Raw genomic sequence first — 65161 nt, 5'->3', positions numbered from 1 at the left:
TATTTAATTCCAAATCAGCTTAGTCACTGTCCACATGATCTGAATTGGGATATTTTAGAAGGGGAAGGACTGCATCTAGTTGGTTAAGAACTGGAAAAAAATTTAATACTGTTAAAACACGAAAAAGAAAGAAAGAAAAGCTATGATGGACCGAAGTGTGATGTTCTTCTTTATTGCCCTTTTTATGTGTCTTGCAGCTTTTTCTCTTTTGTTCACTGAGCTTATCAGATTATTTTTATCTCTGATAAAACTCAGATCTACTTAATTTACTATGATTATATTGAAATGTTGATAATACAATTTTGAAGTTTGGCAGACTTCATTGGAACAAGAACTGATCCCTACTTTCACACGGATGATAGATGTTTTCCTGTAGTGTCTGGATTATCCGTTGAGAAATCGGAAACTATATTTCCATGATGGAGTTAATGGCATTTTAACATTGTCGTGAAAGCAAGCACTCTGCTTCAAACACGGCCACCAATGTCTAACAATAGCTATATTTCTTGGAATTATGTTACAAGTGATGATGTACTTATTAGGCCCGAACTAGGATAACACTCAAATTCTGATTTTTTTTCTTCTAAGTTCACGTGGTGTATTAAGTGCAGTCTTGGTTTCTAGTCCAGTCGAGAAAAGGATACGTATGTATAAGAGGAATAGAAGTGAAGTAACCTATGCATCAAACTTCTAAAACTTGTCTTTTGTTTCCATGACTGGGTGAGTTTAGATCTTTAAATTCTATCTACTAGCACCTTTTATTGTAAGATATGGAAATAGTTCTACACAGCATGTTTTCCCCTATGATAATCTGCTTCCGTATCCTAATCCTGACTTTTCTCTGGGTGGTTTTCACAGCCGAGAGATCTTTAACAAGTGGCAGGCTCAACAATGGTGGGGAGAGAACTATGATAAAGTAATGGAACTGTACAATGTTCAAAGGTTTAGTCATCATGAAGCACCGCTGTCTACTCCACCACTGTCTGAAGATGAGGTTTGCTTCAAACTTTTGGTGTCCTAAATGAAGAGTTCTTACCTCTATTTCTGGGAAAAAATAAATTATTCTACTAGATTGAGCTACTTTGGAAAATGATTGCACTAAAGAGACATGTTCTCTCTCAGAACTTAAAACTTGAATCTGCTGAGGACAGCCCTGTGACACCTCCATTGAGCAAAGAGCATCTACCCCGTCACTTCTGTCGGACAGCAGGAGTGGGTTATTCATCATCGGAATCAGTAGAAAACAACCCCATGAAACCTGGAAGTTACCACGAGTCAGCTGGTCCTAATTCAACTCCAAAGCTCTCCAGCATCAGCGCTGCTAAAACCGAGACATCATCTGTAGATGCTTCTGCACGTTCGAGTTCATCTAGGGAGATTGATCACTCTGGAGAACTGTCTGTGAGCAATGCTAGTGATTTAGAGACTGAGTGGGTTGAGCAAGATGAGCCTGGAGTCTACATTACTATTAGAGCTTTGCCTGGCGGTGCTCGTGAGCTTAGAAGAGTCAGATTCAGGTGGCTGATTCTTTCTATATGCACATATACTAGTTACCTAATGTTTGATCAAGAACGGGTGAAAACTTCTCAGAAGATAAAACAATCAAATTGGAGCTTAACAAAAAGCTTTTACTAAATATGATTTCTATATTTATCCTTTCAAACCTAGTCTACCTCTCTGGATAGCTTAACATAATACCACAACCTAGCCACCATGTATTTGCTCATCAATGCTTGAATCTAACGTGAAAGTGGTTGATGCAGCCGTGAAAAATTTGGAGAAACGCAAGCAAGAGTGTGGTGGGAAGGAAACAGAGCCAGGATTCAACAGCAATACCTGTAAGCTTCTAAATAAAGTAGGTGAAACTCTCCACTATCTTGAATTCTTTTGCAAGTAGGTTTCTATAAAGATTCATTGCGTTGCATTTTCTCCATGGTTTCTTGTACAAGTTTCACCCTCTGGTCACTTGGGCTTGTCTGAGTTTTGTGATTGAGAATTACACACGCAAATCGCTTCGTCTCTGGCCGTAGTTTTTGATTTACATTGAAAGCATGGGCAGCTACTTTGGTGGTGGAATGAAAGTTGGTTTGCAAAATTTGTGGAGTTGCTGTGTAAATGGTCGGATAAATCGAGTTTGTTGTTACAACCCCTGTATTGATCTGGCCGTAGAAGTAGTTAGATCTCTGAGAATTTTCCTATATTTTGATGTCATTTTGCGAAGCTATCATCCGTCTCTCTAATTTATAAGTATGGATAATGCATGCATGAACTTCAACTCATTTTACTACATTTTTAACTCGACCTTTGAAATATTGGAATAATATCACACCTTCGAGCGCGTACAGTGAAAACCTCCGTCCACGAAAAAGTGCCCCATTTGGGTGCCGGCGCGAATACTAAGAAAGCTGAAAAAGTTGTTTTGAGTGGGATAAAAATTACAATAAGGGTAGTTCTAATGACATTGATTAGTTTGTTAATATTTTCTTGTTTTTTAGTTGTTGAGAGTTTAAACAATCCTACTCTTTATTGTGTTCGATTTTAATGTTAAAGACTAGTATTTAATTTTTATGCCTATTTTAATTGTTGTGTTTTTTTTAACATATTCATTCTTGTTTTTTATGCCTATTTTAATGTTAAAGACTATTTAATTTTTATTTTATTGTACAATTGTAGAGAAATCAATTGATTAGTTGGCACTAATATATAAAAATAAAATTAAATTTACTTTAATTTGTTAAAATATAAATATAAAAATTATTATCCACGCATATATTATGTGTGGTTTAAAAAAATTAATAGAGGGTGCACACCAAATTTAAAAATAAACTTCATTAAATAAAATAAAACTTAAAAAAGAATTACCGCCATATAATAAATGTTACAAATAAATTTTCTGCTACACATTTTAAATGTCAATAATAATTGAAAGTTTCAAATTGTTTCACCTACACATTTTTCAAAATATGTGTGGATAATTATGTGTGGGTAAAACATCAATTAAGATTTGCATAAATAATTAATTAAAGTCAAAATATAAATGTAGCTAAAAATATTTTCCCACGTTTCTTACATGTCAAGAATAAATAATGATAAAAATTCATTATCAACGTTAGGAATTTACAGGCAATTACCCCTAACTTTTATTAGTTTGCCACGTTGGCGCAACAAATTTAAAAATAAATTTTATTATCCATAAATAAAACTTAAAAATAACCGTAAAATAATAAATATCACGAAAATATTTTTGCCACACATTTTAAAAGTCAATAACTAATGATTTTTTTTTGTGTGAATTACCTACACATTTTGAAATTATGTGTGGGTAAAAACTCAATTTCTTGTAGTGCGGAATTCACACGTGAAGTCGAGTTAATTTTTAGAACATATTTATTATTCCATTGAGCTAATCAACAAACACACATAGCCCAAAAGCCATTAAATCGGACTGCAGATACAATTTGGAGGGTTTGTGTGTATTTCTTCCACTTGTTTGAGTTTAGAGAAAGAGTAATTTAATTTTGGGGGAAATGAGATTGATTAGGCGTGGAGGAGTTGGTTTCGTAGTTTTAGTTAGTGAGTTAATTGTGTGGGTTAATTGCATAGATTAAATAAAAGTGTGGATTTATTAGTGAGTTAATTGTGAGGGTTAATTGCATAGATTAAATAAAAGTGTGGATTTATTAATGACATAAGTTGTAAATAAATTGAAAAGTAAAGAGTATGAATGTACAAAAAGGTAAACATGGCACTTTTTCGTGGACAAAAAAAGGGGTAAGTAGGACACTTTTTCGTGGACAGATGGAGTAATATTTATTTAATTAATTAATTAATTAGTACTCCCCCTGTTCATAAAAAATGGGGCACTTTCTTTGGCCACGAATTTTAATAAAATGGGTGGTTAGTAGACAAAGGGTCTCACCATTATACTCCATCCGTCCCGACTTTTGGTATCCAGTTGAGAACGACACGAGTTTTAATAAAGTGATTGATGTGTTGTGAGTGAAATAAGGGTCCCACATTTTATGTGAGAGTTAAATAATTGAAGTGGAGTAAGGGCCTCACCTACTTTTACCAAAATAGAAATGGATACTAAAATGTGGGACGACCAAAAAAGGAAAGTTGGATACTAAAAGCTGAGCTGGGACGGAGGGAGTATGAAATAAATGATTGAGATTGAGTTAAAAGTGGTTTTTTTTAATATAAATAAGAGATATTTGTAAGGATAAAATATAAAAAAAAGAGGTGAACATATGTAATAAAAGGGAAACTATTTCACTTTTTGTGAACGTCAAATATAGTAATTGTGTCCCATTTTTCGTGAACGAAGAGAGTAATTTAATAGGCTTCAAAGTTTTTTTTTTCTTCATTAAAAGATAATCATAATGATTCTTCATTTTCCTTTCGGTGACTCGAATTCTCGACTTATTGGTTGGAGGAGAAGCATCTTATCAATTGAATTACGTGTAGTCACTTTAAAGGTTGAGCTTAGAGATTTTGTCTTAATTTATTAATCCATCCGTCCCACTAAAAGTGGTCTGTATTCCATTTTGGGTCGTTCCACTATAAGGGCTCGTTTGATTTTCAGTAAATGATTATGTAGGATAATTTGTAACCAGGATATTTAGCGTGGATAATGATAGATTATTAATACTGAGTTGGTGTTTGCTATCATGGCTAAATACATAATATCCTGGTTTAAGTTAAACCTAGGGGGAGGTGGCATTATTAATCCTAAGAAATCTGGATTAGTAATACTGGGTCGTGGGATTAAACTGGGTCATCCGCATTATTACTAAATAATACCAAACACTAGACTGATCTGTACTAAATTAGCTAATACAGTGTATTAGCCAATATTTATATCAAACACGCCCTAAGTGGTCTATTTTCACAAATGACAAAGTTTAACCATTAAAAAAGTGTCTTATCACTTTTAACACATTTACACCTTCTCCTTAATTTCCTTGCCGAAAAGTTTTGAGTCAGTTGTAGTGGAACAGAGGGAATACAAAATTAATACCCTTGAAAACCCTTGAAAAGTTGATGTTACATGTCTTATCAATTGACGCACAATTAAAAAGCATGCAAAACACAAACAATTGATATAAACTTATTTTTTATGTGAAAAATATAAAATAAAAGTAAATAAAATGTAGATAATAAAATAAAATTAATATAGCATGCAAAAAAGAAAATTGTATGTGTTTAATATTAGGAAAATAGGGTATTCAAAAATAAAAATAAAGAGAGTATAAAGAGAAGAGAGATTTTTTTTTCTCTTCAAATTACCATAACTTATTCATTTCAAATCTATTTTTTATAAGTTTCATACAAAATTAAAGATTTTATCATGAGCTTCAATTTAAGATGCCTGTTGAGTATTTTTCATGAATCAAATTTGACAAATTTTAAAAATAATGAAAATAAAAATAAATAGAAGAGAGGAGATAGAATTTAAAAGAAAAAAAATAAAAAATATAACGGAAAAATAAAGTTATTTTTTTTTTAAAAAAAGAGTAATAATTATTTTCCATTTCCCCTCTTGGGTATTTAAAATTTTAATTTATTGATTGAAGGAGAAACATTTTATCAATTGAGTCAGACTTGGTTGATGAAAATATAAAGTTGATGCCAACTTACTTTGTTATAATACTGACATACTGTACTATAAATATAGATATGGATATGGATTGCAGAATGGATCAATCAATTTTAAAAGATGATGTGGAAATATGCTGAGCCATGTCAGCTCAAATTGACTCCAAACGTCACCCTCTCCTCATCTCACCCGAAGGCAAATCCATTTTATCTACTCGCAAATTATAGCTACACAACACTTTGTTTGGATAATTTTATCTCATTCCGTATTTCTTCAATTAAATTTTATAATTTCACGAATAAGTCATTATTATCTAAATTACAATATAAACGTACCAAGTTAATAACAATTGAAACATTTATGAGATCAACTTTTGGCTAATATAAGCTCGAATGCCAAGTATATTTATACGTAATTGAAGGGGTATTGTATGAGATAACTTGAAAAAAATGAATGAAGTGTCGAAATCTGGTATGAATTTTTTTGCACGATAGTGTGAAACTTAAATAAGACAACAAAATTATAGAGTGAAAACTATTAAAAAAATGTTAAATTATAGCCGAAATTTCAAAGAAGTCAATAGTTCGCTAATTATGGAACTATCCGTGGCACGTGCGCACCACTAATAAAACTGGTTAACAGTCACTAATCACCAAATAATTAAGAGTTGATTACCAAGGGTATTATCGTCAATCAGCAGCGTCTCCACCGGGGCATTTTGGTAAATTTCTGTTCCTTAGTCAGCAACCGCTGGCACACTCCCACTTCCATTTTTTCAATTACTAGTATTTAAAATTTCCCCCAAATTTTCGCCATCAGTGAAAACCTAATTTCCTCAAAACCCTCGGTCCCAAACCCCCTCTCACACTCTCAGTCTCAGCCGTTCTCTTCTTCCTCCAATGCAAAACCCCATTCAATCCAAAACCCTAGTCTCCTCAAATTAGGGTTCATTATCGGATACATTTGTTCCGATTTTTTCCTCGACGAAGCGACTCTCGCGTTTTGACCGTTGATCCTCTCTTGATTGCTTGTTTGGAGATGGTATCTGGTTCGAGAATCGACGGCGGGGCGCAAGTCTTATCGGCGGGCGTGCGGAGGACAATACAATCGATTAAAGAAATTGTGGGCAACCACTCGGATGCTGATATATACGTGGCGCTTAAAGAGACCAACATGGATCCTAACGAAACCACCCAGAAACTGCTCAATCAAGGTCCGTTTTGTTAAAGACTATTTTTTTTATATATATTTCATTTCTTGATGCTGTATAACTTTATACGTTCTATTTGTCGTTTTTCTTTGTTAAAATTTGGGTGGAATTCTTGTGTTCTTAACTTTTTGAATATGGAAGGCGGAAATTTCAATTGGGGGCGGGGGGCGGAAATGTTAACTCGTTAGTGTTTGTTTGTAGTATCGGTTTGTGCATGAAGATGTTTGTGGTTGCTCTACAATGCATGTAGAATAACGAGAGGTAATCATGAAAATTGAAATATTGGTCTCCGACGGAGTGCAGTCATACAGATTTCATTTTTTTTTTAATCTGCAACAGAATTGATTGTAGCTTTTAAACAAGTTTGGTAGTCTGCTGCATATATGTTTTGTGTGGTAGTGCATTGCTGCATGAATAGTGGCTATACTAGGATACATTAAATGATCTTTTTTGTGGATAACTCTCAATAATGGTGAGGACAAAAAAAGTAGGAAAACAGATTAATCCGAAGTGATGACAATTTCTTCCACTAAGGCTATAAAAAGGTGGATGTTCTGAGCAGCCTAGCTTAAAGGCGTCCATAAATTTCTTGGGCCTCCGCATGTAATATCTTATTGATTCATTGTTATGTATACAATTAATTCTTATTTTCTTTTTTCTTTGCTCTATATTCTCTTCTACGAAGTACTTTATGCTACCTAGTTTGTCATGCAGATCCATTCCATGAGGTGAAGAGAAGAAGAGATAGGAAGAAAGAGGTATAGTCTGTCTGTTTCTTCTTTATATATTCTGCAACTCCCTCGTATATTTTGGATGTCTTATCCATATCCATGTAACCTTAATGGTAAATTTATGATTAAATGTTAATTATTTAGTTTTATAGAAAAAAAACCCTATGCTTTTAGTTTTTTTTTGCATGATCTTAATAAGTTAAAGTTGGCATTTATCCCTACTTAAAGATGTTGTCATGGCTGGATTTTACATTTTTAACCTTTTGAAGTTTTTATACCCAAACACAATGCGTGAACTTATCACTGTTCTATTTGCTGACCCAGAATTCAGTGCAAAAGAGTTTTGTGGCTGTGGAACCCAAGAAAAACAATGATGTTGCACGTGTGCCAGTCAAGTATAATACTTATCCTGACCGTGGTTTTCGAAGAGGCGGAGCTAGTCGAAATGCTGCATCTGGTAATAAGATCCCCTGAAAAAGTTCTCCATGTTTTTGACTGCATGTGGCATTGGGATTCCTTTAGTAGGTGACATATTCTACTGGTTAAATGCTCCCTGTATGAAAAATGGATAATTCCATGAATGGTGGTGTACCAGGGGTGTTATTGAGCTGGGCCAAGTCAAGCTCAAGCTCGTCTCTTACCCGTACATATTACGAGACTTATTTAAATAAGTTGAGGTTTTTTACTTGTAAATCACTATTTTCGATTGAAAAAGAATGTATCAAGGGTAATAAACCTTGTAAAATATTTTGAGGAGTTTAAGTGATTTATTTCTTCATATAGATAGCCTTAAAAAATCAGTAGTAAATAGGTATTCATCGGGAGATTTCATACCAAATGGATTTTCTGTTTGGTTAATTTAAGGCCCCAATGAATTCTTTATCTTGCTGGTTAATTTCGGTTTGCTGCCTATATCATTTCATTGATGGATGTGGTTTAACTAGATGCAGGGGGCAATAGAGAGTTCCGTGTTGTTCGAGACAATAGAGTTAATCATAGTAGCATCCCAGATTCAAAACCTGGCCTAAATTCAACATCAACAAGTGCAGGGGTTATCTCTAGTGGGTCAAAGAAGAGGTACTAATAGTTAATTTGAATTTTACTTGATCTAGTTGTGCTACTTTTGTCTGTGCCTTGTTGAAGATGCTGGTACAGTTTTGTTACAAGATCTTTTGTTTTTACGAAGGAGCTGTCGAGTCCTCTAGGTGGCTGTTAAGATGTCCATTGGCTTGATTGTGTAGGAGAAATTTAATTTAGTACTTGCTGTATCATTGTTCAGTTTTAGGTATTGGTGACTATGGCCTGTTATGTTTAGTTTTATCTGTATTTTTATGGGATTTGATACTATTATTCCCTCCATTCGATCACATCTACCTGCCTTTTTGCACACCCCTAAGATAAGGACGGGAAGAAGAAAATTTTTCATTTCTACCTCTGGAACTAAACCAGAATTTTATATAATTTGTGTGTTACATGAGTTGCTTTTCTGAGTTTTGCCTTTCACAGTGATTCTCCCAGTGGTTCTGGACATCAAGAACCTGCTGTAGGTCAGCATTCATCTCAGCCTGCTAAGAGTACTGCTGATTCACAAACAAGGCAAACTAAGGATGTTGCTTCAGTTGGTAATGACAGGAAAGAAATGGTTGGTGAGAAGCGTTTTCCAGTTTCGAGTGCTACTTCACGTGTGCAAACAAAGGCAAATGCTGCCCAGCCACAATCTGCACATTTGTCTAGTAGCTCCGTCGTGGGTGTTTATTCATCCTCTTCTGATCCTGTTCATGTACCATCGCTTCATCCTAGACCTGCTGCTAACGTTGGGGCCATCAGGCGGGAGGTCGGAGTTGTGGGGCCTCGTCGCCAGTCATCTGAAAATTCTCCTAAGCCATCTTCATCTCAAGGCACTTCTTTGCCATCTATGCAATCCACACGAGATGGTCAATCACGAGAGTCTGCGAGATCATTCAATGCTATAGCAAAGAATGACCACTCAAGCCAAAATATGGCACCCGACTCTGCTATACCCGGTCTACCTGCTGGAAAATCATTTTCCAGTAATGCATATGGTAACCGTCCTCATCAACTCATGGGCCACCAAAAAGGTAAGATTTCATTCCCCTAGACTAGCCTATGAAATTTGGTTAGCATCGTATTAGATCAAGACCTGAAAGCAACAAGTCCTTATAACAAACTCACATTATTTGGGTTTATGCACGCGGTTTTATGTTTTTTATAGATGCATCTGATCAAAAAAATTCTCATTATGAGTGATGATAAGTTGGCTGTTTAGTTATTTGGCCAAGTATTAATATCACTTAATTTCTATCATGAATGGTGCTACCCTCCACTAGAGCCAGTCATTTCGTTATACTCCCTCCGTCCCAATAGTAATGTCCCACTTTCCTTAATGGGACATCCCAATACAAATGTCCCATTCCCTTTTTGGCAATATATTCTCTCTTTATACCTAATATTTAAATAATTTCCACCAACCCACTTTATCTACTTTTTACACATTTGTTAATCTCCGTGCCCAAAAGCTATGGGACACTACTATTGGGACGGAGGAAGTACTACATTTAGCATCTGGTGCAGCTATTGTTTTTCACAATACTGCATCTTTAATTGTTTGACTCTGAACTTACTGAATCTTTCTGTTGTAGCGCCTCAGCCCAACAAGGAATGGAAGCCAAAAGCTAGTGTGAAACCAAGTGCCAATGGTCCTGGAGTTATTGGTAGTCCTGCAAAAACAGTCTCTCCTCCGGCAGACAATCCAGAAGACACGAAAAAAGAAGCAGCTGTTTTACAGGATAACATGTCACAATTAAATCTTTCTGAAAGTCAAAACGTGATTATAGCTGCACATATCCGTGTCTCTGACACAGACAGGTGCCGGCTGACCTTTGGCAGCCTGGGCACTGAATTTGATTCTTCTACTAATTCAATTGGCGTGGCTGCTAATGCTGTAGAAGAAATATCTACCGATCCTTCTGGAAGGTTGTTTGGACATATTCATCATTTGTTTTCCCTATCTTACTAATTTACTTGTACTTTTTCTTGAAAAGCTTAGTTTGTTGTATGGTTGTTGCCCTATCATGCAATTGGATTTTTTAATGACTTAGTAAAAATGACTAAGCAATGTAATTTTGTAGTGTTTCAGTCTCTGCCGCTGAAACTTCAGGAGATGAACCTGTTACTAGCAAACCCTTAGAGTTGATGGACGACTCTGTCCGAAGTTCAGAATCAGATTCTCCTGCTTCAGGTGATCTATCGGATCAGACAGAGAAGAAAGACTCTTCAAGTCCACAGAACCTGAATGACTATGCCGATGTTGGTTTGATGCGAGGCAACAGCCCATCTTTTACTCCGGAATCACTACAGCAGCAGGATACTTCTGAACTGCCGAGCTTCTCGGTGAGTGAATTCTGTTGCTCATTGACTGCCCGTTAGATAAGAGCATCATGTGATACATAATTTTTTTAAATTTATTTGTTTTTTCTTATCGAGACACTGGTCTTATGTCCGTCGAGAAGATCCTTGATCTGACAAAAACCTAAGTACAGCCAGAAATTAATCAACTTTCTTTGAGCCAACTGCTTTATTTTACAGCAAAGGCTATAATATGTTTTTTTTTGAGACGGAAAGGCTATAATATGTTACCTTCTTGTTTTTACTGCATTCAGGGTTATGATCCCCAAATGGCTTATGATATGTCTTACTTCCGCCCGGTTGTTGATGAAACTGTTAGAGGGCCAGGTCTTCCATCATCCCAAGAGGTTAGAATCAATCCTATTTTTTGCCATTAGTTAAGTATGGATTTTTTGCCTTGTCACCCATGCATGCACTAAAGCTGTCACGCTGGAACCAACCTATATCCATCCCTATGCAATTGTACATATCCTTGGACACATTGTGGTCATGTTTATTGCTGCTTGTTGCATGCATGCACAGCCACATAGATGCATGGATGTTGATAATCTGTGTACTTGGATTTGTTTCATTAACAAAATAATTAACCGCTTATATGCTCTGTGCTGCATAACAATAAAGTAGATGTTGGTTTGTGAGATTTCTTTAGAAATATTTATTTTAAACACTAGAAATTCTTGGAGTTCCAGGGTTATTTAAAATATTTCTTAACATACTTTATGGAGTTAGCTATATATCAATTCAAGTCGATATAGTAGGTGAATAAATATCGAGGAAGCATGTTTTGGTCTCCACGTGCTCTATACAGACTATTATTTTCATATTTGGCTTTGTTTTATATAGTTTTGAAATTTACATTCTGTTTGCTCTTGTTCGATCTTGTTGTACACACAGGTCCTTGGTGCACATGCAACGAATGCTGTTCCAGCTTCCACAATTGCAATGGTACAGCAACAGCAACAACAGCAGCAGCAGCAGCAGCAGCAGCTTGCCCAGATGTATCCCCAACTTCACGTCTCCCATTTTGCTAATCTGATGCCGTATCGTCAATTCTTGTCTCCTGTCTATGTTCCGCCAATGCCTGTACCTGGTTACTCCAATAGTCCTGCCTATCCTCATCCTTCAAATGGCAGCAGCTACTTGCTGATGCCTGGGAATAGCTCCCATCTAACTCCAAGTGGCGTCAAGTATGGCATCCAACAGTTCAAGCCTGTGCCCACTGGTAGTCCTACTGGGTTTGGAAATTTCACCAGTCCTGCTGGTTATGCCATCAATGCTCCTGGGGTTGTTGCAAGCACAGCGGGCCATGATGATTCGTCTCGTCTCAAGTATAAAGATAGTCTTTATGTTCCAAACCCTCAGGTAACTGAAGCAGCTCTATATCATGCTTGTGATACAGCTGCACAGAATTTTATGCTCGAAATTGTTTATCCGTAATCAGAATAATACCTTCCTTTTGTAGACTTGATATTAGGCTATATGCCATACTTCCCAGTAAAACAGTATTGGAAATCATTTATTTAGAAATTAGAAATAGCAGTTGACTCTTATGGGCTTAGCTTTCAAATTTATCTAAGATGATTTGCAAACATTTCTATGAACTATTCATGTTTCACATTTGTGAGGAAGAAGATAAAAATTGTATACCAATTTTAACTCCTTCCTCTCTTATTCTACAATACAGGCGGAGACCTCTGAAATTTGGATGAACCCAAGGGATGTTTCTGGTCTGCAGTCGTCATACTACAACATGCCTGGGCAGTCGCCTCATCCTACTGCTTATTTGACATCACACAGTGGTCATGCTTCTTTTAATGCAGCTGCGGCTGCTGCCCAATCCTCTCATATGCAGTTCCCAGGCATGTACCATCCTTCCCCACAGCCCCCTACTATTGCAAGTCCTCATCATTTGGGCCCTGCCATCGGCGGTAATGTGGGAGTTGGTGTGGCTGCTCCGGCTCCCGGAGCACAAGTGGGCGCCTACCAGCAACCTCAGTTGGGCCACTTGAATTGGACTGGTAATTTCTGAATAGAGTTCATTATAGCCTCTGGCTTCAAGAATTGACATTAGTTATAGTTCTTTTTAATCTTGTGGCTATTAAATGTGAAGAATGCTATCGTTTCAAATCAATGCATTAAGTTGTGTTGCCATCTTGTGTTCGTCTAATTCTTTCTTAACCAATTTGCTCACAAGGAACTCTGTAAGACAAGAATCCATAGCTAGTTTTTGTCTCTCTACATATAATTCATCTGTTCATAGTTCCATGTTGATTGGCCCATAGACCATGCATTTTCTCTGTAGCAGCCGGTGTGGAATCTCTACCCATTTTGAAGTATTGAGATATTTCTTTCTCCTAACGCCTCATACATAAGAGAATCATTCCGTAGTCTAGCACCTATAGCATTTGCGGTCGAACAAGATTGCAAGTCTTTATTAACAATTCTTGTCGTTTTTGTCTTTAAAGCGTGCATTGTTAAGGTTAAAGCAAAGGGTACTACTGGACATATGGGATCAATAGGTTGGGAATTGCAAAGGTAGAGAGACATGGCTTTTGTCTTAGCTTTAGAAAAAGAAAACCTGCAAAGCGCCTGAGCCTCGGATCACTCCCACCTCCCCTGCCATATTTGTTTTGAAATTTTGGGCTCTCTTGCATCATCTTTCATTGATCATTCTCTTTATTCTGTTGCTTCTACTAAAAAGCTTGTGTGTGTGTGTGAAGATCATGTCTTGTTGCGCTTTTGTCAGAGAAAGAAAAGGTAAAGAGGGTGGCTTTCGATTTGTTGTATGGATTTTGATCCATCATATTCTCACTTGGAAGGTGCATTAGTTTTTGAGGGAAGGTGTGTGTGTGAATTCTCTTCTTCTTGGGATTGGTGAGAAACATATTTGTTTGATGATTTGGTGATTGTGCATGATTCCCATGTTCTTCTATCCCCCACCTTCTTTATAGCTCTGAAACTAAAGCAATTCACTGTGTGCGTGCGTGTGAGAGGTCTGTCTCAGATTCTAAAGCAGTGTGTGTGTGTGTGAGAGAGAGAATGGTCCTCTGATTCACTTTGTACGGTACGCGTTCTGAGCATTGTTTCCACTTTGTAACACATCAGAAAACACACACACGCAGAGAGAAGAGAGAGAGAGCTCAAAACCCTAAACCCTTAAAAGTGATGACACCACAATTGCCTGAGAACCTAATTTTCTTTCTCAAGGACAATAGCAATATCGAATATCTATAAAAATATTCATTAGTGGATCAATCTTTTAAGAAAAATCCAATTTTTTGTTACGAAAGTGTAGCTACACTTTACCTGCGAAAGTGTGATTAGCTAGTTGTTACTTGGTCTTATCTTGGGGGACGTCTATTGTTATACACTAGCCTACTATTATTTCGTTGTTTCATTGGATTTTATTTGTATTTTTTTTCGGATTATTTCATTTGATTTGACTTGTTTTTATTTTGGAAATCAAATTTATGTTACATCAAATGCATGTTCACATACTTTTATTTTACAATCTTATTTTCTTAAATAAGCGTGTCGAAAATAAATATGCTTGGAACAAATAGAATATTTACTAAAATAGTTTAGAAATTTAGAATATTTTAAAGTTCTTGATTATTTCTATAATTTGAAATAATTTTTTTGATTTATAGTAAATTGAAAGAGATGATATTGGAGAAATCCCTGTGATAATGATAAAAAAATTCAACTATCTATATCATCAATTTTGCATTTAATCATCAATTGAAGAAATTATAGATTCAAAAACTTCCTCACACTTATGAATCACAATTCATAATATTAAGAGTTTTTTTTTGGGCAATTAAGAGTGTTTTTATTAATGACTAACAAGGTTTTTGACCGAGCTTATGAGTTTTTTTAATTCATAATTATAAGTTCTTTTAAAGTATTTAATAAAATAAGTTTATAAATAATTAATAAGCTGTAAAGATAAGCTTTCTAAAATATAAAATTTTCCATCTCAACTTATTTTTTCATAATCTTATATGCAATAGTTATTTTACAAATATTATATTATTCAATATAGTTTGTTATTTTCTTCATATACCCTTTCAAGTTTATTTATAAACTCTTAAAGTATCTTATAACCCTTTAAAATATAGTATTAATTCTTTAAGATAAGTTTAGCCTAACACCCTTTAAGCTGCATTTTGAGATGTACAATGAAGCCTCTGTAAACTCATACTTAGATACATTAATAAACACTCTAAAATAAGTAGTAATTGTGAAAAATGAAAAATAGTTTGAAGAAGGTAAAAAAATGTGCATGGGTGGCAGAGGGCTCACGTGGTAACTGAAACTGGTCTAGCCCACCACCTGCGAATTATGGACTTTTTAGCACGTACCATGTTTTTAATCCCATTAATTATATTTGCTGTCATCTTCTAATTTTTTGGCCCACTTTTTGCAGCAAAAATGGAGTTCTTCTAGATTTCGTTTTGATGATTTTTCCCCCCCTGACATCATGTAAATAATAAATCACACTCCCTCGTGACCTCGTACCAATTACAAAAACAAATTGAATTTTATAAAAATATTAAGAAAATTATTTAAAAAATTAAATTATACAAGTACTTCCTAACATATTCATATATACATTTTGACAATTTATTAATGTTAGAGTTGAACAAATAATTAAATTGAAGATGCCAGTAAATGAGTTAAAAATGCAGCATATTTTATGGAGACTAACCTATATATTTGAAACATCTGAACAAGAATAACATGTGTATATAATTTGGACGAGGGGAGTATGTTATAACTTATAAGTTTTGAGAGAGCTGAAAATTTATAGTTTTAGTGCATTTTTTTTATACAAAAGTGAGAAAATTACATTGCATGCAGACGGAATTGAACCCAAAACCTCTCACAAATGAAAGTTTTTGGGGACCTCAACTTTGTCACTTGATTTAGGCCTCATTGGCGTCCGAGACGAGTTTTTAATTTGCCATAATTTAGTTTACATCCTTTAATTTAACCATTTAAGAAACTGATAAAATGTTTTCATTTTTCCTTCCTTTACTATTTGGAGTTTAAAATGGGAAAGCACGCATCCGAGCGACCCATTATACAGATTAAATTAAATTTGATCAAAATTAGTGGGAGTATTAAACTAAGCTGAAGAAAGAAGAATTTAGGAAAATTGATGCGTGTGCATAAGGCATACGTGACATCGGAATTGGAATCTCAATCTCTAATATGCAAAATATATTGCATTTGATTCGATGGCACAATAACATTATCGATGATGTTTATTAGTAAACGGAAATTAAACATCAAACGTCAATTATGTTAGTGGTGTAGTTTGTTTTGAGACCAACTTGTCAACTATAGTTGTAATGGTGGAGGAATAATCCAATCCCACCAAAGGAGAAGATAGGAGTCGGATCATTCTCTCTAACTCTTAACTCATCAGTAGCAAGGGGTATATCGGTAATTTATTTTAGGGGTGTTTACTTTGCATGACTGATAAAATACATGATTGAGTATTTTTATTTTCAATTGTAAAATTTCTCTAACCCCACATTTTCAATGTGATAAGAATCAAACAAAATTATTTTAAATGATATAAATAATCAATAATCTTGAGAATTCCAAAGTTCCAAGCCATCTAAGTAAAATAAATATAATTAATTTTACTATTTTTATCCATCAAAACTAATTGGACGTTCGATAATTTCCTAAACATTAAGTTTTTAACGAATTGGTATACAGGGTTTTAACATTTTTCAATGATGTCATGAGGCTCGAATTTAGGTATCAAAAAGGATTTACAAATTACACTATACACCGGATCTAATGTGGAAAAAATAGCGTAACTATTTATCAAAATTGAAAAAGTGTGAATTTATTGAAGAAAAGGGTTAAATGTTATGTCAAAATATAGTATTGTTACTTATATATATATATATAAGTGATAATATACAAGAGTAGCCACTTTTTATAGTAAAAATAAATTTTACCCACTAATATAAAAACTTAAAAAAATACCCACATTTACCATTTTACCCTTATATATAAAAATTTTACAAATACCCACTGTTCACTGGTTGTGAATTCAACTCGAATTCACAACTGAATTCAAGTATTGGCTGTGAATAACAAGTGTTGGTTGTGAATTCGCGTGAATTCACGACCAACACTATTTTAAGTTGTGAATTCACAACCGATAAAACTTGAATTCACAACCAACACTATTTCAAGTTGTGAATTCACAACCAATAAAACTTGAATTCACAATCAACACTATTTCAATTGTGAATTCACAACCAACGCCGATAATTCAGTTGTGAATTCATAAACTTGATTGTGAATTCAAGAACATTTGTACAAAATTGCGCGATTTTCATCAATTTCTTCGTTACTTATATTTTTTTCGATTAAAGTCAAATCGAATTCAACTTTTCCTCAAATTTCTCTTCTAAATGGCATACTTTCTTAAAGTAATTGAATAAGAACAATCCCCAAAATCTAGAATCCCTAAATCATTCTCAATCCCCAAAATATAGCCGGAGCGAGGCGGCGATGCAGATCTGGGGCGGCGCGGCGCTAAGGCGGCGGCGTGGTGAAGGACGGGGCGGCGCGGCCGAGGCCAGGCTTCGCTGGACGCGATCGGAAGCAGAAATCGAGAGAGAGAGAGAGAGAGAGAGAGAGAAATCGGCGCCGGCTGAGATCGGAGAAGCGGAGATGGCGGATGCGCCGCCGCCAGGGTCGGTAGCTATACTTCTGGCCTCGTCGTGGGCGACGGAGTTGGCGGTGGCCGTGGAAGAATGCGGCGGCGCCGCTTGGAAGAGAGAGATCCAGAGAAAGAGAGAGAGCGTGTATAGAGAGAGAGAGGGGAGAGCGTGCAGAGAGAGAGAGAAGAGAGAGAGAGAGAGAAATGAGAGAATGAGAGGAGGCTAGGGTTTGCCCATTTATATAGAAGGGTAATTTAGTCCTTTAACACAAAAAGTGGGTATTTTTTTATGTTTTTATTTGAGTGGGTAAAATTTATTTTTACTATATAAAAGTGGTTATTTTCAAAATCCACTCTATATATAATTGAGTTTAAATGAGAATCCTTAAATAAAATGAGAATGAAGAACCATTATCAGTTATTTAACCTCGAAAATTTACGATGGATGTATCATCTCTTCGTAAATGAATACAACATTTGAGTTTGAATCTTATAGGTAGTAAAAATTTCATTTCTTTTTTCGAATGCATTACATTTAACAATGAATTTATTAATTTTATCGAAAAATGCAAATTGTTCTCACGTGCTAAAAAAATGCAAATTGTTCTCACGAGGCCCTAAAAGGGAACAGCCCTCGCCTCCAACCGCGCCATCACTCGGGCCTCTGCCTCAGCCGCCGTCAACGGCCGCCTAACATTCACTGCGTCAGCCTCCACCGGTTGCCCTGCAGCGCGCCTCCTTCAGTCGCCACCAACGCCTCCGCATCAGCTGACAGTCCCTGCTTCAAGCCGCAGCAGAGTCGCTCCCAGCAGATCAGAAATCGGCGCCAATCTTTGAAGAAAGTCGCCGGCGATCTCCGCCGCGCATAGCCCCTGCCTGCCCCGCCCTCAGCGCCGAGTCCCAGCTAGATCCGCGCCCTTCCGGCCTTCACCTCCGGTCTGTTGCAGGCACAGCAGCGCGCCGCCGCACAGCAGCGTGAGTTGCAGCAGCGTGCACCGCCGACCACGCCCAGTTCCCAGCCAGATCCGCGCCCCTACGGCCTTCCCCACCTCCGATCTGTTGCAGAGCACAACAGCGCGCCTCCCACAGCGCGACGCTCTCGCCCCAGACGTGCTCTCACGATGGGTCTCCGTTCGCCGGTCGGAATTCATGACAAGGGGGCTCTCAACCTCCCTCTTATCTCCACAAACTTCGATCCTGCACGAACCCACCCTCTTGACGCCTCTAAGAGGCACTCTCTTCAGCCGCTACACCTAGCCGCTGCTGCAAATACCAGCATCGCCACTTCTGCTGTTACTAGCGCCGCCGACGCTGGTTTGCTGTTACAACTCGATGCTACTAAGATGCACTCTCTGCAATCGACGCCTCATGCGGATATAGAAAAGCATTCTGGAGGATTAAACGACTCAGAACAGGTTATCCCGTCGTCCAGCGAACCTATCTCTTATGCCGCGAAAGTTCGGCCTACCATGATCAAGAAGTCGGATTTTCCTGCTTATGGCCTTCGTACCCTTCATTCGAAACGTGAGGGGGAGGTCGTTACTTTATTGATCCCGAAATCAGAGTATCAACAGCGTCTTAATGAATTCCAGTTTGCTTTGATTGGGAGGATGATCCTTCGCAAAGGCGACAAGCCGCGTACGTTCGCGGATATTACGCTAGAGTTGCAGCGTATCTGGCAGTGCTCGGATTGCCAATTCATTCCTATGGCTAAGGGTTTCTTTACTATCAAATTCAAGACGCTGGAAGCAAAAAAAAAGGCAAAAGGAAATGCGGTCCTCCAGCTTTCAACGGGTCACATACGTCTTCGAGAATGGTGCCGATACTTTGATCCTTATAAAGAAACCTAATCTCTTGCGCAAGTGTGGGTAAGGGTGTATTATCTCCCGGTGGAATTATGGACTCCAGTTATCATTGCTAATATTGGTCGAGCCCTAGGACATCCGTTGCGTATTGACAACGTTTCTGCTAATGGCCAAGTGGGGCACTTCGCCAGGGTCCTTGTGGAAATCAATATGGCGCTGCCCCTTCTCAATTCAATGTACATCGATGATGGTAATAATTCTTTCTACATTGAATTTGGTTTCGAATCTTTGCCGTTGTTCTGTTCTCGTTGTAAAATCACTGGCCATTCCACGGACAAATGCCGGAGAGCTGCGAAAGAAAAAGGCAATCAGAAGAATGAGGAAGCGGCTGATCAAATTGAGGAGATTCATAAAGGAGCTGCTAAGGTGGATCCCAAGCCTGCTTGGCAGCCTAAGGAACAGGTTAATGAAGCTTTAGAGTCGAGTGTTTTGGAGCAGGTTGTGACGTCCCAAGAGGATGTGAACGAAAGGGATGACCGTATTTTGTCAGGGCCTGATTCGTTGGAAGTTGTGCTAGTCGCTTCCCAATTGGTGCTCGAGAAACCGTCTGGGGATATGTCTCCCACACATGTTGTGCCTAATTCTAGTAGTGGAATACCCACAGCCACTATTACGACTTCAGCATCTCAGGATAAGCCTGGCATCGTTCGCACCCCTGAGTCTGGTGCTTCAATCGTCCCTCTGCATACTGACTCGACTCATGCAACTGGCGGACAGCAACCTCCTACACCTGTGGGCTCGGGGAGGAGTGATATGCCTCTTGATCAGGTTCGCCCAGCCTCAGACACAGTCGAGCTCACTGAAGCTCCTACGGCGAGGCGAGGCCGAGGGCGTCCTAAGGGCGGTACCAAGCAAGTCGGGAAAGGGGGGGTTTCTGATACCTCTATAAAACACAGGTTACGACATCCTGCTATTCCTCAACGTTGGGGGGACATCATGGATTCTGATTTTCATACGGTCTCTTCTCAACGTTGGGGGGACATCATGGATTCTGTAACTCATACGGAGGATGCTTCTCAACGTTGGGGGGACATCATGGATTCTGTAACTCATACGGAGGATGCTTCTCAACGTTGGGGGGCAATCATGGATTCTGTAACTCATACGGAGGATGATGCTCTTGACTTTTGATGGTCATGGGGTTCCTGCACATTTCTTGACTCTTTTTTCCTCTCACGGTGTTTTTCTCTCTGGGTCCTCGCCGTTATAGTTTCGTAGCCCGTTAGTTTGCGTCTGTTGTGCCTTCAACGGGTTGTCTTTGTTACTTTCATTTTTCCTTTTCTCAATAAAATTTCAATTCAGCAGCTCACGTGCTAAAAAAAGAAATATAGTTTTCACGATAATATCACACACAGACACACACGCATGTATATATATATATAGAGAGAGAATGTATATATACACATATAGGTATGTATAGGTCCTCGAGTAGCTAGTTTGATTAGAATTGATCTAAATGGAATCTATAGTGGCCATTGCTCCCATATGACATGAAAAGAATCTATGGCTAGTCTTCTCAAATTTGATTTTTTCATGTGTATAGATACTGTTTGATGTAGATATATGATATCACACATATTCATCATGGTTTTTATTTTGTCTCTATATTCTTGGCCTTGATGCAATACCACCATGGGAGCAATGTTCCCCTGCCCAAACATTTATTTCTATTTTTTTAAAAAAATTAAATAATAATTGTCCCATGATATTGATATCATGTCACCTGATAGTAGACGAATGCAGCATCAACGATACACAACTTTCTTCTCCAAACATATATTGGACATAATGCATACCACCTAATTAAATTCTACTATCTACTTAATCTCTAGTGCAATAGAAAAGAATATTTAAATGCTTAAGTTTAGTTTGATTTGTATTTTTTTCGTTTAACTTCGAAGTAAGGAATAAAATTACTAACACTTTAAATTTGATTAATTTAGTTATGACTAATGAGGTAGATACATGACATATTGATCATTTATATTATAGTATATCTAAATTTTAACTTTCAATTCAGCTCCGATATTTTATCTAGATTGCTAGTCAAAAAAATCTAGATTGCTAGGCCTTCAATCTAATCAAACTCGATCAGCGAAAATAAGGATTCTGGTTGTAAGATACTCCAATGAAATCGTTGTGAAATTAATTAAGATCTTATTATTTAAAGAAGCACATATAAAGTGTTCGAAATCTTAGTGAAATAGTATTGAATTTCTTATATCACATACTACTATTTCTTACATAATTGAAGTAGTACATTAATTCACCCGGAAATAGAATTGGGGAATTTATTTTTTGACACGTGGATGGTTTCTTGTACGATTCCCTTCTTGAAAAAAAAGGTATTTATGGAGCACATAAAATTTTATTTTTGAATCTCGGACTTATGTAAGGGTCCGGTTAATTTCTATTTCCTTTTATAATATGTGGTCTATATGGTTAAGATTAGTGAATATACGGTATAATCTTGTCACTTATATATATCAATTGATTTAACACCCTTAACTTTTGGTTGCATTGTTTAATTCAATCAAATCAAATCTTTGATTAAAATTCTTCCCGTAGAATATCTTCTAACTTTGCATCACATCCAACCCCCCAAAGTGAAAAAAGTGATTTTGAGAGCCCCACGAGGGCAATTATTCCACACATATATAATCACTCCACAATTAATTAAATCTAATTACACACATTAATTATATGTATATCAATAATCACGCATCCTTCATTGTATTTAATCGTGGTACTTTAGTAAGATTAATGATTTTTATTGAGCAAAAAACCAAATCAAAATTGTCTCCATTTCACAATAATCCCCATCCACAATATTTTCGTCATTTAAAATAAATATCTCCCATCAAGTGTAATGAATTTGCAGAATATGAACAATAATGGGTATTTATAATCTGTGAATAAGATCGTGATTTCTATAAATGTCTGACACGAAATTGAATTTATAATTATTACAATTTCTATTGTAAATACTATATAATATACATAATATATGCATGCGAAATAGTAGAAGATAAGTCCAACATATATAAAATTAATTAATTCGCTTTTTTCAATTGATCATGCTTGAAGAGATAAGGCTGCTGCGTTATAAACGCTCTCTCTATCTTCTTTAATGGTGAAAGTGGAAGAATTTTAATTGAATTATATCTACTTATTGGAATGTTTACTTTAAAAATCCTATTTTTATTACTTTTGACATTCTTGTGCACGTGCGTGCATCAGTTCACACTGTTTTGAATATTTGCTTGCGGAATTGCTTATTAATTGAAATAATTTTAACTTATTCTATAGTTATACTTTAATATTTTCCGTAGTAAAAGTCACTTATGAATATATGGGATGAACGCCCTAAAAATATAATCTACCAATCCAGTTTCAAATATATAGCATTATTAATACATCCAACTTTTTAAAATTTATTTTTTCTGAAATTATTTATCTCAAATTGAATCAGTCCCATCAAATTATTAATATCACCAACTGAATATTGTGTATACTTTGGCAGTCATGCATCTCAAATAATAATTATAATAATGATAATTTATTTTGGTTTCTTTAATAATTTTTCCGTAACGTCCTTTGTCCTAATCTTAAAACACAAGTGACAGCTATCTATGTCCAAAATACAGATGAGTTCCTGCGTGGTTTCTTCAACCAGAAAATAGTTGTTTCCAATTTCATTAAATTTTTCCTGTCCCAGTTTCACATTTTCTCCAATATTAATTCTTTGTTTTAATAGTAGATTTTTTTTTGAGGGATGTTTTAATCAGGGGCGGGGCTAGCTAAACGTGGGCCCTGTGCGAATTGTTAGATTTGGGCCCTTTATTTATAATTGAGAAAAAAATATATTATATAAATATTTGATTAAATAATACATTTTTTTGTCAAATTATTTAATAAATATATAAAAAAATATGTCATTCACTTAAAATGTGTTGCCCTACTTGCAAGTTTTCATATCCAAATTGATATTTTCTAATCATATTAAGCTCAAGATTTTAAGCACCGGTGTCAAGTACACAACTAAACAAAGTAAAGATTAGAATAATAACCAAACAATATAACTATATAAGAATTTAGAGAGGAAAGATCGCACCAGTAATCTTTATATGAATACGATAAACGTAGTATGTCCACGATTAACACACAAACCTAAATACAAAATTATAATTCCATCAGTTAAAATTAATAATAACAATTATTAAAAATAAAAAACTGAAATAAAAAATAAAAACTGAAATGTATAAAATATAATTGAAAGTTTCAACGAAATTACCTTTAATCTCAAGACTAGAAAAATCACTGAAAATAAAAAAGAAGATGCAAGAAATTTTTTGGAAAAGAAGAGTGAATATCGTCTGCTACTGCTTGAACTGAAGAGAGTTTGTATTGTTAATTTGTTATAATCTCTATTTATCTAGCTTATATATATTGGTAGTATAGTATATTGACGTTAATAATTTTGAAAGAACTAGTTGGGGAGAATCGAACCCGGGTGGACATAGACCAAACTAAGGCACTTCACCACTGCGCTGCATTAAGGAATTCAATAATATATCAGGCTTTATTAATTATATATATATATATAATATATATGGAACTATATATTTTTGGGGCCCCTATTTTTTCGGGGCCTGTGCGGTCGACCACCCCGCGCACCCTCCAGAACCGCCCCTGGTTTTAATAGTAGAATAATTAAGACCATAAAGTTTAATGGTCTTGCCTAGAATCTTCCTTGCTGTTGAGTCTCTCTCACAAACACACACACTTCATACTTAACAGTTAAATATATTTTAAACACTGCCTCCATGTCGCTTAATTAATTTGATACTCCTCTACATCTTTTTCAAATGTTCCGATATATGGTACACTATCTAAATTTAAATTATACTATTAAATAAGATCAAATAAAATAATTACATATAAATTTGTGAAGCCCGAACACAAATAAATTGAAAGTGATTACTGGTGCACGATACACAGACAAAGATCGCGTCTCTTGTTAATATTGTTTCGAAGTGGAGAACTACATGAACTAATCAAAACACACAATAAATAGAGAGATTCTAAGAATATGCAACAATGAGACTGCATATTCGATGAACGTTTAAATGATCCGATATATGTTACTCATACCAATAATATGCATTTTCTTTTTTAGTGACCATGTAAAATAAACTTTAAAATTAAGCGAGATTCGTGTTGGTACGTGGGGACCGCCGTCAAATTTAAAGCCAAATCATCACAAAATTATATTTTTAAATAATATTAATTCTATTTTTAAATATATAAAAATAAATAATGTGAACTATCAAAATTGCACGGAAACTACATATTATGTTATATATAATTATATCTATATAAGTTGGTAGAATGACCGTGCTACTTCTACGAACATAAATTGATATAGAGGTCACGCGAATCATTATTTATAGAATTAAAAAAATCGAACAATTTGTAGCTCATTTACACGAGCTAATAGTTTTTAGATCACAAGATAGCTAATCTAAGGCCCAACTCAAATGCTTACCCCATTTAAAGGATTACTAACTCGAATAGTCTGCTGAATGCTCCATTTAGAAATAAAACAAAAAAATCTTTAAACGTTTTCATTATTCCTTTTTTTTGGAGGGGGGCTATATAAAAAATATTATTAACTCAAATCAGCAAGAACAATGTTCCGAAGCCATGAAAAAAATTCAGATTTCCGCATCATAAAACTTATGAGAAACTAAAGGAGAAAAAGCTAAAGCATGAGCCGCTCGATTAGCCTCCTTCTCAACGCGACAGAAAAAAAAAAACGTCTAGGAATATGTTCAAAAACTTCTCAAAGATCACCACACAAGGATTCCGAACCCTTAAGATCATCATGAATCGTTTTCATTATGTTTTTATTTCAGTTATTCATATCCACACTAAATATTACTCCCTCCGTCCATGAAAGAACTTCCTAGGAGGGAGTGACACGGGCTTTAAGAAAAAATATTATTGAGTGTATTGAGAGTGGATAAAAGGTAGTTGAGTATATTGGGAGTCGTGAAAATGTGTTATAATTAATATTGAGAATTGTGAAAAGTGAAAAGTAAGAGGATTATAAATGGTGGGGTATAGTCCAAAAATAGGTAGGAAGTTCTTTTGTGGACGTCCCAAAAAGGAAAGATAGGAAGTTCTTTCGTGAACGGAGGGAGTATATAATAATATTTAGATCAATATAAAAATAAAATTACATAGCCATATAGGATCTACTCACACTAATTTAGTGTTCTATTTTATCGATACTAAAAATATAGTATACCGCTAGTGATATTGTTGTTAAAAATATCAATATAATTCGAATTCATGACCTCACCATTCATAATTGACCTTAAATATAGGGATGTCAATCAAGCCCGAAACTCGTGGACCAATCCGAATAACCCGACAAAATTAGAGGATTAGGGTTGAAAAATCGTAACTCGATTATAAATCGGGCTAATCGGGTTAGCCCGTTCAGGCTGACGGGTTGAAGCGGGCCAGCCTGTCGGGTTGTCGGGCCAACCCGTTGGGCTACTGATTTTTTTTTAAATTGAATTTTAAAATACATTAGAGTTTAGGCTTTTAGGGTTTGAGATTTTTTTTAGATGCTTTTTTTTCTTTAATTTCAAACTATTGTTGAATATTTTATTTTTATTTTCTTAACAAAGTTGAATATTTTATTGTTATTAACTTATTTTATATAGTCTAAAAAAATATTTTATATGTTATGTAATCTTGAATATATTGTATTTTTGCATTTCATGCTTTGCTATATAATTTATCTCTTTAATATTTATGTATATTTTATACATTATACATTAGATCATTAAGAATAATAAAATACAAATGATAATTTTATTTTTACGCCTTTAACTTGAATAGCTCGATGGGCTAGCCTGAAACCCGAACGTTTAGGGTTAGGGTTAGGGTTGAAGATTTACAACCCGAAAAAATCTCCAGCCTGATTAGCCCGCACCCGATTAACCCGAAACTCGATAGGGCTAGCCCGAAAATCCGATGGGCTGGCCTAATTAACATCCCTACTCTAATATATGGTACTAAAGAATCTTATTTTGACAGTGAACAAATGAAATACTCCCTCCGTCCCGCGAAACTTGAGCAATTTATTTTCGATACATGTTTTAAGGAATTAGTATTTTGTGTGTTAAAGTGTGGTACATGAAAAAGTAAAAAGGTGAATAAAAGGAAAAAAAATTGTCATATAAGGAAAGTGCTCAAACTTCGCGGGATAATCCAAAATGAAATACTGCTCAAACTTTGCGGGGCGGAAGGAGTATTAGTGTGTATATCTATATATATAGTGATTAATTAGGTTGTAAACCACTCTTTAAGTATAAAATAGGAACAAATTTATATCATTGATCTATTCATAACTTAACGGTTGGGATTTAATCTTTGAAAAATTATGTGTAAATGTCTGAATTTCGAAAATTAATTTTCGCTCTCAATGAGATTCAAACTCAGTATCTCGAATTCATTGAATAAAATGATGAATCAATCGTAGATTTTGATGATCTAAGAATTAAAAATAATTCTTATTTTATATTCCCTCTGTCCCATGAAACATGACACAGTTCTTTTCGACACGAGAATTAAGAAATTGATATTTTGTGTGTTAAGTGGTAGGTGAAAAAGTGAAAAAGTGAATAAAGGATAATTTTTTTGTCATTTTTAGAAACGTGTCATGCTTCGTGGGACAAATCAAAAAGAAAATTGTGTCATGCTTCGTGAGACGGAGGGAGTATTATAGAGAAAAAGATGAGAACTTTTTGGGATGACCCACTGAATACCTAACTGCATGTGTAACATTTTTATTTAATTGCATATACTAACTGCTGCAAGAAACTGCAAAATATTATATAGAGCAAAGTGTGCATCTTAACTTGAGTAATATCCAAACCTAAATAAAAAAATTGAGTAATATCCATCAAAGGCATTTCCCTAAAAAAATAAAAATCAAAGGCATTATTTTCTCAAGGGGTTATTGCCTTAAAATACATCAAGTTTGCTAATTTTCTAGTTTATATCATCACCTTTTTTTTGGCCAAAAAATACATGAATTTACAATTTGTTCTTAATTGTCCCATCATTTATAATTTTGCCCAAATTAATATGAGGTGGCAGTCGAATTGCCAACGTGGCTATCGGAATTGCCAAATCACACATGCACACATTTTTCTCTCTCTCACAGACACGCACACACCCAAGCACAGCCCCTCCCTATTCTTCCTTCTTCGGCGACGGTAGCATCGCCGCCGCTGCCGTCTTCTCATCCCTTAACCATCCCCTGTCTCTCTCTCTCTCTCTCACACAACCTCTCTCTCTCTCTCTCACCAACCGCAAAAACCGTAAAAACGAGCTCAAATCAGCAACTATGGCTTCATCTTCTTCAATTCAACCCGCCGCCGCGCAGGCACCAGCGGCCACCTCTCGCTCCACCAACAGAGCCCTCCCTCCCCCGCCGACCCAACAACGCAACCGCCTCCGCCACCGCAACAGCAGCCGCCGCGGTCCTCGTTCAGCTGCGACCGCCCCTCCTCCGCGAACAGAGTCCCCTCTCTGTCACAGACCCAACAGCGCCACCGCCTCCGCCACCGGCAGCAGCCGCCACCCCCGAAATCCACCACATTTATCCCCGAAACCCTTGAAATTTGCCGCCCCCGAAACCCTCGATATCCGCCGCGGCTATCATATCCCTCTTCTCCGCCCCCGAAACCTTTGAGGAGGACGGTCGGTTGGTGGGGTGGGGTGGGAGGAGGGAGGAGGGGGACTGTCGAGTGGGTTAGGGGGGAGGGAGACAGTCTTTGGGTGGGGGTGGGGGTGGGGGTGGTGGGGGGATATGTGGCAACACATCATCACTCTTAAATGCCACGTTGGTGCCATATAAGCCACGTAAATGACACATAAGTTTCGATTTCGTCGGAGTTACTCATCGTGGGATTTTTGCGAATAAATTATAAATTCATGTATTTTTTGGCAAAAATAAAAAGGTGATGATATAAACCAGAAAATTAGCAAACTTGATGTATTTTACGGCAATAACCCATTTTCTCAAATCTATGTAATATATATATATAAGATACCAATAAATGACACTATTTACTAAATTGAAATGGAAGATACACTGGCCAGCCCAACTCCAATATAAAGCACTACCATAAGACTGCAAAAAAACTACACAAAACAGAACTCTCTCTCTGTCTCTCTCTAAAATTCTCTCCCTCTCTTTCTCTCTCTCTCTCTCATAAGCGTGCTTGCAAGCTTTGAGTACAAGCTGCGCCACTCCTTCTCCTTCCCCACATCAAATGAGTGCCCTTGTTTCAACTGTTTTAGCTCAGCACAATATGCACCCCAACTGTGTGTTGTCTGTGTAACCACAACTGTACCTTTCTTTGTCTCTTTCCATCGCATGATTTTGTTTGCCTTCCATTGCAGCTCTCTCTCTCTGCAGCTTTTGGCTCTCTCCAAGCAGACAATAAAGTTCTCCTTCTCTAATTTTCCTTTTTCTGATTTCTTCGCTCAAATTTTGTGTATATAAACGATCATGGTGGAGAGGTGTGGTTACAGAAGGGAGACCGAAATCTCGCATTTCACCTCCTCGAATTCGAATTATTCATCGTTTTCATCGAGCTTGCTCGATGCGATCTATCGTTCCATCGATCAAGGAGACGACGAGATGGTGATCTATGGCGAAGGAATGAGGAAGAACAGCTGCGGCGCCGAAGGCGCTAACATGCGCCGCGGCGTGTTTAAGAGTGATGAGGAGATGGCGAATTTCCAGCGCGCTTGCATGATCGAGAAATGGATGGAGAAGAAGGTGAGCGAGAAGGCCGTCGGTCGGAGGAATTCCGTCACCGATTTTCAGGTGAAGAAGCCGCGCAAAGATCGGGAGAGTTCCAGCTGGAGCTCCTCCGATTCGAGCTACGCTGGCGCCGCCGGATTCTTCTCCTCGTCGGAGGCGGAGTCGTTCCAGGTGCAGCGGCCGAAGCCGATACGGACGGGGTTCGAGAAGGAGAAATCCGGCGGAAATCGCCGCGAATTGGAGCTGAAACCTAAAATCGAAGGCGGATTCTCGAAGACGAAGCTGCGAGCGCTGAAAATATACGGTGACTTGAAGAAGGTGAAGCAGCCGATATCTCCTGGCGGCAAACTCGCCGGATTCCTGAACTCGCTCTTCGCCGGCGGAAACATGAAGAAGAGCAAAATCGGTGACGATCAGTCGCCGTCGCTGAAATCCACGAACGCGTCTACATGCTCGTCGGCGTCCTCGTTCTCGCGGTCGTGCCTCAGCAAAACGCCGTCGTCGAGGGGGAACCACTCCGCCGGAGCGAAGAGATCGGTGAGATTCTCCCCCGTGAGCGTGATTGTCGACGAGGATTGCCAGCCATGCGGCCACAAATCACTACACTCATCAGAAATCAACAACAACAACAAAAAACAGACATCAAATTGCGACGCCGCGAAGAATTACAGCAACATAAACAGCATCAGAAACGTCATCAACGAAGAGCTCATGGCGCATGTGATGGATAAAAACCGACGAGTCGAGGAGGTGGCGAGGGATTTACTGAGGAATTATCAGAGGAAAAACCTTCCATTTGAAAAATCGAGAAAACCTCACGTCAAACACGAGGTTTTCGATCGAGATTTCGACGACGATGATGAAGAAGAAGAAGACGATGCCGCAAGTTACGCAAGTTCGGATTTGTTCGAGCTCGATAATCTCTCAGCAATTGGGATGGAGAGGTACAGAGAGGAATTGCCGGTTTACGAGACGACGCGGCTCGATTCCACAGCCAACGGATTAATTTACTAAACTAAATGGTTAATTAATTAAGAGTATTTTGTAATTTTTATTTTTGTATTTTTTATTAGCAAGTTATTGGTTTGGGGGTTTACATGAAGAGAAATGAAATTTCTCTCTTAGCATCTGACTGTAATCAATTTTCGTGCATTATTTTCTTTATAGTGTGTTTCTTTGGTGGTGGTAAATAAAATGTGAATTCAAATAAATTGTTAATTGTAGTTTATAATCTAAACTTTTTAGGATTTTTTTAATTTATATCTTCAATTTTAATTTATTTCTTGTATGTCTTAAACTTTAAAAAATTATTTAATTAATAAGCCACAATCAGTATTTGTTCTTTGTTAAAATTACATCCAAAACAACTATATATTGCCATGAAACCACAACTAATGTATGTTATATTTAAATGAGATTTTCAATGATAGATAGTTCATTGTCACTAGACCATTGTCAATGAGCTACCTATACCATTAAAAATTACTTTTAGTTTAGATTATTTTAGACTCCGATTTTATAGTGATTGATAATCATTTCAAGTGTAATTTCGACAAAAAAAAATTATTATCACAAATTTAACGTGATTGTAGCCATGATAAATAATCTCTCAAAATTTGAAACATTATAAGCTATAAATTATAATAAATCCTCAAATAAAATTGTTGTTCAATTATGTTTGTGGTAATTTTTGGGCGTGGAGATTTTTTTTCCCTATGGAAAATGAAGGGAGTGCAGCATGCCGGGGAAAAAGTAAAGGTGAAGATTCTGAGGTGGACAAGATGATGGAGAGGTTAAAGCAAAGGCAAAATGCAAATGCAAATGCTCTGTTTTAGTGAGAGAGTGATAGAGAGAGAAGCTTTTACTTTTAATTTTCTTGAATTGTGGGGTCTACTGTATTTTATTTTTGGCTAGCAATTTTCACCATAAATATCTGCCAGCACAAGTTGGCGTTCTGAAATCTATCGTTTCAAGATTTATGTGCTCAAGTATTGAATTTTGTGCCATGATTTTAGATACTATTTTCTCACAGTTTTATAATTATTTTTTTAAATCTGAAATTAGGAAATTAAGACGATCACTCACTCTTACAAATAATTTTATAGGAGTAATTAATTACTCCAATTTAAGGCATCTCACATTTACCTAGTACTTTAATTTTTTATACATTTTTTTCTTCTTCATTTTATTAGATTCCTTTTAATTTATTTCATATTTTTGGATTCTTAATTTTCTAATAAATTTACCAAACACATTAACTTTATATATTCCACATTATCAACATCAGAATCGATCACCTACCCACCGTGGGCAAGCATAACGTGCCCACCATTGATGTGACAATTTTAATTAGGAAAGATAATTAATAAATCTTACTCTAATTAAAATTATCTTACTATAATTACAATTGCCACATCATGCTGGGCACAATATGCATGCCCACGATGGGTTTGCCCGCGATACTCTTTGGGTGATGCTAAACCCTAAATCATAAACTCTAAAACAGTACGCCACATGCATCAGAGGACGTTGGATTAATAACATGGAATAGATTTAACTGTAAAGGTTTTTTTATTTGAAGGGAGATTTAATGGAAAAGTTAACGGATAAATCCATTAAAAATGGATTTGATATATAAAATATAGAACTGAAAGAATCCAATAAAACAAAAAAAATTGTACATGAATCTATCGAAATAGAAAAATCAAAATACGAGGATCTTTAGATGTGTTTAATTTGCGTTGGTGGTAGTGGTGAGAAGAGGTAAGTTGTGAAGATAAAGAAGAGAGAAAATGAATAATCGATGATGTATGTTTGTCGCCAAAAGATTGGGACATGAGATCTATGGTTGGATCTTTGTTGGTTGGGCAAATTAGTCAGAAGATAGAAATGATAATGTTTTAAGATAAACGGAAACCAATTACACAACTGCTATTGTTAATTTAAATTTTTACAGTTAGTAAGCACTAAATCATCTATTATTGATTGGGTTGTCACTTTTTTCCTCAATATTTCCACTACTTCGCCACCAAACTCATTATATATAATTGAGTATCAAAACTCTATGTTAATATGTCTGTAGTAATTTGGTATACAATGTTGAGTGAATGTTGCCCTCATGCATTATTGTCTTGTATTCTATTTGGGTCTTAGTAATTTGGCATTCAATTAATGTTGCCCCAAGGGCTGAAAATAATTCCATGGTGAAGATTTGTGATGAATATATCGTTTTGATGGATTAATACATTATCTGAGTTCAAATTTTAAAGGGAATGAAACTTGTTTTTAGTGCAATAAAATTCTCTGTAAATACAATACAATAATTTTACATGTACAGTGCGATGTTCACGTTCTCATGATAAATGCAGTTCTTATGATAACCAATTACTATATATATACACACACAGAGTACAACAAATGTAGCATAAGTTATACATAATCATGGTATGAAATATAAAATCAATTTAATTTCCATGTTGCTTATGATAGATTATTTGTACAACTGTCAGGAAAACTAATGATCGAAAGATTTATTAACTATGGATATTTAGACATTTGGACTATTGTTTTGTGAAATAGTAGTAAGAATCTTAGACCAAATAGTAATTATTTGAAGAAAAAGAAGAAGGAAGAGAGCCATGAATACCTAATTAATTTTTTTAAGGACACTGAACACACTAAAGATAATAATGTAGTTATCAAGAATAATGTAATTATTAATACATATGAAAGATAATTAAACTTTAACAATCCCATGCAAAATATAATTAATTTGTACTACTCTTACTATGCGTGAGTGCAATTTATGTGGAATCTTTTAATTGTCGACAAATTAAACTACTAGATTTGGTGTGATAGACTTGAATTTGAATTCACGATCGAGATTACTCTTGTTCTTACACTGAGTAACTTTCATAGTTTTCATACATCACCAACAAAGTGAACAAAAAATTAATGATTAATGATAATTGTAGAAGAAATTAATTGTTGGTATGAGGACCACAGAATCATAACAGAGTTGAAATCGTGATGAAGTTATCATAATAAATAGTGATTAACAATACATAACACAACTAACATATTAATGCCAACGCCAAGATTCTACAGCTCTTGAACTAAAGAAAAAGGAAAAGCCTAACCTACGAACAATTTCCTAATAAAAGTGTGCTATAGGCTTTAATTAGAATGCTCTAAAATTCAACCAACAAAGTTGGATGGATGTAGGTGTCAAAGTACGATGTTTACATTATTTCAAAGAAAATTAAATAAATACTTACTATATATATATATATATATATATATTATATAAATATATTTATTTATGTATTTATTGAGAAACATTATGTTACATACCTTATGTGAGCACCGTTCGTGTTTACTCCGCATTTTATCATTATCTTTTTGTTTTATATATTTGATTCTAATACCTCATAAATTGTATAAATTAAATAAAAAAATAAAGTCTGATTTGTTCTTTTTAGTAATTATTTGAAGTTAAATGGAAAATGAACAAATTGAGTTTTGATTTTTATTTAATTTATAGGTATTAAATTCAAAATAAATGTATAAAACAAAAAAATAACACTTAACCTAAGCGGTGCTCACATAAAATATGTAGCATAACACTTCTCTCTCTCATGGCTCTGGGTTCAAATTTTATAGATAGCGAAGATTCTATTTTGTTGATTCATCATTTTCCATAGCAAAATTCATTATGTATTCACAACCGTAGTTTATAGTTTAATTTAACTAAAATGGTTAGTACCCTAATCCTACCATCCATGTATATAAATATATCTTCTTCTTTTTTTTTCATGTGAAATAATTAATCAAAAGTTGGGCTCTAGACTTTACGCATGCAGCTTCCTTAGGCTCAAATATTGAAATTTTATGAGGACCCCTACCCAAAGTTAATAATTTTTTGGGTTGTCTTTAATAATCAAAAGTAATAGAGGTAGGGCCCATTGCATGCTAAACTCATTTTATGTTCACATTAGGCTTAATCTTTTTCTTGTTATTTCTTTTTACACCTACTATTTTGTTACGTATTATTGTACTTTTTGCTTAGTCTTGTTAGAAGCTAAGGCATTGAATGCACGTGGGATCTTTTGTTTGAAACATGGTTTTTGATGTAGTGTAATGGAATCCCAATATTTGATTCTTATTTAGTTCAAACACTTTTTATTTGCAACATTTGTTATAAGTTGATTAAAAACATAAATTAATGAAGAAATTATCATAAACAGAGAAAACTCAAAAATATACAGCTACATTAAAATTGCTAGTTGTTATGATATATATATATATATATATATATATATATATATATATATATATGTGTGTGTGTGTGTGTGTGGGGAGAGGTTCAAATAAAGAGGTTCAAATAAGAACCACTAAATAAAATTAGAACAAAGAACCATTTTAAGCCATTCGATCATCAAGATCTACGGTGGATGCATCATCTTGGTGGATGAATGCAGATCCTGGGTTCGAATTCTGAAGGGAGCAAAAAATTTATTACTTTCGGATGCATTAAATTTAATAGCGAATGCATTAATTTATATAGTAGATGCATTGATTTTAATGGTTCTTATGTTCTCACGATAAATGTGGTTCTCACTATAACCGCACCCGTATGTGTATGTATTGTATATATATATAGAAAGGGGATCATATAAAAACTGTTTATGTGTATATAAGAAGGGGATGATATAAGTGCTCAAAATATATTTGAGATTGGATTCCTACGTTGAGGTCAATATTGCGTTTGAACAGTTTCCAAATGGTCAATGTTTGCTGCAAAAACAATATTGTTTCTCTAATCACTCATTAAGTTTATCTGAGAGCTTCACGTGGAAACATTGACCTTTTCTCTTCTGTGTGAAATACTAATAAATACCTACAAAATTAAAAATAAAAATAAAAATGAAGGTATATTGAACAGACTACGACCTAGAGCTCTGAGCTCAAATTCAAGTTACTATTATCTAATAATATTATGACAAAATAACATAATTAAAACACGAAAAGTAGGATAGGATGTGGAGTGCAATTGAAGTAGTACTTTTAGGCTTCTTGCATGACTCAGAAAGCACTCAATTAAGCAATATTTACCCACTAATTGCGAACTAATTTTAAAATTATAAAGAAGATTTTGCTCATGATTAGAGATATGTACAAGGCTTCAATTTAGTCAACAACTAAAAAGAGTTGTGCTCTCTTGATTACTATAATCTAAACTCCGCATCATCTCATGATCGCAACTAAGTTCCCCAATCAGCCACACATACATACATATAATTAGACTAATGCTTATATACATAACATACACTAATATTATAATTCCTTTGAAATCGATGGGCTGAAAATACTTGTTGCTAAATATGAGTTTGAATCCAACTCCATAAAATAAAGCACGACTTAATTGACATATTTAGCATTTATATTTGGCAGCCTGAGCTTGGTACGACTGTACAAAAAAAAGTTATTATATCATATAGTAATATTTAGTAATTAGTGATATTTTTGGTATTTTATACCCTCCAATTTTAAATAATCTTTCTTTAATCCTAGATCCCTTTTAGCTTTTTTTTGTTTTTGTTTTTCTCATTACAAACACGGACATAGAACAAGTTGTCGGTGGAGAAGGCATCGTGCATGACCTAGATCTTTTTTATAATTATGTATTTATTTATCGCACCTTAAATCTAAAATTTTGGATCCGCCTCTATATTCAGGTAGCCCGCCCCATAATGAAACTCTCCACCCATCACAATCAAATTTGCAAATATTTCATTAATATTTTTGTCTTTTCAAATCACCATCTCAATAAGTCCGTTTGTCCAAAAGATAACATAAGTGTCAATGAAATGTTTATAATTTACCAACCTAAAGGATTAATTTAGATTAAATCTAAAAAAAAAAATGTACTTGACCCTTATATATATGCAATGCCTCTTTCTTCAAAACTCTTATGTAATGCCTATTTTGAATTGTCGTATCTATACTATATTAAAAAGTCAAAATTTCAATCTAAATTCAATTTCAAATTAAAATTGAGTGACAATTTAGTAGTCATAATAAAATTAAAGGTTTATTTATAAACTATATTTTTTATTTCCTTTTTCTTTATCTTTTATTTATTTTATTATTTTATTTCTTTCTAAAATATGAAATCTGACTAATTATAAAACATATAATATATATATTTAATATTTTATGTAAATATTTGATTTAAAATGTATAAGTTATACTATATGTTTAAAATTTTAAATTTTAAAAAATGTCTCTCATATTTCATCTTTTTTTTGAATAAATATATTATTTATTTATTTTTATTTTCATTTTCATTTTTAACTTACTTTTTTTTTGCCTTTTCATAATATCAATTTTCATTATTGTGAATTTTCTATATTTTTTTTCAATATTCAACTCAAATATATTCAATTAAAATTATTTTTTATTATATTTATAAATATGATAATTGAGTTGATATCAATTTTATATAAATATAAAAATATAAAAATATTTCTCGTGTATTGCACATGATACAAATACTAGTTCCACTTAAAATAGATGTAAAGACAAAAGAAGATTCAATTGTAAAATTTTGCGATGATGCCAGAATCAGATTCATATGATACACGAATTGCATTAATTTACTATCCCAATTAGTTGTTATCCGGAGACATACTTTTCTAACTAATACCTTTTAAAAGTAAATAAATTATTTGTCATATTTCAAACTCTAAAAAATTAAAAAGTAGGGTCCAAGATGCCCAATTTAACGAATATTATTGCTATAAAATGTTACAAAATTATATACTATGATCCAAGATAAAAATCTCCATATTTTTGTATACTAACATTTTTGTTAAATTAGATGCATTAACTATGAAAATTACAGTTGACACAAAATCCATCGAATCTAGTCGTGTCCCATAATGTCTTAAATCAAACAGGAGCACAAATTCATCTACTATTTTCTATTTATATATCATCATACATCAACAGCTACAATCAACTCTATATATATACTTGTCCAAATTTTGGATACCCTATTTCTGAGTTGCAACTATCGTATTTTATTACATGTTTCATCATCCAAAATGAGTTGTTACAATCAGTGCTTACAATTTTGAGGGCAATTTGCTACATACCAACCGTGCAGAATTAACTGGCATAAAATTCATATGTTTAGTATATGAATATAATTCCATTTTTGTGGCTGCATTTGAGTCGAATAATCGGTCTTTGTACTAAAAAAATTGAATGTTTTTGGAGTTTTCATTGATTTCTTGGTTGCTTCAATAATTGATGTTGTAACTCCCCTTACAATTTTGTCTTTACACAAGGGCGCAGAAGGGGTCGATGACTACACAATCATCCATTCATACATAGTTTTCTGTCTCATTTCTTCATTTGCATTTATATCAATCCCCACACGTTTGTAATTCTGTATATATTTAATAAATACAATCTATATTTATCTGCTTTATTCCGACGACTCCATCGAAAAATATTTTTCAACTTAATCACAACTTTAAAAGACCTTAATTACCTTTGATCGAGTTACATTATGCATCAAATAAACACATACATATATATGTCCGTATTAAATTGGGCTCCCTTCGAAAAAAAAAATATTAAAATGGACATAAATTTTTGGGTATATATATATATATATATATATATGGGAAAACCAAAAGGAAAGGGATGGCGAAGTAGACTATACTTATTCTTGGTTGATGATTTGCCTTCTCTTCTAGGGAACTTGAAAATGGACATTTCTAATTTAATAATTAGGATATAGTATTTCATAAGAGCCGAGTTTGATATTTTTTAAATTCCAAGCTTGCTAATGCAACAAAATCGAGTTGATTCCATTACTAAATCTTTCTTTTGTATTTTATTTATAAAACAATAATTCATTTAATTCCAAAATGTGAGATTAGTGGTTATTAACTCAACTATGGCCAAGTTGATAAAGATCTTGAATAGTATGATAATGACTATGACTTTATTTTTTCTTTTATATTAAGTAGTTATTTGGTGCTCAATCTTCAATGAGGGTATGCTTGATTTGAGTTGTAATTTTAATCTTACTCCATTCATCTTATAAAAATATACAGTTTTTGCTATTTTGCTATGTCTCACAAGAGTATCAATGAAGCTTAGCTCAAGTGGCAAAGCTGAAGCACCCAAATACTCTCCTTTGTGAGAGGTCTTGGGTTCAATTCTGCCATCGTGCGAATATTCTCCCACCTTTGTGTGGTGTAGAAGTTTGTGTGTGTAAAACCCTTTATTCTAATAATAAAAATGTCTCCCTCTGTGCGCGTGTTCGCCTATTGGTAGAAGGTTAATGCCCAACACCTGAGGTCCTGGGTTCGAGTCTTCTGTTGTGCGGTCTTTAATTTCTTTATTTACTTATGTAATTTATTAAAAAAAAAAGGGCTCTTTCTTCCAAAAATACAAACTCACCTAACATTTACCCCTCCTTCCCCCGGCCAAATAGTCCTATAAGAGTATATATGACACAATTTTTAATAAACATAGTTAAGTGTATTGTAAGTTGAGAATGAGTCTCATTTAAAAAATAGATAATGATATTTGTATTGTGAGTGGATAAAGAGGTCTACTATGTGATAGAATATTTTTAAAAATGAAAATGGGCTAATTTTTACGGACATTTCAAAAACAAATTATTTTTTTTATGAATAAATAGAGTATTAAAATTTATGCTACCAATGATTATGCATACTTTTATAAAACGGCAGGAGCAATTCTCTATTATTTAGTCACATAATTATATATCGAAATTCTTGTAACTCACACCACATAACAATTCCATTTAGTAATTTTAAATAATATAAAGCCTTTCCTGGAGTGATTTAGTGGCTCATACTTCACACAGACACTTACCAGAATTCCCAAAAAAAAAACACATTTCTCTTAAGGTAAAAAAAAAGAATTTTAATAATGCCACGATTTACTACTATTTTCATCGATCCATCAAAATTATAGTATTTCTTTTTCTAAAAACTAGTATATTTTGTATTATTAACCCTATTTACATTCAATGTATAAAAAAATTAATTGTTTAACATATTAAATTTGATAAGTCTCTTTATGAACTTAATTTTAGTGGTTTTTTTTTCTCTATTTTTTATATATCTTTTAATTATTTAATTAAAATTCGTTCCGGAGCATCACACTATAATATTCGTGAACTGAGAGAGTATAAAATGAAATAAAACAACAAAGAAAATGAAGAAATTGTGGAGTAATACTTGTTGTATGTGGTGAGGGCCCACCTCTGATCTGGCAGCCTCAACTGAAATACTATTTGAAAGCCCACAAGACTTTTGGGCGCACGTGATGGGCTGGCCCATAACGGGCCCAGATCTGTCGGGCGTGTACACGTGTGATAGCCATTCTTCGTGCCACGTGGGGCCCCTCTCCTTTAATTAAAACTGCCCCCCAAATAGTCTGGCAAAGCCCCATCGTGGCAGCCAATGAGAGGGCGGCATGTGTATCTCTCGCACGTGTGACTATCTCGATACCGCAATTTTAGGGTGGATTTTATAAAAAAGTAAACTATCTATCATCATTGTTTATCATAATTTGCCCATATAGTTTGCAATTTTTCTTTATATAAATTTCAAATCCACATAAATGAATCATTTTCATGAGGGGATTAGAGCGTGCCCCTACTTATAGATAGTTACCCCTCACTTGATAGATACTTATTACGAAAGAGATAAGAAATTATTGCATTCATTTTCTATATCAACCGATAGTAACCTTCTATCAACATATTGCAGGTCAAGTCTATCATATACCCCTCCATCTTATTGATAATAATTTATTACTGTTCGATATGATTATTAAGAAAACCAATGATTAATGTGATAGAAAATGATGAAATCCATAACTTTTTATGATAGAATGTAACTTTTTTATAGAACAGATCATTATCAGTGGGACGAAAAAGTACTTATTATTTTTTATGTATTTATATTAAACTTTTTTATATGATGAGTATGTTTTGCTTAGTGCACGCTACAATAAAAATTGTGAATTTTTTTTATTGATAAAAGATAATACTTTATCCGTTCCTCAAAAGCTTATCCATTTTGTTATTTTGATATGCCTTATAAAAGTTTACCTATTTCTATTTTTAGTAAAATTACTCCACATAATCCTTTAATTTTAATCCTCATTCCTTATTTATGAAATTTGTCATTATTGGACCAACGCTCAATCAACTAATCATTTTAACACTACAACAAAAATGAGACCCTTACTTCACTCACAACACTTAATAAATTTATTTAAATATATGTCATTTTTAAATATGCAAGTTTTTAGGAAAAGGAGAGAGTAATAAAGAATATATGTGAGATTATCCTTACATGGTTTTACTGAAGAGAGACGAGTCTAGGACATTATGAGATCAGCACTCCCACTGTACAACTTATATTTCAACAATTGTTAAATTTAAATAAATTATAAGAAAATTTAAAAAGATACTATTCTATAGTGAGGCTTGAGGATAGTAGGACTCGTAAAATCGCCTCAGTGAGATCTATGAATTATTTATATCAATTGAGATATTACTTCATCCATCCATAAAATGAGTATATATATATTTTTTTGATCGATTCATCAAATTAATGAGTATGAATTTCTTTTTTTGGTAAGTGTATCTTCACATAACGCACTCATAATAAAAGTGAGGTCCTTATTCCACTTATACACACTTAATCAATTTCTTAAAACTTATGTCACCTTTAAATGAATATTCATTTAGTGGATAGAGGGGTTATATTTTGAGGTAGGCACACCAAAATTATTGAGTTTATTGCGATGGGAGTGGATTGTAACATTCAAAAACTTCAAACTCCAAACAAAATTAATGCAGACAAAAATGGTCCTCCCATGCAAAAAATTACTTGACAAAAATTGGAATTGGAACTTGTGAGGTACAAGATGGAAAAGAGAGAAGAAAAAAAGGGTGGTAGAGAAAAAAGAGACATTGCAGCTTTAGTAAAAGTGGTATTAGTAGCAAGTAAAGAGGCATAAAGAAAAAGATTTGTGGAGAATTTTCTTTTTTGTTGATCCCAAGAAGATTTTGTACAATAAGATTTGATATATAGCCAGACAGAAGGGCTTTTCTTTTCATTGTAGGGGAAAAAGATGAGTGGATCTAAATTCTAATGCCAATTTCGAGTTACTCCACACTTAGTATTCTTTCTAATCTAATTATGATTTATTAGTGATCATGTGAATCATGTTTTCTTTTCTTAATCATCTTTGCTAGCTATTTATGTGATTTTATGGGTCTAACATTTTTTGGGTTGGGATCGGGTAGGACTAAGAAAAGTTAAGATAGAGTCAGAAAATGAGAAAATTTATATGATGGAATTTTATTTAATTTCCCCCTTAATAATGATAGATAAAGTAATATATTTATTTTAATTGGCTAAATATTCAAATCTATCACCATTCACAAGCTATTGTCATCATATTCTAATTTCCTTCTCGAACCATCGATTTTGATTATTTAAGCTCAAATTATAATAAATTATATAAGTGAAAAAGAGAATATTTAAAAAAGAAAAAATGAAATTGAATTTAGTATAAATAGTTCAAATAGAATTAATGTTGGAAGTAACGTATACCGTCAAATTTATTTGAATTTAGTGTCAATAATTGAAGATTGTCTAAATATAGCATTTGAGTGATTTTTTCAGTACCAAAAAGCTGTGTAAGATAGTTTGGGTGATAAATTTGATGGAGACTTAAAGAAATAAATTTGAAGAATATGGGCATTTTGGCCACGATTCCCTTTAGAAGAGAATGATTATGTATGAAGCAAACTCGTGGTTTTTGGAGTATTATATATTTCTTGATCGGGAAAGCTAGCGATTTTATTTTATTCACCGATTACTTTCCCTTTTTGTGACACTGAAATTTATCGATCGCGTTCGTCTTTTTTATTCACAAATGTATGTTGTGATGTGCGTGGTACGTATTTATTTCTTTTATATGGTAGTTTAGATAACTGAAAAATATATAAGTTGTGAAAAAATTAATTAATCATGAAAGAGATATATATAATCTGGTGTGAATGTAGGCGGCGGTGGGAGTGGTGGCTACGGCGGCGGTGGGGATGTCGGTACGCTCCAAAATTGTGGGTAGTTTTCATGTTTGATTGAGCAAAATGGGGTACCACTAGAGTTTGAGACAATCTTAGTGTCATTATCTAGTCTTTGCCTTCCACTAATCTTTCATTTTTCTTTTCATGTGCATGCATTGCATGCATATCACATATTGCTAAATATATATGTGTATGCACTATGCACTATGCACTCTCTATCTCTCTCACACATTCGCATACACACACCATGCACAATTACAAATTTACAATATATGTGGATGGCGTTTACTTTTAAAATGTGTTCTTTTTTATTGTAAGTTTATTATTAAAAAAAAGGAAAAAAAGATAATTTAATTTTTAAATTACATTTTAATGATCCCTATATTATTTATCTCATATTTTCTTTAGTGAAATAATATATGAAAATACACAAAAACTTCGGTACAACTGGGTGTATCATATAATTGGGTTGACCCGCATCCTAACCCATATCCTGATCTGAACCTGCATCCTGATCCAAATTATGTAAATAACATTATTCGGTTATACAAATAACACTGCTTATAATTGATACTATTCGGTTATATAAATGACACTGTAATATTTTAAAATGTTATAGTGTCATTTAAAATATTATAATGTCATTTACAATCTATAGTGTCAATTACAGGAAGTGTCAATTATATACAGTGTCATTTACAATGTTATAGTGTCATTTGAATAACAAAATAGTGCTAATTACATGTAGTGTCATTTGTATAACCGAATAGTGTCATTTACACGATTTGGGCCATGATGCTGGTTCGGATCAGGATGCAGGTCAGGGTCTGGGTGCGGGTCAACCCGGTTGTATGTTACACCTGGTTGTACCTAAGACCACCTCCTGAAAATATTATGAAGAGAGAGAAGAAAAGGAAGAGACAGAATGAGAATGATTGAGAGATTAGTTAAATTGTACTCTCTCCGTCCATCAAATGAGTATCCATTTGAAAATAACACGAGTTTTAAAAAATTAATTAAATGCGTGTGAATAGATTAAGGATCCCACTTTTACTGTGAGTGATATTATGAGGTACACTTACTAAAAAAAGAAATAAGTACTCATTTAGTAAGCGGGATCAAGTATATATATTTTTAGAGTAAAATTGAAAGATCATAAAAATATATGATATTGGAAAATGTTATCAAACCTGATAATATTATCATGAATTGAACTGAAAAGGTGAGAAAAGAGGCTGCTTGAGAAATTTTCCACTGAAAGAATGTGTGAAAAGAGTGGTAAAAGAAAAAAAATCTACGTCCATCAAAGAGAACGCACCCTTAAGGATTAGCTTAGATAGATAATATATTACTCCCTTCGTTCCGGTTATATTGAGACCATTTTTTGAGGCCCAGGAATTAAGAAAGTAGTATTTTGTGTGTAAGTGAAAAGGTGAATAAAGAGTAAAACTTTTACTAAATAAAAAAATATTTCAAGATTGGTGGGGCGTACAAAAAAAATGTCTAAAAATAGGTGGGACGGAGGGAGTATAAGCTAATTCATTTTTTTACTAACATGGATTTGAACTTTGGGACAATAGATCCTAAGGTTTTTAATAATATCTACCATTTGAGCTAACTTTATTTGATTCATATTTCGCGAAAGGGTGAAAGTGAAAAAATCATAATAAAAAAAATAAAAATATCCAATCATGAAAAGTAAACGATCTCTTAATATATTATCGGCTGTTGAATAAGATATGGAGTAATGTGTATCATAAACTATGCGGTGAATATGCCGATATACCGTAGAAGATACAAAAAGAATAAAAATGTGAGACTATCTCATTGCGTGACAAATTAAAATTCAGTTTCAAATGCATATTCAATGACATATTATTTGTAGTTATACAAATATCATTAGATATGTGCTTAAATTCGAATTTTGATATATACATGCCAAGATAAGATAGTGTCATACAAGACTCCTCCTAAAACATAATATGATTGGCACAATTTATGTGATATTTGTTTTTTGCTTTTCTTTAGAGTAGCTAGATTGGAAATAGATCGAGTTATTTGATATTTAATTCCAAATTGTGTAAAATTAGTGTAAAGGATATTAGTGATTTATATTCAAATTCATTATTTTTCAGTCTCAAACAATGCAAGACAAGCAATTTTGATTATTGATAATTTTTTATTAATCTATCCGATATCAAGTTCGAGAGCCACAACTCTTTGTAAAAAGTTATCGTTTAACCCTAAGTTAAATGATCTGATGAGGAGTGACGACCGCTAATTCCCCCCTAATTAATAAGATTAATTATAACCAAAAAATAAAGCTAAAGCAAAAAAAGAGAGCTGAAAAAAGATTTCCATTTTGTTTCTTCGTGTTTATACACTAAAATTCAGGCAGGTCCTTATCACAAAGATTATGACGACTTTTCAAATAAAAAAAAACAAATAATTGATGGAGTGTTTGAATATTGAAAATTGAAAACGTTTTTATTTTTTTGTGAGAATATATTGTGGGCGTGGACGAACAAAAAAGCCGTGAAATTTATTGTCGCGATGCGAGAAATTATGGCGTCAAACAAAGTCGACTTCTTATTAATATCCACGTTTTCATTCCTTTTTTGCGAGTGATGAAATTATTTATATAAATTACGAGTGTAATCAAATTGAATCAAGTCGAATATTGTTATACTCAAATTTGATTTGATTTGAATGCCAAATTTTATTTATTGAATATTTGATGCTCATAAACTTAATCGAGTTTAGACAAAAAAACTAAATTTATTTATATTAAAAATATTAATTGTTTTAGTTTGAAACTAAATTATTTCATTCACAATAACATACTATATTAATTATTTACTTATAATAAATAGAGTTAATTAGAGGCTTAATACAATTATTACTATTTATAGTATTATAAATATAAGTTTTACCTGGAGTAATAATTTATATTTTCAAGCTAAATTACTTAACGAGTCTGTTCACGTGATAACAAAGACAAATGCTATCAAATTCAAACTTGATTCGTTTATTTACGGAACTTCACTAAACAAATTTGAACGAACTTTTTATTAACTGAGTTTCAAATCGCTTGCGAGCAGCTCGATTTGCTTAGGATGCTAATACAAATTTCTGGAGTTGAAATAATTTGCTATGCATTTTTTTGTGCGTATACCTAACTAGATTTTTTCAAAATTGTACACGAAACTTTTAATAAGCAGCATGCTAAGTCCCTTTCTATGAGGACTCCAATAATTGTCATTTGAATTAAAGTTGTGACAAGATACATTAGCCAAATATTTAGGTGTATATATCAATTAAATGAATCCGACAGCTGGGGGTGTGAAATTAAAGATTTCTATTCTCATATTATTATTATTATTATTATTATTATTATTATTATTATTATTATTATTATTATTATTATTATTATTATTATTATTATTATTATTATTATTATCGTGTGTGAAATATTGATCACCTACTTCACTACTTGTTAGTGGACATATTGATATAACTCTATGGAGTACAATATAACGGTGTTTGGGCTTAAAATTGGGCCAAAGCCCATTATCTTGCTATGCAGCTCCTTTAATGTTGATTGTGGGCTAGACCAACCTATATACATTTCAGCAAGCCCATACATCACAGAAAATGGGCAATGAGGTGAATTATAATATGGGTTATTATATTTATGATTCCCCAAATTAACTAAAATATACTACTATTTTTGTCCTAATTCAATAGGCCACAAGGTATAAATAACTGAATAGTTTACAATAAAATAAAAGAGATAAATCAAAATTTTAAGCTATATTTGTGAAAAAAAATAGGAGATAAATGAAAATATTATTTTAAGTGAAAAGAGAACTAATTATTTATGGATCACAAGATTCACAACGACACTTGATATAAATAAAGAATTATGTGAAAATATTTATTATATATTGATTTATTCATATAAACTTTAAATTAATATATCTGGTACTCACTGTATATTATAATCTCTCTTTGTTGTGTTGTACAGACAATTCAACAAGCTTTGGGAGATTGGTAATTTGAAAGAAGCAGTGTTCAATGCTTAGATATTCAACACCATATGGTCCATATCCAATTTACTGCAATAACAACCAAACTGCTTATCTTATCGGAAATTCTGTTGCTTTCGAAATTGCACTAACAATAAGTTTAGCCGAAAAATTAATGATATCATAAAATAAGAAAAAATAACAATTAAATATTTTTATTATGTGTTAAAGTTGATTTGCAAAAAAAAATGTTTAAAAAGACAATAATTTATATGCAATTAACTCTTTATTTTATTTAAAAAACTAAGATAGATCTATAAATATTAAATCATTGATTACCCTTAGGATCTGAAGTAAATTTAGGACCTTGGGGCCAATGGTATGTAGTAATACTAAGAGTATTGGCATCGCTCTACTCGATCGCCCCTACTCGAGTAGGGCGATGTAGGCCTTGGTTACTGGAGGGCTACTTGAGACGTCGTGTATCACCCGTTCGCCTCTATTTCAGGTGCGTGTTTTACATGTACTTAATTAAAAAAAAAAAAAAACTGATTTTAATTCAAACGGCTATCAACTGGTTTTCAACTTTTTTTTTAATAGCCAACAACTATTTTAGCTGTTTGAAAATTTATTGTTTTTTTTTTCCTATCTATAAATACCCCTAACTCCTTCTTTCACACAACAACAATTCTACTCCTTCAAGCTCCCCAAATTTCTCTTTCAATATTTCTTTCTTTTTTCTTCAAAAAATGGCGGAACCCCAGCACGATTCTTCGTCTGATTCATCATAAGGTGTAGCTCAAGCGATCATAGAGGAGATAGAGTTGCAGAAACAATTGTTTGCTCAAATCTACACCCAACCGACGCTAGAGCCGGGACGTGTTAAACGTCCACGGTCTTACTTCCACCGTGATCGTGAGGAGGCCCATTTACGTCTTATGGAAGACTACTTCCAGACAATCCGACGTACGGGCCTACATTTTTCCGACGTCGTTTTCGAATGCAAAAGAAGCTGTTATTGCGCATCGTGGAGGCTGTTCAAGGTGAAGATACTTACTTCCATATGACCATTGATGCAATAGGTCGGGACTCTCTTTCCCATTTGCAGAAATGCACAGCGGCTATTCGCCAATTAGCCACCGGCGTCAGTGCGGATACTTTCGACGAGTATCTCAAAGTCGTCGACTCGACCGGGCGTCTATGCCTCAAGAAGTTCTGCAAAGCTGTCATCCTGGCTTTCGGAGCCCATTATCTACGCCGTCCGACGTCGGAGGACATCACATGCCTTATTCAAATGCACGAGGCGCGACACGGATTTCCCGGGATGCTCGTGAGTCTTGATTGTATGCATTGGGGGTGGAAAAATTGCCTAAAGGCGTGGCACGACGCATATACATGCATTGGGAGTCAACCTTGATCTTAGAGGCCGTTGTATCCCACGATCTGTGGATTTGGCATGCCTTCTTCGGTGTCGCTGGTTCGAACAACGACATCAACGTTCTCAACCAGTTGCCTCTCTTCGCCGACGTGTTGGATGGAACGGCAAAGCCCGTGATCTTTGAGGTCAACCTGCGCTACTACCAGATGGGTTGCTACTTGTGCGACGGCATATATCTGGAGTGGCGTTGCTTCATCAAGAGTCCACCGATGGCGACCAATCCGAAAGAGGCGAGGTTCAAGAAGATGCAAGAATCAGCACAGAAGGATGTCAAACGTGCCTTTGGAGTTCTTCAAGCTCAGTGGGGAATCATTCGAAGTCCGACGCGTAATTGGTACGTAGAGCACCTCAAGGACATCATATTGTGTTGCATCATTCTCCACAACATGATTGTGGAGCACGAAGGTAAAGGAGCTACCAATTGGAGAGATGACGGTGTAGGACACAGGGCGTCTAGTAGTGACTCGACGGAGAGTAGTCGAGCAACCCCGATTTCCTTCGAGGAATATATGCAAAGAGATATTATTCTCCGAGATAGACAGATGCATGCTATACTCCAACATGATTTGATGAAGCATGTTTGGACACATTTCGGACCTCTAGGACCGGAATAATTATTTTTAGGATTTCAAAATTAATGCAATTTAAATTTGAAGTAAATTGTGTTATTTAAATTTATGCAATTAAATTTAAATGAAAAATAGAAAAATCAAAAGTAAAAAAATCAAATAGACTATCAAGTAATCCCAATGTGGCCTCCTTACTTTTTGCGATCCCCTCCTATCAAATAAGCTATCAAGTAAGACCAATTTGGATGCTCTAATTATAAATATTCAAATAATGAACAGGAATATAATATAACGAACTTAATATTCGGATAAGCTGACTTTCAAGTTTCATCCACACTTTCTCCTTCCTTCATATTCAGTTTTCGTTTCATATCTTCAGCTCTATTTCTGTTATAAACAGTACATATAAGCTCCAGCTCTATTTTCTGATAAATGAACCTTTTGAGTTCAATCAGATTCCTGTCAAAAGATGTTCTTTACAGTTTAATATCAACATACACAATATTCAAGTTCATGACCTAACTATTGATTTGCCCCAAATAGAAGAGGTTACTTCCTTTTCCTTTTTTCGACCCCGCTATTTCTTTGGTCGTTTTTGACAAAAGTAGACCCGACGCCCATCCCGTACTGCATTGGTGACGGAGCCTGAGGAGGAGCAGGAGGGATGCCGGAAGCAGCAGCTGGGATGGTTGTCGGTGGCAGTGCCGGAGGGGCTGCAGAAGCTGGGTTTGCACCAACGGAAGACTCTGGAAGTGGCTTCGGGAGAATGTGCTTCAACCGGTTGTTTCTGTAGTTCTTCCAGAAGTAAAACTGTTGCCTGTGCGCCAACTCCTACGTGATCACATGACAGTGATTAGAACCGAAAAGAGGTCTGTCTCTATATATTTGAGATTTCACAAGGAGTCGAAATGAAAGGAAAATTCGTGAATTCATATTGTAAAACCTTGTTTGCAGGATGTGCCATTGCGTTTCTGAAGTTTGCATTCTGCAGAAGCTCGAGAAAAAAGAGGCAATGAGGATACCTGAAAAAGGAGCAAACAGAAGTATCTAAAAATCATAAGTGCATCTTATATTTAACCTGGAACGGATTAAAGCACGAAACTGACAAGTAAGAAGCATGTTATGTTTTCTTAATGCTTATAACCAAAACAAGAATACCTTTTGCATACAAAAGTGGGACGAACATAAGATAAGTGGTGACTTGAACTTGGAAAACATATACTCACATAATAAACTTTAAGTACTCAGGCCTTTGCCAATATTGAAGATATTTCAGGTATCCAATAAACGCCTCATCTTCAAAGTACCTGTTTTGAGCTAAATCTGCACTGGAGTGAAGGCAAAAATCAAATAACAGGGTCCAGCTATAATGGTAACACATAAAAAATCAAACGTAGTGCAATAATAATTAAAAAAAAAAGGATAGTAGAGGGCAAAGACAACTAATAATGCAAATATCAGACGTCGTGAATTAACCTCATTCTTTATTTTATTTTAACTAAGATACACCAACATCTAATCTAAGCAACGAGATAATGACTAATGCAAAGTAGCATACTTCTAGAATGCAAATCAGCTAGAAGATGGACACTACAAAAGTTGTAATGGAGAGAGAGAACCAAGATACATAGCATAATTAATCAAAGAAGCATATTGCATTTACTTAAAAAACAATCCTTAGATTGGTTGTAATAAAAATCCTTTTCACACTTTCAAAAGTGCAATAATTGGGTTCTCAAACTCTAAATACCACCTGTTACCTCATAAAATCTACACCATAAACATTAAAGCAGTACTAGATCACTACACAGTAAAGAGATTAGGGAATAAGATCATATACTTGAGATATTGCTGGAAAATAAATTCCAATACTAAGGGCAAGGAAATCTTTTGTGTACCAAGAAGAATCGAATAACAAAGGTCCTCAACAGATCAAATTCCTCCAACAAACCCTATTGTCACAACATATACTATATTCCTGGTCTACACAAGGTTAGCTGATTTGTATGAATTGATAATCGCGGACAACATTAATTATATATTAAAACAAGAGAAAGTACACAACACAAGGAACTAAAGGCAAACTCAAAAGGTATTATGATGCAATATAAAATAACAGTATCCAGCTTTTACCAAACTGCTGAGTTCATCATTCATCCAACTGCTTTAGAGAATAAGCCTCCAACAAGTAGAATAATAAATAGAAAGTCTATTTCACTAGCAGCCATCATACCTAGATTCCAAGAATCATTATCTGCTAAAGAGCAACTACCAATTAGATTAATCAGTTAGTTATTCTCTCTAAAAATGTTTAAACAACTGCAGCAACATTCTATTAGTGGGAAGACATTATAAACTCAAAGCAAGAAAGTGTGAAGATAGTGAAACAACTAACAATTTGACTAGAAATAGTAAGAGATAGGTGGGAACAGTTTTGTGAAAGTAAATTACATCGATAATTACGTTAACCCCATCACTAAAGAATTTATTGTCCCAAAAGCCATTCGTTAATCTTCATCGGTGCCATTCGACAACCAACTGTTTACAGACAATGACACAACAAACAGAATAGAGTAAATGAGAGGTGAAATTCTTCACAAGGATTGCCCCCCAATTTTTACTATTCACAACTTGTTGCAGAAATGAATTTTCTAGTGATGGAGGATAATTATTATTATTCTGATTTGAAGTATTTATAGTATTGTCCTCAACAGATCAAATTCTCCCAGTTATCTAATCTCTCCACTCAGCAGCAAGTTATAATGTACACTAGTGCACATAAACGTAGACAAACATATTAGAAATACCATGTGGTACTTTTGGTAGCACGCGTTTTTAAGAAATGTTAAGTGTGTTGTGAGTGGAATGGAGTCCCACTTTCTTGTGAGTGGAGAAGTGTCCAAAAATAGAAAGTGAATGCTTTTTAGGGACGTACCAAAATGGAAAATTATGCATGTTTTTAGGGGACGGACGGAGTATTAAATTCTACCACCAAAGTCCGATGTCCAACCAAAATCAACCTAAAGCCATCAAATTATCACAATTCTAGCTTTCAATCAACGACCTTTCAAACTTACCACAATCAATCCCCCCTGTTAATATTTGGTTACAATATAGAATTTTTATACAGAAAGTCCACCTCTGAGACCTTTCCTACCATCAGATCTTCAAACTTAAGAAATGACTTCTTTTCTTCAACCTGAATCCATCAAGTCAAATTACCGCCATTACAGCTCACACTACCCTAAATCAACCATCACTCGTTTATATTTTTGTTACAGCCATCGGATTTCATAGGGAACAGAGCATTTCTGCAACCTTTCAACACCAAAAGAGATTCAACTGCTTCACAAGTAACCTAATTAGTTCCTATTAAATAGGGCAAGAGCGAAGGAATTACTTACAATGTATATAGGTCGGATTAGCAAGGCACTGGACAAATTCGAGCTCAAGCAAGAAGCGCTGGCGGCCATCATCTGGATCCTTGTACACGGTTTTGGGCCTGCAATCGATTTCATCAGATATTAGCCGGAAGTGAAAATTCAGAGCAAAAATAATTTTGGAGCTTACGGCGACGGATGATTTGTTACTAATTCCATAGGATCGGACGCCATGGCTGAACTTCTAGTCGATCTGTTAGGGCTTATACAGCCTCGTCGTCTTCATTTTTTGCCTTTTTCTTTTTTGTTCTGTTTTAATTTTTCTATTTTGCGTGTGTGGTAATTGGGCTTTCAAAAGGCCCATTTACACTCTAAAGCCCTGTTATTTTTAAAGATATGACGGAGTCAATATATAATTTGAAGCAATCGATATAATTAGCACCGGCCCATATGATTAGCCAATGTTATTAAATTGAAGTTTTATTAAAAAGATAAAGGAAAAACCAGTGAAAGCACAAGTACGCAAACAAGGGGCCAGAGGCTCGAGAAGGAGCTCGTCAAAAGAAAGAAGAAAAAAAAAAAAAAAACAAAAATAGGAAACGCAGAAAGCCTAAAACTTCAGCGTATAGAAACTCAATCTCAAGAATGATCCATGTTGTTGCAGAAGTCGTCCATCTCCATTTCATCCGACCAACGTCCTTTGGAGATATTATTCATAACACAGATACTAGCACTTCTGCTTTTATCGATAACAAACTCCCTCGGCTTATAACCCATTTCCTCCGCATGACGGAGTCGATTCTTTATGCTATCTTCCAAAGGTTGTGGGACGCGCGGGCGCTCCATACCCTTTGGAGGACGTCCCCGTCGTTTAGGCGGTGCTTGATCAACAAGTAATTGTATTCCCTGGCTAACCTGTTCCTCTAATCGATTAATACGACTTGCAAAATCTGGAGTAGGAGAGTCTTTAACATTCTTCCCAGATGGGGTCTCCATCTCAAGATCCTCGTCCACCTCCTCGTCACTATTAGCTGGCTGAATAATCTGCTTCAAAACAGCCGTATCCGGACCGTAAACTGTATGGTCAGCCATCTCTCTTGATTGCTCCGCCGTCACCAAAGGGGCAAAGGAATTCCCAGACTTCTGCTCTACCGTGGTCTGCTCCACTTGAGCACGCTCCGTCAGAGCAGACTTCACCTCAACAGCTTTAACAAATGTAACTTGTAAATGATCCGCGGAGTCATTATTATCTACCGCTTCCAAAGCCTCATTGTTATGCAACACCGAAGCTTGTACCACCGCCTTCCCGATAGCGTGCCATTCCGGTCCGTTGTCCCTCTTTTCCACCTCATCTGTTGTCTTTCCCTGTGATTTGTCACCCTTGCGACATTTCTCCATCGAATGGCCCGTAATCTTGCATCGATGACAAAAAATAGGTATATATTCATAACTGAACTCCACCGAAAACTCGTAGTCCCCTCCATCAATATTAAGCGTCAGCGGCAAAGTTGTGCCAAATCAATTTCAACCAACATACGCACAAAGTGTCCTACATCTTCAGTCATAGAATTTCCATCAATTTTCAACGGCTGTCCAAGCCAACTTCCAATACCCGAAATAATTTCAGGATGCCAAAACTCCACGGGCAAATGATAAATCCGAACCCACATCTGAGCGAGAGAAGAAGATTCCTTGTAGGGATTAAAGTAGCGTACCCAATCACGTAACCGAAGCGATCCAACAGATAAATTCCATAAAAGATTAGCTTTGGCAGTGGCTTTATCCTCTTGCGACTGAAATCTAAGAGTATAGTAACCCTTTCCCAACGGCATCAAGTGCCAGGGAGAAGAAATTTTCCAAAGCGATTGAAGTTCCGCCTTTAACTCACGAGATTGCCTCGGCTTATCGCCTTTATTTAACAAAAGTCTGCCTATAAGAGCATGCTTAAACTTCTTCAATTGAGAATCCTGAATATAACGTGGTATAACAAGAGTACCTTGATCACCATGCCTAACCGGACGAAGGGCACGAAAATTATGCGCTGGTAAATCCGGCTGTCGAACCGTTTGAGGGGCAGTAATCCGAGCGTATGAAACGTTCTGTTGTTCAGTCGAATTCACAGAAACAGTTGCAGCAGGGACATCCACCGTGCTCCTGAGATTAACTTGAAAGTTTTGCTTAGAAACCCCATTCGAGGGTTTCAAATGTTGTTCAAAATTTGCAGAAACCGATGGGAGATTGAGGGCTCCTCTGTCTGATGTCGGAGGGGAAGCAATCGGCGCTGCAACCCGAAAATCGGCGCTGGAGTTTTCAGCCTCACGCAGAGCAGCAGGGTGAGGGAACTTCTGGGGAGAAAGAACAGTCGGGGGACGCTGCTGGGGAGACGCGCCCGATGTTCGTGGAGAAACATTGCCGGAGACCTCTGCCGTCGAAACCATCGGAAACTGCTGGGTAGAAGCCCCCGACGTTCGTGGATAGTTGCCGGAGACCTCCGCCGTCAAAACCATCGGAAGAGGGTTGAGCAAGCCGGCGAGGGCGGCGGCACGGAGAGGCCGGAAAGCGGCGCGGCGAAGAGTGATAAAACTGGTCTGGATCTCAATCCAGCGAGCTGCTGACCTTCAACCTCAGGCAGCAGCTGTGGCGGCAGGTGGCGTTTCAGGGGCAGAGGTCGCGGCTGCCGGAGCTCCAGCTGGTGACGGCGGCGGGCGAGACGGACTGCTGGAGGTCAGATCCGTCGACCTCAGGCGAAGCAGCAACAGTTCCAGACGGTGGCGGCTAGATCTGAGGAGCTGGAGAGCTACGGGTTCAAGAAGCCATGTTGCAGCGGCAGCAGTGGTTGCAGAATCGGAAGCCCACAAACAGAGTCTGCCTTAAATCATGCGGAGCACCCCGACGCGATTGAAGACAGGCGATCTCTTCTTCAGCGACGGAGAGGAGTGTTTGGCAACAGCGGCGGAGCTTCTTCAGCGGCGGCAGCGGGAGCGGACCTTCTCCAGTGGCGGCAGGGAGACGTCGGAGGCGGAGGGGTCGCACGCGGGGTGGCGGTGGGGACGGCCCGGTCGCCGGTTACTGGGACCCGGAGGACGTGAAGGTCAAAGCCTGTGGGCTGCGCCTACAACACATTTTTTCTCACCTCCTAAACTCCCATATGATTAGCCAATGCATAAAGGATTTTAACTAATACTTGTAAAATAAAATAAAATAATCTGAAAATTGCAAAAATTGAGTATTTTAAAAAGGGATATTTGCCGTAAAATACACGAACTTTCAACAAATTCTGATTTTTCCCATAATCTTTAAAATTTGAAAAAAAATACACAACCTTTCGATTTTTTCTGATTTTTCCCACGGACATAAAACACTCTAAAATAGAAGTTGATTTTAGGACTTTTGACTTATATTTTTTGATACATAAGCGTAGGGAATAATAAAGGTGTCATAATAAAGCCGACGTACACGTTTAGGTATAAAAAAATCTAAGTCAAAAGTCCAAAAATCAATTTCTATTTGAGAGTGTTTTATGCTCATGGGAAAAATTAGAAAAAATCGAAAGGTTGTGTATTTTTTTTCAAATTTTAAAGGTTATGGGAAAAACCAAAATTTGTTGAAAGTTTGTGTATTTTACGGCAAATATCCCTTTTAAAAACCTAAAAATCCATATTCAAGTTTTCTCCAAAAATTAGTTAGGCGTACACTTCGGTGTAACATCAATATGCAGAATTCTCTGAACTATTTTGTAGTATAATTTTTCACAAACTTTAAATTAATTAATGTGGTGCTTGGTGTAAATTTATGATCAAATTTTTTTATTTATTTTTTTTTGGTGATAATGCAGACAGAATAACCAGCCTTGGGAGATTGGTATTTTGAAAGAAGGAGTGTCCAACTTAGGGACGGCAATGGATCTTGGACTCGGTCCAGATCCGTGGATTCAGATCCGTTTTTATGGATCTGGATTTCCGTTTTTATGGATCTGGATCTCAATTTTTTGGACCCGACGAATTTGGATCTCAGTTTTGACAACTCCAACAAGCCTTCAGTTTTATAATAACCATAAAAAGGAATAATTTTTTGGTTTTTTTTTTAATATTAATTACTAGATATTGTGATATTTATTACAATTATTTAACTCTAACAATTTATTAATGTGAAATTTATGAATTGTGTGCAATGCACTGCTATTAAAAAAAGTTTAAATATAAATCACAATAATTATTTAAACAATTTTCTTTCTTCTTTAAGAAAGAATATGACAATAATTGACTAGAGTTTCTCGTGAAATTCTACTCCTTTTATATCTTGATAAGTCCCAATTAGTCTACAAAGAATTGTCCCGGGTAATAACTAATAAATTAAATTAAATTATTCTTGATGATATATATTTTGTAAATCCTTTATTATACAAGCAAGTTTTATATATGAACTAATGTACACTTATTATACATGCATGATGCATCTACCAGTGGGTCGAAATTAAACGTTTATAGTAAGAAATTCTTAAGTTATCGATCAATTTTTTTATTTATGTGCCATTTTGGTCGGAAATTTCCTCTAGATATATTGATAACACACATGTGCATAATGAATTTGTGGAATAACTATAAGCACATGCAATCGATTTTTATCATTTTTTAATTAATGCTATTTCATTTGTTCTCAATGAAACAAAGCAATCTATTTTTTAATTAATGCAATCCGAACAGTAAAAACTTCAATTTGCAAGCAACAACAAGGTCTAAAAAGAAATTGTAATTATATATGTTAGCTTCTAAAAGAAAGTTTTTGATGCTTCTCAAAAAAAAAAAAAAAAAGAGTTGTTATGAAAAATTGATCGGCGGCTTTGGAAAATTAGTTTTTTTTTTTTCTCCCATGGTGCGCTGGAATAGGCTATTATGCTATTTTTCAAATAATGGCATGGCTTCCAGCCTTTTTGGATGATTTTTTTAGGATGCATTTACTTGATTGTAAATTTAAATTGAAAAATGATGAACAACATAAAGATGAAAAAATATTATTTTTTCTCATTTTTTATTATATACTGTTATAGATAAAACGATGAAAAAATATTGAAAAATATTTTCACATCGCTACCCAATGATAATATATATTAATCAACATTAAAGAGAAAATGAGTGAAGAGGAGTTGCCCGAGAAAATATTACACCTTGCCTGAAGAAAATATTTTATTATAATAAACATATCAAAAATAATGAAAAAGTATATATTTTTTCTCATTGTACATCAAAGTAAATGCACCATTAATGTAAAAGAGGTATGTGACCTAGATCTTTATGCAGAAAAATCTTGAATTAATATTCAAAATTGCTTTCATTTTCATGGGTCTTTGAAAAGTTTTTGCACTTTCTCCCACTATCCTTTGCAGTTTCCTATTTTGAGAAGGCGATGATCATGATGCATGGGTAAAATTAAAATTAAACACGTAAATGTGATATGTACCTAACCAAAACGAATTTACTATTTCTCCTTTCTAGTTATAGAATTTTCAGTCATCATCGCTATGATTGTAAGTTTTCAACAATTCATTTATGATAGCATAGGACTTAAATGCATGCGTTATTTTGTAAGTTTCGTCAATTAAATTACCTTGTAAGTAATAAATTATCTAACTCTTGTCAAGATGACTATATATAATTAAGAACTCATATATAACTGAAAATTAATATACCAACTCAAATTAATTTAGAAATTCAAACACGGCGACAATAATTGAGAATATCATAACTATATTCGTCGTAGTAAGTGGAATATTGGTTGTTTCGACCGAATCCTACGATGAATCTTGTGTTAAGGATATGAAGGAGTGAGGTTGATGAAGCATTATGCCAAGATCTAGCTGCTCCAGTAAACGTAACTGATTGTTGTGATTCCTTAGGCCACGCCACCCACTATGGGGGTTCCCAAATCTATGTGGCAAAGTAAGAACCATAGTGGAGATCAATAAATGAGGTGCTAGAAAGGAAATGGGTAGCAGCAGTGGGAATCGGTTCTTGGCTGACGCGGTGAGCTCCACACTGCTTTGGGCGACGCGCGAGTAGAAAGAACACCCCCCAGCGCGCACAGCTGGAACGCGTGCCCACTGTGCGGCTGGCCAGTGAATCACACAGGCCCAAAACAGTTTCCATGCTTTTTCTTTATTCTTGTTTTCATTTTGAGTGTATTTTTCATCTTTTTCGATTTTTTTTCTTCCTTTTAATAATAGATAAATATTGGATGCTCCAAATAATTAAAAAAAAATAATTTGATAAATAGTGAACTTTTTTGTCAGTTAATTTTTTTTGAAGAGCTTTTCGAAAAATCTGCTACTTGAATCTACAAAAAGCGGGCAAATTTTTCCAACAATCAAGTTTTTTGATTATAACGTCGAAAGAATAACAGCCAAATTTTTAACAGTCAAATTTTTTCCTATAAATAGCACAACAATTTCAGCCATTTCCTACACAACTCTTGTACTTATTTCTCAATTTTTTTGCTTCTCAAAAAATTTCGAGAACATCATGAGTGGATTTTCAAATTGGTTTGATCCTTATGGATCAAATTCTGCTTCTCAAAATTCAAGTTTCCTTTCTCAAAATTTTGATAATCATTCTCAAAATTTAGATGTTCGTTCTAATTTTTCAAATTTCTCGTGGCCAAACATGCCTAATCCTCAAATATATCCTAACAATCTCATGAGTCAGTCCGCCCCTTCATTTCAATTTTCATCCCAAGGGCGTCCACCTCAGGAGTTTTCAGCCATACGAATGTCCCCCGAGTTGGTATCCCCCGCTAGGGAAGAAAGGTTTCATGCCACTACAAAAATACACAAATGCGATTAGACAGTTGGCATATGGTGGCCCAGCTGATCACTACGATGAGTACTTGCGGGTTTCTGAAACAACAGGGTACGAGTGCTTGCGCCACTTCTGTCGAGGTGTTATTGAGGTTTTCGGTGCACACTACTTGAGGCGGCCAACCGTTGATGACTATCAGCGCTTGATGGAAATGCACGAGCAGAGGCATGACTTTCCTGGAATGCTCGGGAGTTTTGATTGTATGCACTGGACATGGAAAAATTATCCAGTAGCATGAAAAGGCCAATTCACCCGTGGCGATCATGGAGTCCCAACAATTATGCTTGAGGCGGCTGCATCTCAAGATTTTTGGATCTTGCATGCTTTTTTTGGAGTTGCAGGGTCCAACAATGATATAAACGTGCTTAATCAGTCTCCACTATTCAACGACGTTCTACAAGGGCAAGCGCCTTCCATCCCATTCACCGTAAATAGCACGCAATATTTACACGCAATATGACCATGGATACTACCTAACAGACGATATATATCCTGAGTGGGCAACTTTTGTCAAGAGCTTCCAACATCCTCAAGATCCAAAAAGAAGGAAGTTCAAGAAAATGCAAGAAGCTGCGAGGAAGGATGTAGAACGCGCATTTGGGGTTCTCCAACCTCCATCGCCGCTGCTACCTTCGTCCCTTGCCCTTTCAACCCTAACACCGCCTCCCTCCTTCGATTCTCTTCTCTCACTACCTGAATTGCCCTTTCCCTCTTTCTCTACCCCACACGTTCTACTACCCCCTCACTCGCAGCTCCTCTTCCTCCACCACCGCCGCCCCACCGACCCTCTCCTCCAATTCGTCTGAGCTCACCGTCTCTCTTGAGAATTACGTTGCCTATAATGCCCCCGCTAATAGTTTCTTCTACCAGAATTGCCCCCGCCCTGTCACACCTTCTGCTCCACCGCCTTCATCATTCAATTTACCTAGGGTTTTATACACCGACTGCGCCGATTTCAATGAAGAACCTCGGTCGGAAGCTGCGATTCTGACGGCAATGACAAAGAAGGAGTAAGAAGGGACTGTTCGTGTATAAAATGACGACGTTTTGGTCCTAATTTAATGACTCGGCACAAGCTTGCCACATAGGTGTCACGTCAGTGCAATTAGTTACCGAAAAACGTCATTAAGGGAAAAACGAGAATCGAAATTAAATTCAAGGATTTTAACAAGAAATTTAAAGGTCAAGTGAAAAATGCGAATTCGGGGAAACTATAGGGATTTTGGCGCTATTTGCCATATATATAATGGTAAAAGTAATAATAATGATAGTGGGGTCCATGAATAGTTAAAAATGAGGTAGTGTTACTGTAATGACCCGCTCTTTTATATATATTAAATCCAGTATTTTGTGTTTATTATTTTTCATCAGTGAATGGAACCGATAATTATCCGGATATGAATTCAGCTTATGATCCTGAATTTATATTATTGAAGCAGTCAGTGATGTTTTTCAAAAGTTATAACTGACTTAGCGAAGTCATGTTATTTATTGAGCGAGATGAGACTATCGATTCTATTATTTATAATTACTTAAGTTGTGGATTATTTCCGACTCGTGAGTTAATTAAATCTGCGGATTTAATTTAGACATCAGAACAACGAATGAATTAAATCTACGGATTTAATTTAGATTCATTTTACAACCTGTCAATTCTAGCAAGGCGGAAAATCATATGTCGAAACACAGGATTTATTTAAAAAGATAGACAGTATCAAAGCAGATACGAGCACACGATTCATATTACAATTATAAAAGCACCGAGATATACGAATATATCTCATTTATTCACCACTGCACTCTTCCTCCTGCTCAGCCGCCTATTTTGTACCTTTTTACTCCAGCTCCACCGCCTATTTTGCACATTTTTGACTAGCACAAGTGTGCATTTCACACCCAACCACTTCATTTGGTTTCAGATTTCAGCAGCATATAACCTCCACTTCGTTCTCATTCCACACTTAGAAACTTTGGGAGAGCAGAGGCCTCAATCCAGTGCTCTGCCACTTCAAGGTAAGCTTGGCTTTACTCGTTCCATCTCCTTCCATTAACCAACTGCAATTACTAAAACAACAACATTCGATCTATTCAGTTCAGTCATTCCAGCTCATTTAACTCAGCAACAACAGCCAACCAACATTTATACATCAAGGTATTTTCCAGTTCAGTTACTCAAACATTATTCATACTTATCTCAGTTTCTTTATGCATCAAGTAGAAAGTTATACATACGTGTTTCATAAAAGGCATAAGACATTTAGAGACTTCGTATCATGATAGATGCACTGAGGATTTCTCAACAGCTATCTTAGAGAACCTTCCCAGACAGTAGCGAAACCACAACAATTCTTAACCAATGCCTACTAGTTGCATAACCGAAACATAGATTGCATTAGAAGAAAAACTTAGCTTTAAGAAAGGAGGAGAACGAGTCGGACTCCGGGGAAGGGTAGCTCCAACGAACTGGCCGTTGTCGGCAGAAGCTATCTGTCGTCCCTCGTCAACTCTGGAACAACAACGACGCCGGCGGATCCAAGAGAGACCGTGGCCGCTGAGACTCCAGTTGACGACGGCGGCGGTGGCTCTGAGCGAGGCGGGCTGCTGGAGATCAGACCAGCGACCTCGATTCCGGGCAAGGCAGCTGCAACTCCGGGCGGCGGCGTTACCTCAGCAGCGGCGACGTCCGGCGATAGAGCTTCCAGGCGTGTCGGTGGACGGCGGCGGTTGCACCAGATCTTCGCCAGCCTTCTAGTTGCAGCGGCGGCGGCGCTCTCTGATTTGGGGAGGAAATCAGGGCTCTCTTTTCATTTTGCCTTCGTCCGTGAATCGAGACGGAGAATAGAGGTGTGAGAAGGAGAAGGCGCCGACTGATTTGCCGGATTCCGGAGCTGCGGCAGCGGACTCCTCGGCTGAGGGCGGTGCGAGAAAGAGAGATGTAAGGAGGTATACTGGTGCCAAGGTCCGGAGCAGCGGCCGCTCGACGGAGGCAGCAGACGCCGACCGGAGCAAGAGGCGGCGAGACTTCTGGACGGAAGTGGCCGAGCGGTCCTCGGCGGAGAAGAAGAGGCCGAGCGTCGGCCTTGAGAAAAAGAGGAGAGAGATTCGGTCTTTGAGTTGAAAGAGAGAGAGATAACGTGTTCTGTAACACCCCAATTTTCATAAACTTTACTATTTAAAAATTTAGAGAACAAAAGATAGTAAAATGATAATTTCTTAATTTATAAGGAAAAATTTAAACTAATTTAAAAATCCATTTGCCAAACTAAAGTAGTATCATAAAAGCAAAATAAAACTTAATGAGTTCAACTAAAATGTTCAATGAAAAATCCTTATCCCTAGTCATTCTCCACTTCCATGGCCACCTCGACTCTGGAACTGCAAAACTGAAAAGATAAGGGGTGAGCATATTGAAAATATACTCAGTGAGGAACATAACAAATATCCATATACATCACATATATAATTAAATCACATTATCATACTTGCAAACATACGCCAAGAGACTAGAGCCCCTTGACAAACATAATCATAGTTTGAGTCGATGGCTTAAGTCCCATGACCAAACACATACATAAATCAATGGCTTAGGTCCCATGATCGATCAATGGCTTAGGTCCCATGATCACACATAATATAGATCAATGGCTTAGGTCCCATGATCGCACATAACATAGATCAATGGCTTAGGTCCCATGATCGCACATAACATAGATCAATGACTTAGGTCCCATGATCGCACATAACATAGATCAATGGCTTAGGTCCCATGATCGCACATAACTTAGATCAATGGCTTAGGTCCCATGATCGCACATAACATAGATCAATGGCTTAGGTCTCATGATCGCACATAACTTAGATCAATGGCTTAGGTCCCATGATCGCACATAACATAGTCATAAGATGCACGTAAACAAGTAATCAAGCGCGAAAATAAAAATATATATAACTATATGAATAAGCATAAAATCCCTCACCTAATTCTTGAAATTGATAACTCCCTTTGATGATTTCTACCAACGCATCCCTATATGAACTCTTGAAATTTCTAAAGTTTTCGTCAAACTCGCAGCTGAACAGACCAGTCAGCTTCAAGCCTTCGTTTGAAGACTCAAACGTCCTTAAATCATATTTCGCCCAGAAATACGACTTCTTTGTCTTCGAGAGAGCTTTCCGTGGCTGCCTGTTTCGCCTGAATCGGAGTTCTGTGGAGGAAGTTATGGCCGTTCTCCCGAAACTGCCAGGAGTTAATTTCCTGCGAAAATCTGACTCTAGCTCCTCACGTTTCCTGCGCCCCACAGCTCTCCAAAACCCGACTAAAATTTACTGTTGGCTTCGAGTTTCTATGTCTCCTTTAGGGTTTGTAAATTTATTTCATATTTATACTAGTCTTTAAAGAGTTCTAGTTCTAATAGGAAACAAAAATAATACTAATAATAATAATAATAATAATAATAATAATAATAATAATAATAATAATAATAATAATAATAATAATAATAATAGTCTAGATAAAATTAATGGTGCATATCTATATGTATCATGTAATTATTTAAAAAAATAAGCTATACAAGAAAATACTATTAATTAAACTTATAAAATAAATCTAAATTATCGGGGTGTTACAACCTACCCCACTTAAAAATAATTTCGTCCTCGAAATTTCTAATCATGCTTCGTTCTTGTCATCTAAACAATTTCACAATTTCAACTATTTCTAATGGATCTCAACGTAGTACTACTTGATCATAAAGGCATCATAAAAGAAATATATAACATGACATGTAAAACATCATAACAGCCATATAATTAAAGAATTTAAAACACATACCTTGGAGTCGATGCAGCCCATGAGTTTCGAATGACTAGGCATACTTAATATTTTGAAAGCATTTTTTTTACACGAGTCTACAGGAACGTAGACCCGCTCTGATACCACTATGTAACACCCCAATTTTCATAAACTTTACTATTTAAAAATTTAGAGAACAAAAGATAGTAAAATGATAATTTCTTAATTTATAAGGAAAAATTTAAACTAATTTAAAAATCCATTTGCCAAACTAAAGTAGTATCATAAAAGCAAAATAAAACTTAATGAGTTCAACTAAAATGTTCAATGAAAAATCCTTATCCCTAGTCATTCTCCACTTCCATGGCCACCTCGACTCTGGAACTGCAAAACTGAAAAGATAAGGGGTGAGCATATTGAAAATATACTCAGTGAGGAACATAACAAATATCCATATACATCACATATATAATTAAATCACATTATCATACTTGCAAACATACGCCAAGAGACTAGAGCCCCTTGACAAACATAATCATAGTTTGAGTCGATGGCTTAAGTCCCATGACCAAACACATACATAAATCAATGGCTTAGGTCCCATGATCGATCAATGGCTTAGGTCCCATGATCACACATAATATAGATCAATGGCTTAGGTCCCATGTTCGCACATAACATAGATCAATGGCTTAGGTCCCATGATCGCACATAACATAGATCAATGGCTTAGGTCCCATGATCGCACATAACATAGATCAATGGCTTAGGTCCCATGATCGCACATAACTTAGATCAATGGCTTAGGTCCCATGATCGCACATAACATAGATCAATGGCTTAGGTCTCATGATCGCACATAACTTAGATCAATGGCTTAGGTCCCATGATCGCACATAACATAGTCATAAGATGCACGTAAACAAGTAATCAAGCGCGAAAATAAAAATATATATAACTATATGAATAAGCATAAAATCCCTCACCTAATTCTTGAAATTGATAACTCCCTTTGATGATTTCTACCAACGCATCCCTATATGAACTCTTGAAATTTCTAAAGTTTTCGTCAAACTCGCAGCTGAACAGACCAGTCAGCTTCAAGCCTTCGTTTGAAGCCTCAAACGTCCTCAAATCATATTTCGCCCAGAAATACGACTTCTTTGTCTTCGAGAGAGCTTTCCGTGGCCGCCTGTTTCGCCTGAATCGGAGTTCTGTGGAGGAAGTTATGGCCGTTCTCCCGAAACTGCCAGGAGTTAATTTCCTGCGAAAATCTGACTCTAGCTCCTCACGTTTCCTGCGCCCCACAGCTCTCCAAAACCCGACTAAAATTTACTGTTGGCTTCGAGTTTCTATGTCTCCTTTAGGGTTTGTAAATTTATTTCATATTTATACTAGTCTTTAAAGAGTTCTAGTTCTAATAGGAAACAAAAATAATACTAATAATAATAATAATAATAATAATAATAATAATAATAATAATAATAATAATAATAATAATAATAATAATAATAATAATAATAATAATAATAATAATATAATAACAATAATATTAATAAT

The 65161-nt window shown here is 35.4% G+C and overlaps 5 protein-coding genes across 11 annotated transcripts in view; 4 read left to right on the top strand and 1 right to left on the bottom strand.

Moving 5' to 3' along the window:
* The window catches only part of LOC130990771 (protein Brevis radix-like 2), a 4757-nt gene extending 2533 nt beyond the window's left edge, over positions 1-2224 (top strand). Inside the window, exons 3-5 of one of the 2 annotated variants that reach the window (XM_057915006.1) lie at positions 859-994; positions 1123-1517; positions 1764-2224. In XM_057915006.1, coding sequence (XP_057770989.1) covers positions 859-994; positions 1123-1517; positions 1764-1842 — 610 coding nt within the window. In that variant the 3' untranslated portion in view covers positions 1843-2224. Of the gene's footprint in view, positions 1-858; positions 995-1122; positions 1701-1763 lie in introns of those variants that run through there. The other variant, XM_057915003.1, reaches the window with a different exon arrangement.
* A 4125-nt stretch (positions 2225-6349) lies between these two features.
* Positions 6350-13117, top strand: LOC130990753 (uncharacterized). Of its 4 annotated transcripts, none has more exons than XM_057914997.1 (11): positions 6350-6812; positions 7524-7567; positions 7865-7997; positions 8491-8617; positions 9047-9087; positions 9160-9639; positions 10201-10534; positions 10690-10951; positions 11221-11313; positions 11861-12328; positions 12651-13117. In XM_057914997.1, exons 1-11 carry the CDS (start codon positions 6638-6640, stop codon positions 12993-12995), a joined length of 2502 nt encoding a protein of 833 aa, XP_057770980.1. In that variant the 5' UTR covers positions 6350-6637; the 3' UTR covers positions 12996-13117. The 4 variants fall into 4 exon arrangements, with proteins under 4 accessions (XP_057770980.1, XP_057770975.1, XP_057770973.1 ...); XM_057914992.1 differs by having other exon boundaries at positions 8485-8617; XM_057914990.1 differs by having other exon boundaries at positions 9047-9639.
* A 15572-nt stretch (positions 13118-28689) lies between these two features.
* On the top strand, positions 28690-30592 carry LOC130990746 (protein BIG GRAIN 1-like B). The gene has a single exon (XM_057914977.1). The coding sequence runs from the start codon at positions 29124-29126 to the stop codon at positions 30393-30395; it is 1272 nt and encodes a 423-aa protein (XP_057770960.1). The 5' UTR covers positions 28690-29123; the 3' UTR covers positions 30396-30592.
* A 17563-nt stretch (positions 30593-48155) lies between these two features.
* Positions 48156-48623, top strand: LOC131009543 (uncharacterized). Its single transcript, XM_057936950.1, has one exon. It carries the CDS (start codon positions 48156-48158, stop codon positions 48621-48623), a length of 468 nt encoding a protein of 155 aa, XP_057792933.1.
* A 376-nt stretch (positions 48624-48999) lies between these two features.
* Positions 49000-52303, bottom strand: LOC130990732 (mediator of RNA polymerase II transcription subunit 31). Of its 3 annotated transcripts, none has more exons than XM_057914963.1 (6): positions 52149-52303; positions 51983-52080; positions 50812-50835; positions 49805-49901; positions 49522-49600; positions 49000-49409 (listed from the first exon to the last, which is right to left on the bottom strand). In XM_057914963.1, the coding sequence occupies exons 1-6, from the start codon at positions 52190-52192 to the stop codon at positions 49128-49130; spliced, it is 624 nt and encodes a 207-aa protein (XP_057770946.1). In that variant the 5' UTR covers positions 52193-52303; the 3' UTR covers positions 49000-49127. The 3 variants fall into 3 exon arrangements, with proteins under 3 accessions (XP_057770946.1, XP_057770950.1, XP_057770954.1); XM_057914967.1 differs by having other exon boundaries at positions 50812-50832; XM_057914971.1 differs by lacking the exon at positions 50812-50835 and having other exon boundaries at positions 52149-52302.
* Between the last annotated feature and the right edge of the window lie 12858 nt (positions 52304-65161).

Source organism: Salvia miltiorrhiza, chromosome 1, assembly GCF_028751815.1.
Source record: "Salvia miltiorrhiza cultivar Shanhuang (shh) chromosome 1, IMPLAD_Smil_shh, whole genome shotgun sequence".
NCBI classification, from domain to species: Eukaryota; Viridiplantae; Streptophyta; class Magnoliopsida; order Lamiales; family Lamiaceae; genus Salvia; species Salvia miltiorrhiza.
This window is presented reverse-complemented; position numbering and strand designations above follow the sequence as displayed.

Excerpts from the sequence above, each read along its gene's own strand:
- LOC130990732 (XM_057914963.1), bottom strand. The coding sequence starts at position 52,192 with ATGGCGTCCGATCCTATGGAATTAGTAACAAATCATCCGTCGCC. Across the intron at positions 49,902-50,811 it reads TAATGATTCTTGGAATCTAG|ATTTAGCTCAAAACAGGTAC; the intron begins GTATGATGGCTG and ends ACTCCAGTGCAG. Across the intron at positions 49,410-49,521 it reads TGGCACATCCTGCAAACAAG|GAGTTGGCGCACAGGCAACA; the intron begins GTTTTACAATAT and ends GTGATCACGTAG.
- LOC130990746 (XM_057914977.1), top strand. The coding sequence starts at position 29,124 with ATGGTGGAGAGGTGTGGTTACAGAAGGGAGACCGAAATCTCGCATTTC.
- LOC130990753 (XM_057914985.1), top strand. The coding sequence starts at position 6,638 with ATGGTATCTGGTTCGAGAATCGACGGCGGGGCGCAAGTCTTATCGGCG. Across the intron at positions 6,813-7,523 it reads CCAGAAACTGCTCAATCAAG|ATCCATTCCATGAGGTGAAG; the intron begins GTCCGTTTTGTT and ends TTTGTCATGCAG. Across the intron at positions 9,640-10,200 it reads ACTCATGGGCCACCAAAAAG|CGCCTCAGCCCAACAAGGAA; the intron begins GTAAGATTTCAT and ends TTTCTGTTGTAG.
- LOC131009543 (XM_057936950.1), top strand. The coding sequence starts at position 48,156 with ATGGGTTGCTACTTGTGCGACGGCATATATCTGGAGTGGCGTTGCTTC.